The sequence below is a fragment of the Rhododendron vialii genome, chromosome 6a (genome assembly GCF_030253575.1).
Source record: "Rhododendron vialii isolate Sample 1 chromosome 6a, ASM3025357v1".
Lineage (NCBI taxonomy): Eukaryota > Viridiplantae > Streptophyta > Magnoliopsida > Ericales > Ericaceae > Rhododendron > Rhododendron vialii.
Genome location: NC_080562.1, coordinates 19,649,133 through 19,721,221, shown reverse-complemented (window position 1 = coordinate 19,721,221; position 72,089 = coordinate 19,649,133).

The following is a 72,089-nucleotide window of genomic DNA, read 5'->3' as shown; positions in this document are numbered from 1 at the left end:
GTACATCCATACGGTACCAAACCACACCAAACTGGTACAATACCGTACGAGTACATTCATACGGTACCAAACCACACGAAAACGTTGCAATACCGTACGAGTAAATCCATACGGTAGCAAACCACACCAGAACGGTGCAAAACCGTACGAGTACATCCATACGGTACCAAACCACACCAAAACGGTGCAATACCGTACGAGTACATCCATACGGTACCAAACCACACCAAAACGGTGCAATAACGTACGAGTACATCCATACCGTACCAAACCACACCAAAACGGTGCAATACCGTACGAGTACTTCGTTACGGTACCAAACCACACCAAAAGAGTACAATACCATACGAGTACTTCGTTATGGTACCAAACCACACAAAACTAGTGCAATACCGTACGAGTACATTTATACGGTACCAAACCACACCAAAACGGTGCAATACCATACGAGTACATCCATACGGTACCAAACCACACCAAAACGGAGCCAAACCGTACGAGTACTTCGTTACGGTACCAAACCACACAAAAATGGTACAATACGGTACGTGTACATCCATACGGTACCAAACCACACCAAACCGGTACAATACCGTACGAGTACATTCATACGGTACCAAACCACACGAAAACGGTGCAATACCGTACGAATACATCCATACGGTACCAAACCACACCAAAACGGTGCAATACCATACTAGTGCATCCATACGGTACCAAACCACACCAAAACGGTGCAATACCGTACGAGTAAATCCAAACGGTACCAAACCACACCAAAAGAGTACAATAGCGTACGAGTACTTCGTTATGGTACCAAACCAAACCAAAACAGTGCAATACCGTACGAGTACATCCATACGGTACCAAACCACACCAAAACGGTGCAATAACGTACGAGTACATCCATACGGTACCAAACCACACCAGAACGGTGCAAAACCGTACGAGTACATCCACACGGTACCAAACCAATTCAAAACTGTGCAATACCGTACGAGCGCATCCATACGGTACCAAACCACACCAAAACGGTGCAATACCGTACGAGTACATCCATACGGTACCAAACCACTCCAAAACGGAGCAATACCGTACGAGTACACCCATACGGTACCAAACCACACCAAAACGGTGCAAAACCGTACGAGTAAATCCATACGATACCAAACCACACCAAAACGGTGCAATAACGAACGAGTACATCCATACGGTACCAAACCACACCAAAACGGTGCAAAACCGTACGAGTACATCCATACGGTACCAAACCACACCAAAACGGTGCAATACCGTACGAATGCATACATACGGTACCATACCACACCAAAACAGTGCAATACCGTACGAGTACATCCATACGGTACCAAACCACTCCAAAACGGAGCAATACCATATGAGTACATCCATACGGTACCAAACCATACCAAAACGGTGAAAAACCGTACGAGTAAATCCATACGATACCAAACCATACCAAAACGGTGCAATAACGTACGAGTACATCCATACGGTACCAAACCACACCAAAACGGTGCAAAACCGTACGAGTACATCCATACGGTACCAAACCACACCAAAACGGTGCAATACCGTACGAGTGCATCCATACGGTACCAAACCACACCAAAACAGTGCAATACCGTACGAGTACATCCATACGGTACCAAACCACTCCAAAACGGAGCAATACCGTATGATCACATCCATACGGTACCAAACCACACGAAAACGGTGCAATACCGTACGAATACATCCATACGGTACCAAACCACACCAAAACGGTGCAATACCATACTAGTGCATCCATACGGTACCAAACAACACCAAAACGGTGCAATACCGTACGAGTAAATCCATATGGTACCAAACCACACCAAAAGAGTACAATACCGTACAAGTACTTCGTTATGGTACCAAACCACACCAAAACGGTGCAATACCGTACGAGTACATCCATACGGTACCAAACCACACCAAAACGGTGCAATAACGTACGAGTACATCCATACGGTACCAAACCACAGCAAAACGGTGCAAAACCGTACGAGTACATCCATACGGTACCAAACCACACCAAAACGGTGCAATACCGTACGAGTGCATCCATACGGTACCAAACCACACCAAAACGGTGCAAAACCGTATGAGTACATCCATACGGTGCCAAACCACACCAAAACGGTGCAATACCGTACGAGTACATCCATACGGTACCAAACAACACCATAACGGTGCAATAACGTACGAGTACATCCATACGGTACAAAACCACACCAAAACGGTGCAAAACTGTACGAGTACATCCATACGGTTCCAAACCACACGAAAATGGTGCAATACCGTACGAGTACATCAATACGGTACCCAACCACACGAAAACGGTGCAATACTGTACGAGTACATCCATACGGTACCAAACCACACCAAACTGGTACAATACCGTACGAGTACATTCATACGGTACCAAACCACACGAAAACGTTGCAATACCGTACGAGTAAATCCATACGGTAGCAAACCACACCAAAACGGTGCAATACCGTACGAGTACTTCGTTACGGCACCAAACCACACCAAAAGAGTTCAATACCGTACGAGTACTTCGTTGTGGTACCAAACCACACAAAAACGGTGCAATACCGTACGAGTAAATCCATACGGTACCAAACCACACCAAAAGAGTACAGTAGCGTACGAGTACTTCGTTATGGTACCAAACCAAACCAAAACAGTGCAATACCGTACGAGTACATCCATACGGTACCAAACCACACCAAACCGGTACAATACCGTACGAGTACATTCATACGGTACCAAACCACACGAAAACGGTGCAATACCGTACGAATACATCCATACGGTACCAAACCACACCAAAACGGTGCAATACCATACTAGTGCATCCATACGGTACCAAACCACACCAAAACGGTGCAATACCGTACGAGTAAATCCATACGGTACCAAACCACACCAAAAGAGTACAAAACCGTACGAGTACTTCGTTATGGTACCAAACCACACCAAAACGGTGCAATACCGTACGAGTACATCCATACGGTACCAAACCACACCAAAACGGTGCAATAACGTACGAGTACATCCATACGGTACCAAACCGCACCAAAACGGTGCAAAACCATACGAGTACATCCATACGGTACCAAACCACACCAAAACGGTACAATACCGTACGAGTTCATCCATACGGTACCAAACCACACCAAAACGGTGCAAAACCGTACGAGTAAATCCATACGATACCAAACCATACCAAAACGGTGCAATAACGTACGAGTACATCCATACGGTACCAAACCACACCAAAACGGTGCAAAACTGTACGAGTACATCCATACGGCTCCAAACCACACGAAAATGGTGCAATACCGTACGAGTACATCAATACGGTACCCAACCACACGAAAACGGTGCAATACTGTACGAGTACATCCATACTGTACCAAACCACACCAAACTGGTACAATACCGTACGAGTACATTCATACGGTACCGAACCACACGAAAACGTTGCAATACCGTACGAGTAAATCCATACGGTAGCAAACCACACCAAAACGGTGCAATACCGTACGAGTACTTCGTTACGGCACCAAACCACACCAAAAGAGTACAATACCGTACGAGTAATTTGTTATGGTACCAAACCACACCAAAACGGTGCAATACCGTACGAGTACATCAATACGGTACCCAACCACACGAAAACGGTGCAATACTGTACGAGTACATCCATACGGTACCAAACCACACCAAACCGGTACAATACCGTACGAGTACATTCATACGGTACCAAACCACACGAAAACGGTGCAATACCGTACGAATACATCCATACGGTACCAAACCACACCAAAACGGTGCAATACCATACTAGTGCATCCATATGGTACCAAACCACACCAAAACGGTGCAATACCGTACGAGTAAATCCATACGGTACCAAACCACACCAAAAGAGTACAGTAGCGTACGAGTACTTCGTTATGGTACCAAACCAAACCAAAACAGTGCAATACCGTACGAGTACATCCATACGGTACCAAACCACACCAAACCGGTACAATACCGTACGAGTACATTCATACGGTACCAAACCACACGAAAACGGTGCAATACCGTACGAATACATCCATACGGTACCAAACCACACCAAAACGGTGCAATACCATACTAGTGCATCCATACGGTACCAAACCACACCAAAACGGTGCAATACCGTACGAGTAAATCCATACGGTACCAAACCACACCAAAAGAGTACAAAACCGTACGAGTACTTCGTTATGGTACCAAACCACACCAAAACGGTGCAATACCGTACGAGTACATCCATACGGTACCAAACCACACCAAAACGGTGCAATAACGTACGAGTACATCCATACGGTACCAAACCGCACCAAAACGGTGCAAAACCATACGAGTACATCCATACGGTACCAAACCACACCAAAACGGTACAATACCGTACGAGTTCATCCATACGGTACCAAACCACACCAAAACGGTGCAAAACCGTACGAGTAAATCCATACGATACCAAACCATACCAAAACGGTGCAATAACGTACGAGTACATCCATACGGTACCAAACCACACCAAAACGGTGCAAAACTGTACGAGTACATCCATACGGCTCCAAACCACACGAAAATGGTGCAATACCGTACGAGTACATCAATACGGTACCCAACCACACGAAAACGGTGCAATACTGTACGAGTACATCCATACTGTACCAAACCACACCAAACTGGTACAATACCGTACGAGTACATTCATACGGTACCGAACCACACGAAAACGTTGCAATACCGTACGAGTAAATCCATACGGTAGCAAACCACACCAAAACGGTGCAATACCGTACGAGTACTTCGTTACGGCACCAAACCACACCAAAAGAGTACAATACCGTACGAGTAATTTGTTATGGTACCAAACCACACCAAAACGGTGCAATACCGTACGAGTACATCAATACGGTACCCAACCACACGAAAACGGTGCAATACTGTACGAGTACATCCATACGGTACCAAACCACACCAAACCGGTACAATACCGTACGAGTACATTCATACGGTACCAAACCACACGAAAACGGTGCAATACCGTACGAATACATCCATACGGTACCAAACCACACCAAAACGGTGCAATACCATACTAGTGCATCCATACGGTACCAAACCACACCAAAACGGTGCAATACCGTACGAGTAAATCCATACGGTACCAAACCACACCAAAAGAGTACAGTAGCGTACGAGTACTTCGTTATGGTACCAAACCAAACCAAAACAGTGCAATACCGTACGAGTACATCCATACGGTACCAAACCACACCAAACCGGTACAATACCGTACGAGTACATTCATACGGTACCAAACCACACGAAAACGGTGCAATACCGTACGAATACATCCATACGGTACCAAACCACACCAAAACGGTGCAATACCATACTAGTGCATCCATACGGTACCAAACCACACCAAAACGGTGCAATACCGTACGAGTAAATCCATACGGTACCAAACCACACCAAAAGAGTACAAAACCGTACGAGTACTTCGTTATGGTACCAAACCACACCAAAACGGTGCAATACCGTACGAGTACATCCATACGGTACCAAACCACACCAAAACGGTGCAATAACGTACGAGTACATCCATACGGTACCAAACCGCACCAAAACGGTGCAAAACCATACGAGTACATCCATACGGTACCAAACCACACCAAAACGGTGCAATACCGTACGAGTGCATCCATACGGTACCAAACCACACCAAAACGGTGCAATACCGTACGAGTACATCCATACGGTACCAAACCACTCCAAAACGGAGCAATACCGTACGAGTACATCCATACGGTACCAAACCACACCAAAACGGTGCAAAACCGTACGAGTAAATCCATACGATACCAAACCATACCAAAACGGTGCAATAACGTACGAGTACATCCATACGGTACAAAACCACACCAAAACGGTGCAAAACCGTACGAGTACATCCATACGGTACCAAACCACACCAAAACGGTGCAATACTGTACGAGTACATCCTTATGGTACAAACCACACCAAAACGGTGCAATACCGTACGAGTACATCCATACGGTACCAAACCACACCAAAACGGTGCAATAACGTACGAGTACATCCATACGGTACCAAACCGCACCAAAACGGTGCAAAACCATACGAGTACATCCATACGGTACCAAACCACACCAAAACGGTGCAATACCGTACGAGTGCATCCATACGGTACCAAACCACACCAAAACGGTGCAATACCGTACGAGTACATCCATACGGTACCAAACCACTCCAAAACGGAGCAATACCGTACGAGTACATCCATACGGTACCAAACCACACCAAAACGGTGCAAAACCGTACGAGTAAATCCATACGATACCAAACCATACCAAAACGGTGCAATAACGTACGAGTACATCCATACGGTACAAAACCACACCAAAACGGTGCAAAACCGTACGAGTACATCCATACGGTACCAAACCACACCAAAACGGTGCAATACTGTACGAGTACATCCTTATGGTACAAACCACACCAAAACGGTGCAATACCGTACGAGTACATCCATACGGTACCAAACCACTCCAAAACGGTGCAATACCGTACGAGTACATCCATACGGTACCAAACCACACCAAAACGGTGCAAAACCGTACGAGTAAATCCATACGATACCAAACCATACCAAAACGGTGCAATAACGTACGAGTACATCCATACGGTACCAAACCACACCAAAACGGTGCAAAACTGTACGAGTACATCCATACGGTTCCAAACCACACGAAAATGGTGCAATACCGTACGAGTACATCAATACGGTACCCAACCACACGAAAACGGTGCAATACTGTACGAGTACATCCATACGGTACCAAACCACACAAAACTGGTACAATACCGTACGAGTACATTCATACGGTACCAAACCACACGAAAACGTTGCAATACCGTACGAGTAAATCCATACGGTAGCAAACCACACCAAAACGGTGCAATACCGTACGAGTACTTCGTTACGGCACCAAACCACACCAAAAGAGTTCAATACCGTACGAGTACTTCGTTGTGGTACCAAACCACACAAAAACGGTGCAATACCGTACGAGTACATCCATACGGTACCAAACCACACCAAAACGGTGCAATACCGTACGAGTACATCCATACGGTACAAAACCACACCAAAACGGTGCAAAACCGTACGAGTACATCCATACGGTACCAAACCACACCAAAACGGTGCAATACCGTACGAGTACATCCATACGGTACCAACCCACACCAAACCGGTACAATACCGTACGAGTACATTCATACGGTACAAAACCACACGAAAACGGTGCAAAACCGTACGAGTACATCAATACGGTACCAAACCACACGAAAACGGTGCAAAACCGTTCGAGTACATCCATACGGTACCAAACCACACCAAAACTGTGCAAAACCGTACGAGTACATCCATACGGTACCAAACCACGCCAAAACGGTGCAATACCGTACGAGTGCATCCATACGGTACCAAACCACACCAAAACGGTGCAATACCGAACGAGTCCATCCATACGATACCAAACCACACCAAAACGGTGCAATACCGTACTAGTACATCCATACGGTACCAAACCACACCAAAACGGTGCAATACCGTACTAGTACTTCGTTACGGTTCCAAACCACACCAAAAGGGTACAATACCGTACGAGTACTTCCTTACGGTACCAAACAACCCCAAAACGGTGCAATATCGTAGGAGTACATCCATACGGTACGAAACCACACCAAAACGGTGCAATACCGTACGAGTACATCCATAAGGTACCAAACCACACGAAAACGGTGCAAAACCGTACGAGTACATCAATACGGTACCAAACCACACGAAAACGGTGCAATACCGTACGAGTACATTCATACGGTACCAAACCACACCAAAACTGTGCAAAACCGTACGAGTACATCCATACGGTACCAAACCACACCAAAACGGTGCAATACCGTACGAGTATTTCCATAAGGTACCAAACCACACGAAAACGGTGCAAAACCGTACGAGTACATCAATACGGTACCAAACCACACGAAAACGGTGCAAAACCGTTCGAGTACATCCATACGGTACCAAACCACACCAAAACTGTGCAAAACCGTACGAGTACATCCATACGGTACCAAACCACGCCAAAACGGTGCAATACCGTACGAGTGCATCCATACGGTACCAAACCACACCAAAACGGTGCAATACCGAACGAGTCCATCCATACGATACCAAACCACACCAAAACGGTGCAATACCGTACTAGTACATCCATACGGTACCAAACCACACCAAAACGGTGCAATACCGTACTAGTACTTCGTTACGGTTCCAAACCACACCAAAAGGGTACAATACCGTACGAGTACTTCGTTACGGTACCAAACCACACCAAAAGGGTACAATACCGTACGAGTACTTCGTTACGGTACCAAACCACCCCAAAACAGTACAATACCGTACTTCGTTACGGTACCAAACAACACCAAAACGGTGCAATATCGTACGAGTACATCCATACGGTACGAAAACACACCAAAATGGTGCAATACCATACGAGTACATCCATACGGTACGAAACCACGCCAAAACGGTGCCATACAGTACGAGTACATCCATAAGGTACCAAACCACACGAAAACGGTGCAAAACCGTACGAGTACATCAATACGGTACCAAACCACACGAAAACGGTGCAATACCGTACGAGTACATCCATACGGTACCAAACCACTCCAAAACGGTGCAAAACCGTACGAGTACATCCATACGGCACCAAACCACCCCAAAAAGGTGCAATACCGTACGTGTTCATCCATACGGTACCAAACCACACCAAACCGGTGCAATACCGTACGAGTACATCCATACGGTACCAAACCACACCAAAACGGTGCAAAACCGTACGAGTACATCAATACGGTACCAAACCACACGAAAACGGTGCAATACCGTACGAGTACATTCATACGGTACCAAACCACACCAAAACTGTGCAAAACCGTACGAGTACATCCATACGGTACCAAACCACACCAAAACGGTGCAATACCGTACGAGTGGATCCATACGGTACCAAACCACACAAAAACGGTGCAATACCGAACGAGTCCATCCATACGATACCAAACCACACCAAAACGGTGCAATACCGTACTAGTACATCCATACGGTTCCAAACCACACCAAAACGGTGCAATACCGTACTAGTACTTCGTTACGATTCCAAACCACACCAAAAGGGTACAATACCGTACGAGTACTTCGTTACGTTACCAAACCACACCAAAACAGTGCAATACCGTACTAGTACATCCATACGGTTCCAAACCACACCAAAACGGTGCAATACCGTACTAGTACTTCGTTACGATTCCAAACCACACCAAAAGGGTACAATACCGTACGAGTACTTCGTTACGTTACCAAACCACACCAAAACAGTACAATACCGTACGAGTACTTCCTTACAGTACCAAACAACCCCAAAACGGTGCAATATCGTAGGAGTACATCCATACGGTACGAAACCACACCAAAACGGTGCAATACCGTACGAGTACATCCATAAGGTACCAAACCACACGAAAACGGTGCAAAACCGTACGAGTACATCAATACGGTACCAAACCACACGAAAACGGTGCAATACCGTACGAGTACATCCATACGGTACCAAACCACTCCAAAACGGTGCAAAACCGTACGAGTACATCCATACGGCACCAAACCACCCCAAAAAGGTGCAATACCGTACGTGTTCATCCATACGGTACCAAACCACACCAAACCGGTGCAATACCGTACGAGTACATCCATACGGTACCAAACCACACCAAAACGGTGCAATACCGTACGAGTACTTCCATATGGTACCAAACCACACGAAAACGGTGCAAAACCGTACGAGTACATCAATACGGTACCAAACCACACGAAAACGGTGCAATACCGTACGAGTACATCCATACGGTACCAAACCACACCAAACCGGTACAATACCGTACGAGTACATTCATACGGTACCAAACCACACGAAAACTGTAGGGAGGTATTCCCGAACAGATACAAAATAAGCCCGAGCACGATCAAAAAGGGGTCAACGCGCTGTGGACCAGTGATATGAGAAGTCAATGGTACAGAGAGGTTGTACGATTCTCGGTGCAATAACATGAGACGTTATTAGGACCAAATCCAAGGAACATGACATGAGATGCCACTGTTCATAGGAACTTGTTCGGCAAGAGAGAGCCGAACAAGAAGGGAGCTCCTTAGAAAGGATATGGTTCAAATTGTTTTCTTAGGACCGGTAACACGTGAAGTAGCTGGTCCAGGCCGTCTGTTCGGCCATGAGATGGCCGAACAGAGAGAGAAGTCCTATTTGAGGGAACATTCTCGAAGGGTCCAGAATCACTGATATTCCGTTAAAGGATGAGATCCCAAGAATATAGGATCTAAGAAAGATACCCAACGAATATGGGATGTTCGGCTTGATATGGAAAAGAGTCCTACAAGGATTAAGGTAATGAACCGATAAAGGAAACGAGAATCCTTGATATCCTGGGATTCCTATACGAGTTAGGAATCCTAGGGCAACACGGATGCTTGGCCAGCAAGCATACGCAAATCTATAAATAAGAGGTAAACCTAGAGGTAAAAGGTACGCAATACACTGCACTCTATTTGCTTTCCTACTGATAATTAGGGTTTGATCACTAGTACGAAAGACTAACAAAGGCATCGGAGGGCCTTTGCCACGAGAGGCAAAGGTGCACTCACTCCTTGTCTGTTTTGCAGGATAAGGATTTCTTTGGCAAATTAGGGTTACGTTCAAGAGACACGTGAAGCCGCCGCACTCCAGTGCTGTACAAAGCACTACTTGAATTTGTCCACCTACAATTGGCGCCGTCTGTGGGAACGAAAGAGTTCCCTTTGAAATACGACCATGGTGGAAGTAGAGCCAGCAGCGCCACACGACCCAAAGGATGTGTTAATTGGAGGAGGGGATAAGTCTCCACCCAGGGCTCCGAGAAAGCCCGAAGGAGGACACAAAAGGACCACGAGTAAGGGCCACCCCCTTACTATCCACGGCAACTCCAGAAATAGAGATGGAGAGACGGCATCGAAGTCCACGAGAAGGACTAAATCCCATCGAGGGGATGAATCGATTGCACACTCCAAAAGTGTATACCGTAGCGAAGACGTTCTTGATAAGAAGAGACAAGAAATTGAGGAGTATGCTCGTTTGATCAAAAAACGAGAACATGAAATCAGAGAACTAGAGAGAATCAGAAAACATCCGGAGGACTCTGGACTATCTCGAAGAAATTCTAGAGGCAGTGAATACGCTTTGGTACAGTACCAAAAGGCTCCTTCACGAGGAAGGAGGAGCAGAAGCAGAAGTCTGACCCCGAGGCGACATAAAACTTCTCCACGAAAAGGGAGGAGCAGGATCCGAACACCCGAGCGAAGGAGGGTATCTCCAAGAAAGAGGAGAAGCAGAGGTCGGAGTTCTACCCCCGAAGAAGAAAGGAGTAGAAAACATCATAGGGACAGGTACGAGAGACCTGATTCCGATTGGGAACGAACTAGATCCAAGAAAGGACCAGAGGATGAAGCCATGACTGCACGGGAAGCAGCACGGAAAGCACTACAGAATATAGCATCCTCCCCTTTTGCAAAAAAGTTACAGGAGGCTAGATTGCCGACCAGGGTAAAGCACGGGACATTCATCCTCTATGAGACAGATGCTGATCCTGTGGCCCATATACAGCATTACCAGCAAGCAATGTTTATGCATGAAGGGGATGATGCAATCATGTGCAAGATGTTCCCGTTGAGTTTGGGAAAGGTTGCTCTGTCCTGGTTCCACAAATTGGGCTCGCGCTCCATCCGAACATGGGTACAATTGGCCGAGGAATTCACTGCACGGTTCTTGACGAGCAGGAAAGCTCCCAAAACCTTTGAGAGTCTTTCTTTTATGAAACAAGGAGAGGACGAGCCGATCAGGACTTATGCAAAGAAGTACTGGGAAACCTTCAACGAAATTGAAGGATGTAGTGAAGAGTACGCAATAGCCACGTTCAAAACGGGTTTACCTGTTCGGGGGGAACTGCGTAAGTCTCTAAACATGAGTCCCGTGCAGACATTGGCAAAATTAATGGAGAGGATTGAGCAGCATGCCAGGAACGAGGATGACATCCTACGAGAGGATGGAAAGTTGGCCGCCGAGCAAGTAAAGGGGCCTACAAAGAAAGCTGACAAGCCAGAGCCCAAAACCTATCGTGAAAGGAAAGATTATGGGCAGGCGAAGAAAGAGCAGTACAAGGATAAACAAGCCCCGGATCCCAAGTCATTCTTTTCAATAAACACGGTTTGGAAAGAGCCCATTTACAGGATTCTTTATCGAATAAAGAATCAACCATACTTCAAATGGCCCCCAACTCTTGGTGGGAATAAAGATGCAAAACGTGCTACGAACCAACACTGCAGTTACCATAAGGATTGGGGTCACATGACAGAGGACTGTGAGATGTTTAAACGACATCTTGATGATTTGGTCTCACGAGGTTACCTCAAAGAATTTATCCAAGAGGATTCCAAGGATAAAGACAAGGCAATGGAATTGGATTACGAACAGAATCCAAAAGGGATAATCCATATGATACATGGATTGGCCGAACCCTATACGAGAAATGAGGTGAGATTGCTTCAGAGACGAGTGAAACATGACCAGCATGTAATGCAGTTGGGGAAGAAAAGAGGTCGCAACGAAGGGGCAAGCAACGAGGGCATAGTTTTTACTGATGAAGATCTGGGAGGAGTCCAGGTACCTCACAATGATGCTTTGGTCATAACCCTACGAGTTGGGGAATATGATATGGAGAGAATCCTGGTGGATTCAGGGAGTTGCACCGAAGTGCTATACTATGATGCGTTCAAGAAACTGGGGCTCACACAAGAAGATTTGGTACAATCAGCAACTCCACTGGTCGGATTTGGAGCAGGAGCAGTTTGGCCGTTAGGCAAGGTAACTCTGCCTGTTCGGCCTGGGACAGTGGTGCTACGGACCGACTTCTTAGTGGTGGATGTACCGTCTTCCTATAACGTGATTATAGGAAGGACATGGTTGCACAAGATGAGGGCAGTCACTTCAACTTTCCATCAGATGGTAAAGTTCCCAGGGTCTAATGGGATTGAGCACATCAAAGGTAACCAAAAGATAGCTCAACAATGTTTGGTATCCATCATAAAAAGAGTCCATAATGCCCACCATGTTAATACTGTGGAAATTCCGGATCTGCCGACCATTGAGGATATTGGAAAAGACCCAACCGAGAGGGTAGTTGAGGATTTGAAGAAAACACCGATCAACGAGACTGATCCAGATAAGTATTTTCTAATTGGGGAATCACTGCCAGAAGAGGAAGAGAATGAACTGATTAGTTTCTTGAAAACCTATGTCGATGTATTTGCTTGGACACCAGAGGAGATGCCTGGGGTGAATGCAGATGTTATCTGCCATCACTTGAATATAGATCTACAGCATAAACCGGTCATTCAAAAGAAACGAAGGGCAGCCGTACAGCACGTTGACGCTGTAATTGAAGAAGTAGATCACTTGTTGGAAGCCAAGGCAATAAGGGAAGTTTATTATCCAGAGTGGCTATCAAATACTGTTGTCGTCAAGAAAAAGAACGGAAAATGGCGTGTATGTGTTGACTTCACAGATTTAAACAAGGCGTGTCCTAAAGACAGTTTTCCTCTTCCAAGGATTGACCAGTTGGTGGATGCAACAGCAGGATATGGACGGATGAGTTTTCTCAATGCATATCGAGGATACCATCAAATTGCAATGTTTGGGCCAGATCAGGAGAAGACGTCTTTTATTACACCACGAGGGTTGTACTGTTATAATGTCATGCCTTTTGGATTGAAGAATGCAGGGGCAACGTATCAGAGACTGGCGACCATCATGTTTAGAAAATTGCTTGGCAAAACTATGGAGGTCTACATAGATGACATGGTGGTAAAGAGTAAATCTGGGCAAGGCCATATTGCAGATTTGAGAGAAGCTTTCGAGATTTTGAGGAAATACAAGTTGAAACTCAACGCCTCGAAGTGTGCGTTTGGAGTCGGCTCTGGAAAGTTTTTGGGCCATCTTGTAACTCTAAGGGGAATAGAGGCAAATCCCGACCAGATAAAGGCCTTACAAAATCTGGAAAGTCCTCGGACAACGAAAGAAGTCCAACGATTAACTGGGATGGCAGCAACTCTTAATCGATTTATTAGCCGATCAAGTGACAAGTGCAGACCTTTCTTTCAGCTGTTAAAGAAAAGGGAAGGGTTTGAATGGGGAGCAGAATGTAAACAAGCCTTTCAGGATCTAAAGGGATATTTGGCCTCTCCTCCCCTTCTTTCGACTCCAGAAACAGGTGAGTCTCTGATTTTATATTTAGCTGTTTCTGAGCATGCTGTAAGTGCAGTACTTTTAAGGGATAAGGGATCCGAGCAAATCCCAGTCTATTATGTAAGCAAAACTTTGTTAGATGCCGAAACAAGGTATTTGCCCCTCGAGAAATTGGTCCTAGCACTAAGGACAGCAACTAGAAAATTGCCACATTATTTCCAGAGCCATAAAGTTGTGGTTTACACTGAGTTCCCATTAAAATCATTGCTCCGAAAGGCAGATTTCTCGGGAAGGATCTCAACTTGGTCCGTTGAGTTGAGCCAATATGACATCGACTATCAGCCGCGCACAGCAATCAAAGGCCAGGTGTTGGCGAATTTTGTGGCAGAATTCTCACCTGCGGTTGCACCTCTGCCTCCTACGAGAAAGGAGTGTGAAGCAAAGTCTCCTGTAACGAAGAAACAAGCATTAGCCGAACAAGATCCCCTGGAATGGAAGCTGTTTGTTGATGGGTCAGCTTGCAACACCGGTTCAGGAATTGGAGTTGTGCTTTTACCCCCTGAAGGGTCAATGTTAGAATTATCTGTTCGGCTAGGGTTCAATGCATCAAATAATGTGGCAGAGTATGAGGCGCTTTTAGCTGGTTTGAGAAGTGCAAAAACCCTAAAAGCTGAACGAGTTAGGGTGTATTCTGATTCACAGCTCGTAGTCCATCAACTGTCCGGGCAATATGAAACCCGGAGCGAGAAGATGGCGGCATATGTACAGGTGACCAGAGATCTGCTCGATACCTTCGAAAGGGTGTATATTGAACAGATAAGTTCTGGAAAGAATGCTCATGCAGATTCATTGGCATGGTTAGCTGCAGCTGTGCCATCTGAGTTTAAAAGAAAAATAGCCGTAGAGTATTTAACTAAGCCGAGCATTGGCAGAAGTGTAGAGATGGTCTTGGACGTGAACCAAGGACCAAGTTGGATGGACCCAATAGTGGAGTTTTTACGAGATGAAGTACTCCCTTTGGACAAAAAGGAGGCACATAAAATCAGGACAAAATCTGCTCGGTTCTGATTATCCCCAGAGGGAAAACTATATAGGAAGTCTTTTACAGGACCCTACTTGCTTTGTGTGCATCCTGAGATGGTGCAAAAGTTCCTCCACGAAATTCACGAGGGAACTTGTGGAAGCCATGCTAGTGGTCGGTCCATAGCCCACCGAGCAATCACTCAAGGGTATTGGTGGCCGTACATGCAAGAAGATGCTAAGGTGTACGTAAAAATTTGTGAGAAGTGTCAGAAATTTTCACCAATGATTCGAACACCAGCCAAGGACCTGGTGCCGCTGACAAGTCCCTGGCCGTTTGCTCAATGGGGAATGGACATAGTGGGTCCACTACACAAGGCAACTGGGAATCGAAAATTCCTATTAGTTGCAACAGATTACTTCACTAAGTGGATTGAGGCTGAGCCGTTGGCCAAGATTACTGAACCTATGATAGAAAGGTTTGTGTGGAAAAGCATCATAACTCGCTTTGGGGTACCCTATTCGTTGATTACAGACAATGGGTCGCAATTTCAGAAGAAATTCAAAACTTTCTGTGCCCAGTATGGGATAAGAAATTTTTATTCGACTCCAGCTTACCCTCAAAGCAACGGACAAGCAGAGGCTTCAAACAAAACAATCCTTGATGGGATTAAGAAACGTTTGGATAAAGCAAAGGGGAAATGGCCCGATGAATTGCCATTGGTCCTATGGGCATACCGAACAACGCCTAGGAGGTCTACGGGAGAGACCCCCTATTCATTAGCATATGGAACAGAGGCTGTTATTCCATTAGAAATAGGTCTGCCGACCAACAGGACCACTTTGGTTGAAAGTGGAGGAAATGACAGAGCCTTGGAGATTGAGTTAGACTTTGCCGAGGAACGACGAGAACGGGCCTTGGTGCACTTGGCCTCATACCAAGAGCAGCTCATCAACAGTTATAACAAGAATGTACACCCACGAGAGTTTGGTGTTGGAGACCTTGTGCTACGAAAAGTGCTCAGTAATACTAAAGTAGCTAACGAGGGAAAGCTAGGGGCAAATTGGGAAGGCCCATATCGGGTTACAGAAATCGCAGGCATTGGGGCTTATCGATTGGCAGACTTGGATGGGAACCCAGTGCCAAGACCTTGGAATGTCCATAATCTAAGAAAGTTTTTTATATGAATAAACTTTCTTTATGCACATCGTGATTGTGTGAGGGTTGCGAAAAACTCTCTTGTGTTTCAGTTTAGTTATTTTAGCTACAAGGGGTACGAGTAACGCCCTCTTGGGTTTCACAGTTTTTGAATGAAGTTATTCTTTTAGTATAAACTGCTGTTCTCTTGGTATTTGTTTTAAATACGAATTCCGACATTTGTTTTCCCTCATTCGTATTGGGGAGCAGGGTATGAGATATCCATTTCAGTACGTGATACTTAAACAGAACACAAGTACGAAACACTTGTATGAAGTTCCAAAGTACGTGAAACTTAAAGTGTGAGAACACTTGTGTGGAAATTAAAAACAGAACCTTAAAACTGCATACGAATATATGCATAAAGTACGTGAAACTTTACAGCATACGAGTATATGCACAAACAGTCCACAGCATACGAAGATATGCACAAACTTGGAAAGCATACGAATATATGCATAAAGTACGTGACACTTTAGCCGATTTAAAGTACGAACAACTTACATAAAGAACGAAATACTTAAACATTTCGAAACCACCCATGATAGAATTGTGCTGTGGAACAAGTATCTTAACAGGAATAATTCCAAACACAGATATACAGAAAGGCAGAGCTCATTCATCTTCAGTAAGATCTTGCACAGAAGAAGGAGCAATTACAGGAGCTGCTGGTGCAATCACATCATCAGTGGTATTTTCATCTCCACGTTGACCATCACTGGCTTCCTTTTGGCCAGGATTGGTCATATCAATCTGAGGCTCCACTACAGAAACAGGTTGCTCAGCGGACACGTTCACCACCTGCTCATCAATCAACTCCTCTGCAATATCTTCCTCCTGACCAGCAGCACTGGGTAGTTCAATGTTGGTCCAGAGAGGAGATGATTCAGGAATCTCAGCTTTGGCAAGGCAAGCTGTCCAAGAGGCCACCCAGACTTGGTCTTGTATCCCAGGCATTTGGCTTGTGTAGCTTTCCGTGGCCACCTTGATTCCTTCATTATACCCCTTCTCTAGAGCAGCTTTGGCTTCCGTCTGGCTCGCTTCCAATTCTTTCAGAGTTTGATGTAAGCTATCCTCAGCTCCCTTCAGTTGTCCTTTAAGTCCATCAGCTTCTCCCAAAGCTTGGTTTCTTTCTCTCTCAAGCCTGATGATGGTGCGTTGAAGCTTGTTGTTCTCACCGACCAGTTTGGCACGTTGGGGCTCAGATTGGCTAAGTTTTTGAGCCATGGCCACCATTTTTTGCATCACCTAGAAACATTCAACACAATTAAGCAAACGAAATGGTATACTATGGTTTATAAAGCAAAATTTCACCTTGGCATTGTGAGACATGAATGAGCTCAGAAGGTTGTCAGGAGAGCTTGCCACCTCCTTCTGCATATCTCCTGGCAGTAGAAAGGCTTGAGACAGGGCAAGGGCAGTGCCTTCTGACTCAACACTGTCCCGAGCAGTGATAGCACGGCTCCCGTGCGAGAATGTAGGAGCCCAGATAGGAGCAGGAGATGAAGAGGATGTTGGAGGTCTTTCTTGGGTTTCCTCCACTCGTTGACGTTTTTCACGGTGAAGGGCTTCAATCTCTTCAAGAGAAAATCCTGGGGGAGCACTTGTTTGAGTTTGGGGACGACGACCACGACCTTGAACATTTTGTCCCCGACCACGACCTCGACCAGGAATGGTGAGGAGGCTGCCCAGGTCAATTGGCCGGTTCATCTCTGAAGTTGAGAGGGTATGATCACTGGAAGACGAATTGGATGAGGGACTAGAAGTTTCCTCAGCAAGAGGGATTGGTTCGTCAGGGATCGGAGGTGTCCGAGAACGCCTTTCTTCTTGTTCGGGAACTGGTCTTGAAGGACCAGCTACTGCAGGGTTATCAGCTGCTCGGGTTCGCCGATCAATAAACCCACCGTATGAAGCTTTGTAGCTGAGAAGTACTTGAGCTGCTCTTGCTCGGCCTGCAAGGTATGTCCCTTCACCGTTGAATGCGAGTGCTCGTCTGATATCAGCTACGTGAACTTGTGGGGTTATAATGTTATAACCACGGTTAATATTTGATGCTGAAACAAAGCATAAGCAATTAGAAGCACGAAAAAGCTTTTCCTATGAAATAGGACAAAACAAATGAAATTAAGGGAGAGCACTAACGTGGGCTCCCGAATATGTGAGGGGCATGAAAACCAATCACTTGGTCGTCCTCGTCTCTGGGTTCGAAGTTGCCCGTAACGATCAGAAAGTCGTCATCATCCCCTCGAGCAGAGTCAGGGAGTTCGAGAACGAGCTTCTTTCTAGAATCCCTACTCTTTAAATAATACGTAAGGGCGTCCCCAGTTCTGGAAATGCTATATAGATGATGGATATCATACAAGCCTAGAGAAGTCCCTAACATTTGGTTTAGGGTATTTATACCCATAACTACTTGGAAGAAATTTGCAGAAACCTGCATTGGCGAAAGCCTGTAATACGCTAAAACTTGGTGGAGTAGAGGGGCTAAGGGGAATCTAACTCCGCCTTCGACGACGGCTACTACTGGAATGTGAAGTGTGTCGAAATCGAAGCTTTCGCGAATGGCATCCTCAGGAGCCAAAACAGTAGCTACGTTGTCAGGAATCCCATATCGAGATCTAAAACTTGCCATGGTTTGAGGAGTATTACAGTGTCTACGGAATCTCCCCATTACCAGAAAAACTTTTGGGGTTCTTTGAAGTATAAAGAAAGAGGACGATAAAACCCTAAAACGAGATTGTAAACAATCCACTAGAGAAAGGGAGTTGTAAGAAGAAGACGTGATGACTTACGAGAATAGTCGATGGAATCCCTAGAGAGCAGAAAAGAAGAGGCCTTGAGACGATGAACAGAGCTTCAATGGCGGGGAAGAGCTTGAACCGTTTGTTTCCTGTAGAAGGAGTCTAAGAGAGAGATTGGGGTTTTTTTTTAAAAATGGGACGAAAACCCAAAAATACCCTAAAAGTAGGTGGCGTACGTGAAACGTCACCCCAGACGCCGTTTTGAGCGTTCCGTTTTCCCATAAACACGTCTGTTCGTATTTAATGAAACGCAATACGATGGTTGACGTGTGTAAAGGTTAGGGCTAAAAGCCTGTGACGGCCACGAGAAAAGATGGTTTTTTCTTAGCAACGTGATGCAACATTGCACCAATATGTGAAATAGGGTGCAGAAACAAAGTGAATTTGTTCGGTAAAAAGCTTTACTCGTCATCTGAGTAAAATATAAACGAGCAAAGCTGGGGAGCAATTGTAGGGAGGTATTCCCGAACAGGTACAAAATAAGCCCGAGCACGATCAAAAAGGGGTCAACGCGCTGTGGACCAGTGATATGAGAAGTCAATGGTCCAGAGAGGTTGTACGATTCTTAGTGCAATAACATGAGACGTTATTAGGACCAAATCCAAGGAACATGACATGAGATGCCACTGTTCATAGGAACTTGTTCGGCAAGAGAGAGCCGAACAAGAAGGGAGCTCCTTAGAAAGGATATGGTTCAAATTGTTTTCTTAGGACCGGTAACACGTGAAGTAGCTGGTCCAGGCCGTCTGTTCGGCCATGAGATGGCCGAACAGAGAGAGAAGTCCTATTTGAGGGAACATTCTCGAAGGGTCCAGAATCACTGATATTCCGTTAAAGGATGAGATCCCAAGAATATAGGATCTAAGAAAGATACCCAACGAATATGGGATGTTCGGCTTGATATGGAAAAGAGTCCTACAAGGATTAAGGTAATGAACCGATAAAGGAAACGAGAATCCTTGATATCCTGGGATTCCTATACGAGTTAGGAATCCTAGGGCAACACGGATGCTTGGCCAGCAAGCATACGCAAATCTATAAATAAGAGGTAAACCTAGAGGTAAAAGGTACGCAATACACTGCACTCTATTTGCTTTCCTACTGATAATTAGGGTTTGATCACTAGTACGAAAGACTAACAAAGGCATCGGAGGGCCTTTGCCACGAGAGGCAAAGGTGCACTCACTCTTTGTCTGTTTTGCAGGATAAGGATTTCTTTGGCAAATTAGGGTTACGTTCAAGAGACACGTGAAGCCGCCGCACTCCAGTGCTGTACAAAGCACTACTTGAATTTGTCCACCTACAAAAACGGTGCAATACCGTACGAGTACATCCATACGGTACCAAACCACACCAAAACAGTGCAAAACCGTACGAGTACATCCATACGGTACCAAACCACACCAAAACGGTGCAATACCGTACGAGTGCATCCATACGGTACCAAACCACACCAAAACGGTGCAATACCGACCGAGTCCATCCATACGATACCAAACCACACCAAAACGGTGCAATACCGTACTAGTACATCCATACGGTACCAAACCACACCAAAATGGTGCAATACCGTACTAGTACTTCGTTACGATTCCAAACCACACCAAAAGGGTACAATACCGTACGAGTACTTCGTTACATTACCAAACCACACCAAAACAGTACAATACCGTACGAGTACTTCGTTACGGTACCAAACAACACCAAAACGGTGCAATATCGTAGGAGTACATCCATACGGTACGAAACCACACCAAAACGGTGCCATACCGTACGAGTACATCCATAAGGTACCAAACCACACGAAAACGGTGCAAAACCGTACGAGTACATCAATACGGTACCAAACCACACGAAAACGGTGCAATACGGTACGAGTACATCCATACGGTACATAACCACACCAAAACGGTGCAAAACCGTACGAGTACATCCATACGGTACCAAACCACGCCAAAACGGTGCAATACCGTACGAGTGCATCCATACGGTACCAAACCACCCCAAAACGGTGCAATACCGTACGAGTACATCCATACGATACCAAACCACACCAAAACGGTGCAATACCGTACTAGTACATCCAAACGGTACCAAACCACACCAAAACGGTGTAATACCATACTAGTACTTCGTTACGGTTCCAAACCACATCAAAAGGGTACAATACCGTACGAGTACTTCGTTACGGTACCAAACCACACCAAAACAGTACAATATCGTACGAGTACTTCGTTTCGGTACCAAAGAACACCAAAACGATGCAATATCGTATGAGTACATCCATACGGTACGAAACCACACGAAAACGGTGCAATACCGTAAGAGTGCATCCATAAGGCACCAAACCACGCCAAAACGGTGCAAAACCGTACGAGTACATCAATACGGTACCAAACCACACGTAAACGGTGCAATACCATACGAGTACATCCATAAGGTACCAAACCACACCAAAACGGTGCAAAACCGTACGAGTACATCCATACGGTACCAAACCACACGAAAACGGTGCAATACCGTACGAGTACATCCATACGGTACCAAACCGCACCAAACCGGTACAATACCGTACGAGTACATTCATACGGTACCAAACCACACGAAAACGGTGCAATACCGTACGAGTACATCCATACGGTACCAAACCACACCAAAACGGTGCAAAACTGTACGAGGACATCCATACGGTACCAAACCACACCAAAACGGTGAAATACCGTACGAGAACATCCATACGGTACCAAACCACACCAAACCGGTACAATACCGTACGAGTACATTCATACGGTACCAAACCACACGAAAACGGTGCAACACCGTACGAGTAAATGCATACGGTACCAAAGCACACCAAAACGGTGCAAAACCGTACGAGTACATCCATACGGTACCAAACCTCACCAAAACGGTGCAATACCGTACGAGTGCATCCATACGGTACCAAACCACACCAAACCGGTGCAATACCGTACGAGTGCATCCATACGGTACCAAACCACACCAAAACGGTGCAATACCGACCGAGTCCATCCATACGATACCAAACCACACCAAAACGGTGCAATACCGTACTAGTACATCCATACGGTACCAAACCACACCAAAACGGTGCAATACCGTACTAGTACTTCGTTACGATTCCAAACCACACCAAAAGGGTACAATACCGTACGAGTACTTCGTTACGTTACCAAACCACACCAAAATAGTACAATACCGTACGAGTACTTCGTTACGGTACCAAACAACACCAAAACGGTGCAATATCGTAGGAGTACATCCATACGGTACGAAACCACACCAAAACGGTGCCATACCGTACGAGTACATCCATAAGGTACCAAACCACACGAAAACAGTGCAAAACCGTACGAGTACATCAATACGGTACCAAACCACACGAAAACGGTGCAATACCGTACGAGTACATCAATACGGTACCAAACCACTCCAAAACGGAGCAAAACGGTACGAGTACATCCATACGGTACCAAACCACTCCAAAACGGAGCAAAACGGTACGAGTACATCCATACGGTACCAAACCACCCCAAAAAGGTGCAATACCGTACGAGTGCATCCATACGGTACCAAACCACACCAAAACGGTGCCATACCGTACGAGTCCATCCATACGGTACCAAACCACACCAAAACGGTGCAATACCGTACGAGTACATCCATAAGGTACCAAACCACACCAAAACGGTGCAAAACCGTACGAGTACATCAATACGGTACCAAACCACACAAAAACGGTGCAATACCGTACGAGTACATCCATACCGTACCAAACCACACCAAACCGGTACAATACCGCTCGAGTACATGCATACGGTACCAAACCACACCAAAACGGTGCAATACCGTACGAGTACATCCATACGGTACCAAACGACACCAAAACGGTGCAATACCGTATGAGCACATCCATACGGTACCAAACCACACCAAAACGGTACAATAACGTACGAGTACATCCATACGGTACCAAACCACACCAAAACGGTGCAAAACTTTACGAGTACATCCATACGGTACCAAACCACACCAAAACGGTGACATACCGTACGAGAACATCCATACGGTACCAAACCACACCAAACCGGTACAATACCGTACGAGTACATCCATTCGGTACCAAACCACTCCAAAACGGTGTAAAACCGTACGAGTACATCTATACAGTACCAAACCACCCCAAAAAGGTGCAATACCGTACGAGTGCATCCATACGGTACCAAACCACACCAAACCGGTGCTATACCATACGAGTACATCCATACGGTACCAAACCACACCAAAACGGTGCAATACCGTACGAGTACTTCCATAAGGTACCAAACCACACGAAAACGGTGCAAAACCGTACGAGTACATCAATACGGTACCAAACCACACGAAAACGGTGCAATACCGTACGAGTACATCCATACGGTACCAAACCACACCAAACCGGTACAATACCGTACGAGTACATTCATACGGTACCAAACCACACGAAAACGGTGCAATACCGTACAAGTACATCCATACGGTACCAAACCACACCAAAACTGTGCAAAACCGTACGAGTACATCCATACGGTACCAAACCACACCAAAACGGTGCAATACCGTACGAGTGCATCCATACGGTACCAAACCATACAAAAACGGTGCAATACCGACCGAGTCCATCCATACGATACCAAACCACACCAAAACGGTGCAATACCGTACTAGTACATCCATACGGTACCAAACCACACCAAAATGGTGCAATACCGTACTAGTACTTCGTTACGGTTCCAAACCACACCAAAAAGGTACAATACCGCACGAATACTTCGTTACGGTACCAAACCACACCAAAACAGTACAATACCGTACGAGTACTTCGTTACGGTACCAAACAACACCAAAACGGTGCAATATTGTAGGAGTACATCCATACGGTACGAAACCACACCAAAACAGTGCCACACCGTACGAGTACATCCATAAGGTACCAAACCACACGAAAACGGTGCAAAACCGTATGAGTACATCAATACGGTACCAAACCACACGAAAATGGTGCAATACCGTACGAGTACATCCATACGGTACCAAACAACTCCAAAACGGTGCAAAACCGTACGAGTACATCCATACGGTACCAAACCACCCCAAAAAGGTGCAATACCCTACCTGTGCATCCATACGGTACCAAACCACACCAAAACGGTGCCATACCGTACGAGTCCATCCATTCGGTACCAAACCACACCAAAACGGTGCAATACCGTACGAGTCCATCCATAAGGTACCAAACCACACCAAAACGGTGCAAAACCGTACGAGTACATCAATACGGTACCAAACCACACGGTACCAAACCACACGAAAACGGTGCAATACCGTACGAGTACATCCATACGGTACCAAACCACAGCAAACCGGTGCAAAACCGTACGAGTACATCCATACGGCACCAAACCACACCAAAACGGTGCAATACCGTACGAGTTCATCCATACGGTACCAAACCACACCAAAACGGTGCAATACCGTACGAGTGTATTCATACGGTATCAAACCACACCAAAACGGTGCAATACCGTACGAGTAATTCCATAAGGTACCAAACCACACGAAAACGGTGCAAAACCGTACGAGTACATCAATACTGTACCAAACCACACGAAAACGGTGCAATACCGTACGAGTACATCCATACGGTGCCAAACCACACCAAACCGGTACAATACTGTACGAGTACATTCATACGGTACCAAACCACACGAAAACGGTGCAGTACCGTACGAGTACATCCATACGGTAGCAAACCACACCAAAACGGTGCAATACCGTATGAGTACATCCATACGGTACCAAACCACACCAAAACGGTGCAATAACGTACTAGTACATCCATACGGTATTAAACCACACCAAAACGGTGCAAAACTTTACGAGTACATCCATACGGTACCAAACCACACCAAAACGGTGAAATACCGTACGAGAACATCCATACGGTACCAAACCACACCAAACCGGTACAATACCGTACGAGTACATCCATACGGTACCAAACCACTCCAAAACGGTGCAAAACCGTACGAGTACATCTATACAGTACCAAACCACCCCAAAAAGGTGCAATACCGTACGAGTGCATCCATACGTTACCAAACCACACCAAACCGGTGCTATACCGTACGAGTACATCCATACGGTACCAAACCACACCAAAACGGTGCAATACCGTACGAGTACTTCCATAAGGTACCAAACCACACGAAAACGGTGCAAAACCGTACGAGTACATCAATACGGTACCAAACCACACGAAAACGGTGCAAAACCGTACGAGTACATCAATACGGTACCAAACCACACGAAAACGGTGCAATACCGTACGAGTACATCCATACGGTACCAAACCACACCAAACCGGTACAATACCGTACGAGTACATTCATACGGTACCAAACCACACGAAAACGGTGCAATACCGTACGAGTACATCCATACGGTACCAAACCACACCAAAACTGTGCAAAACCGTACGAGTACATCCATACGGTACCAAACCACACCAAAACGGTGCAATACCGTACGAGTCCAACCATAAGGTACCAAACCACACCAAAACGGTGCAAAACCGTACGAGTACATCAATACGGTACCAAACCACACAAAAACGGTGCAATACCGTACGAGTACATCCATACGGTACCAAACCACACCAAACCGGTACAATACCGCTCGAGTACATGCATACGGTACCAAACCACACGAAAACGGTGCAATACCGTACGAGTACATCCATACGGTACCAAACCACACCAAAACGGTGCAATACCGTATGAGCACATCCATACGGTACCAAACGACACGAAAACGGTACAATAACGTACGAGTACATCCATACGGTACCAAACCACACCAAAATGGTGCAAAACTTTACGAGTACATCCATACGGTACCAAACCACACCAAAACGGTGACATACCGTACGAGAACATCCATACGGTACCAAACCACACCAAACCGGTACAATACCGTACGAGTACATCCATACGGTACCAAACCACTCCAAAACGGTGTAAAACCGTACAAGTACATCTATACAGTACCAAACCACCCCAAAAAGGTGCAATACCGTACGAGTGCATCCATACGGTACCAAACCACACCAAACCGGTGCTATACCGTACGAGTACATCCATACGGTACCAAACCACGCCAAAACGGTGCAATACTGTACGAGTACTTCCATAAGGTACCAAACCACACGAAAACGATGCAAAACCGTACGAGTACATCAATACGGTACCAAACCACACGAAAACGGTGCAATACCGTACGAGTACATCCATACGGTACAAAACCACACCAAACCGGTACAATACCGTACGAGTACATTCATACGGTACCAAACCACACGAAAACGGTGCAATACCGTACAAGTACATCCATACGGTACCAAACCACACCAAAACTGTGCAAAACCGTACGAGTACATCCATACGGTACCAAACCACACCAAAACGGTGCAATACCGTACGAGTGCATCCATACGGTACCAAACCATACCAAAACGGTGCAATACCGACCGAGTCCATCCATACGATACCAAACCACACCAAAACGGTGCAATACCGTACTAGTACATCCATACGGTACCAAACCACAACAAAACGGTGCAATACCGTACTAGTACTTCGTTACGGTTCCAAACCACACCAAAAAGGTAAAATACCGCACGAGTATTTCGTTACGGTACCAAACCACACCAAAACAGTACAATACCGTACGAGTACTTCGTTACGGTACCAAACAACACCAAAACGGTGCAATATCGTAGGAGTACATCCATACGGTACGAAACCACACCAAAACAGTGCCATACCGTACGAGTACATCCATAAGGTACCAAACCACACGAAAACGGTGCAAAACCCTATGAGTACATCAATACGGTACCAAACCACACGAAAATGGTGCAATACCGTACGAGTACATCCATACGGTACCAAACCACTCCAAAACAGTGCAAAACTGTAAGAGTACATCCATACGGTACCAAACCACCCCAAAAAGGTGCAATACCGTACCAGTGCATCCATACGGTACCAAACCACACCAAAACGGTGCCATACCGTACGAGTCCATCCATTCGGTACCAAACCACACCAAAACGGTGCAATACCGTACGAGTCCATCCATAAGGTACCAAACCACACCAAAACGGTGCAAAACCGTACGAGTACATCAATACGGTACCAAACCACACGGTACCAAACCACACGAAAACGGTGCAATTCCGTACGAGTACATCCATACGGTACCAAACCACAGCAAACCGGTGCAAAACCGTACGAGTACATCCATACGGCACCAAACCACACCAAAACGGTGCAATACCGTACGAGTGCATCCATACGGTACCAAACCACACCAAAACGGTGCAATACCGTACGAGTGCATTCATACGGTACCAAACCACACCAAAACGGTGCAATACCGTACGAGTAATTCCATAAGGTACCAAACCACACGAAAACGGTGCAAAATCGTACGAGTACATCAATACTGTACCAAACCACACGAAAATGGTGCAATACCGTACGAGTACATCCAAACGGTGCCAAACCACACCAAACCGGTACAATATTGTACGAGTACATTCATACGGTACCAAACCACACGAAAACGGTGCAGTACCGTACGAGTACATCCATACGGTAGCAAACCACACCAAAACGGTGCAATACCGTATGAGTACATCCATACGGTACCAAACCACACCAAAACGGTGCAATAACGTACGAGTACATCCATACGGTACCAAACCACACCAAAACGGTGCAAAACTTTACGAGTACATCCATACGGTACCAAACCACACCAAAACGGTGAAATACCGTACGAGAACATCCATACGGTACCAAACCACACCAAACCGGTACAATACCGTACGAGTACATCCATACGGTACCAAACTACTCCAAAACGGTGCAAAACCGTACGAGTACATCTATACAGTACCAAACCACGCAAAAAAGGTGCAATACCGTACGAGTGCATCCATACGGTACCAAACCACACCAAACCGGTGCTATACCGTACGAGTACATCCATACGGTACCAAACCACACCAAAACGGTGCAATACCGTACGAGTACTTCCATAAGGTACCAAACCACACGAAAACGGTGCAAAACCGTACGAGTACGTCAATAAGGTATCAAACCACACGAAAACGGTGCAATACCGTACGAGTACATCCATACGGTACCAAACCACACCAAACCGGTACAATACCGTACGAGTACATTCATACGGTACCAAACCACACGAAAACGGTGCAATACCGTACGAGTACATCCATACGGTACCAAACCACACCAAAACTGTGCAAAACCGTACGAGTACATCCATACGGTACCAAACCACACCAAAACGGTGCAATACCGTACGAGTCCATCCATAAAGTACCAAACCACACCAAAACGGTGCAAAACCGTACGAGTACATCCATACGGTACCAAACCACAGCAAACAGGTGCAAAACCGTACGAGTACATCCATACGGTACCAAACCACACCAAAACGGAGCAATACCGTACGAGTGCATCCATACGGTACCAAACCACACCAAAACGGTGCAATACCATACGAGTGCATTCATACGGTACCAAACCACACATAAACGGTGCAATACCGTACGAGTAATTCCATAAGGTACCAAACCACACGAAAACGGTGCAAAACCGTACGAGTACATCATTACTGTACCAAACCACACGAAAACGGTGCAATACCGTACGAGTACATCCATACGGTGACAAACCACACCAAAACGGTGCAATACCGTACGAGTACATCCATACGGTACCAAACCACACCAAAACGGTGCAATAACGTACGAGTACATCCATACGGTACCAAACCACACCAAAACGATGCAATAACGTACGAGTACATCCATACAGTACCAAACCACACCAAAACGGTGCAAAACTGTACGAGTACATCCATACGGTACCAAACCACACCAAAACGGTGCAATACCGTACGAGTACATCCATAAGGTACCAAACCAAACCAAAACGGTGCAAAACCGTACGAGTACATCAATACGGTACCAAACCACACCAAAACGGTGCAATACCTTACGAGTACATCCATAAGGTACCAAACCACACCAAAAGGGTGCAAAACCGTACGAGTACATCAATATGGTACCAAACCACACGAAAACGGTGCAATACCGTACGAGTACATCCATACGGTACCAACCACACCAAACCGGTACAATACCGTACGAGTACATTCATACGGTACAAAACCACATGAAAACGGTGCAATACGGTACGAGTACATCCATACGGTACCAAACCACACCAAACCGGTACAATACGGTACGAGTACATTCATACTGTACCAAACCACCCGAAAACGGTGCAGTACCGTACGAGTACATCCATACGGTACCAAACCACACCAAAACGGTGCAATACCGTACGAGTGCATCCATACGGTACCAAACCACGCCAAAACGGTGCAATACCGTACGAGTCCATCCATACGATACCAAACCACACCAAAACGGTGCAATACCGTACTAGTACATCCATACGGTACCGAACCACACCAAAATGGTGCAATACCGTACTAGTACTTCGTTACGGTTCCAAACCACACCAAAAGGGTACAATACCGTACGAGTACTTCCTTACGGTACCAAACCACACCAAAACAGTACAATACCGTACGAGTACTTCGTTACGGTACCAAACAACACCAAAACGGTGCAATATCGTATGAGTACATCCATACGGTACGAAACCACACCAAAACGGTGCAATACCGTACGAGTACATCCATAAGGTACCAAACCATACCAAAACGGTGCAAAACCGTACGAGTACATCTATGCGGTACCAAACCACACGAAAACGGTGCAATACCGTACGAGTACATCCATACGGTACCAAACCACACCAAACCGGTACAATACCGTACGAGTAATTCCATAAGGTACCAAACCACACGAAAACGGTGCAAAACCGTACGAGTACATCAATACGGTACCAAACCACACGAAAACGGTGCAATACCGTACGAGTACATCCATACGGTACCAAACCACACCAAACCGGTACAATACGGTACGAGTACATCCATACGGTACCAAACCACACGAAAACGGTGCAATACCGTACGAGTACATCAATACGGTACCAAACCACACGAAAACGGTGCAATACCGTACGAGTACATCCGTACGGTACCAAACCACACCAAACCGGTACAGTACCGTACGAGTACATTCATACGGTACAAAACCACAGGAAAACGGTGCAATACGGTTCGAGTACATCCATACGGTACCAAACAACACCAAAAGGGTGCAAAACCGTACGAGTACATCCATACGGTACCAAACCACGCCAAAACGGTGCAATATCGTACGAGTGCATCCATATGGTACCAAACCACACCAAAACGGTGCAATACCGTACGAGTCCATCCATACGGTACCAAACCACACCAAAACGGTGCAATACCTTACGAGTACATCCATAAGGTACCAAACCACACCAAAACGGTGCAAAACCGTACGAGTACATCAATACGGTACCAAACCACACGAAAACGGTGCAATACCGTACGAGTACATCCATACGGTACCAAACCACACCAAACCGGTACAATACCGTACGAGTACATTCATACGGTACCAAACCACACGAAAACGGTGCAATACCGTACGAGTACATCCATACGGTACCAAACCACACGAAAACAATGCAATACCGTACGAGTACATCCATACGGTACCAAACCACACCAAAACGGTGCAATACCGTACGAGTACATCCGCACGAGTACATCCATACGGTACCAAACCACACCAAAACGGTGCAATAACGTACGAGTAGATCCATACAGTACCAAACCACACCAAAACGGTGCAAAACTGTACGAGTACATCTATACGGTACCAAACCACACCAAAACGGTGAAATACCGTACGAGAACATCCATACGGTACCAAACCACACCAAACCGGTACAATACCGTACGAGTACATTCATACGGTATCAAACCACACGAAAACGGTGCAATACTAGACGAGTAAATCCATACGGTACCAAACCACACCAAAACGGTGCAAAACCAAACGAGTACATCCCTACGGTACCAAACTACACCAAAACGGTGCAATACCGTACGAGTGCATCCATACGGTACCAAACCACACCAAAACGGTGCAATACCGTACGAGTGCATCCATACGGTACCAAACCACGCCAAAACGGTGCAATACCGTACGAGTTCATCCATACGCTACCAAACCACACCAAAACGGTGCAATACCGTACTAGTACATCCATACGGTACCAAACCACACCAAAACGGTGCAATACCGTACAAGTACTTCGTTACGGTTCCAAACCACGCCAAAAGGGTACAATACCGTACGAGTACTTCGTTACGGTACCAAACCACACCAAAACAGTACAATACCGTACGAGTACTTCGTTACGGTACCAAAGAACACCAAAACGGTGCAATATCGTAGGAGTACATCCATATGGTACGAAACCACACCAAAACGGTGCAATACCGTACGAGTACATCCATAAGGTACCAAACCACACCAAAACGGTGCAAAACCGTTCGAGTACATCAATACGGTACCAAACCACACGAAAACAGTGCAATACCGTACCAGTACATCCATACGGTACCAAACCACACCAAACCGGTACAATTCCGTACGAGTACATTCATACGGTACCAAACCAAACGAAAACGGTGCAATACCGTACGAGTACATCCATACTGTACCAAACAAAAACAAAACGGTGCAAAACCGTACGAGTGCATCCATACGGTACCAAACCACGCAAAAACGGTGCAATACCGTACGAGTGCATCCATACGGTACCAAACCACACCAAAACGGTGCAATACCCTACTAGTACATCCATACGGTACCAAACCACACCAAAACGGTGCAATACCGTACTAGTACTTTGTTACGGTTCCAAACCACACCGAAAGGGTACAATACCGTACGAGTACTTCGTTACGGTACCAAACCACACCAAAACAGTACAATACCGTACGAGTACTTCGTTACGGTACCAAAGAACACCAAAACGGTGCAATATCATATGAGTACATCCATACGGTACGAAACCACACCAAAACGGTGCAATACCGTACGAGTACATCCAAAAGGTACCAAACCGCACCAAAACGGTGCAAAACCGTACGAGTACATCAATACGGTACCAAACCACACGAAAACGGTGCAATACCGTACTAGTACATCCATACGGTACCAAACCACACCCAAACGGTGCAATACCGTACGAGTGCATCCGTACGGTACCAAACCACACCAAAACGGTGCAATACCGTACGAGTACATCCATACGGTACCAAACCACACCCAAACGGTGCAATACCGTACGAGTGCATCCGTACGGTACCAAACCACACCATAACGGTGCAATACCGTACGAGTCTATCCATATGGTACCAAACCACACCAAAACAGTGCAATACCGTACGAGTAATTCCATAAGGTACCAAACCACACGAAAACGGTGCAAAACCGTACGAGTACATCAATACGGTACCAAACCACACGAAGACGGTGCAATACCGTACGAGTACATCCATACGGTACCAAACCACACCAAACCGGTACAATACCGTACGAGTACATTCATACGGTACCAAACCACACGAAAAACGGTGCAATACCGTACGAGTACATCCATACGGTACCAAACCACACCAAAACGGTGCAAAACCGTACGAGTACATCCATACGGTACCAAACCACGCCAAAACGGTGCAATACCGTACGCGTCCATCCATACGATACCAAACCACACCAAAACGGTTTAATACCGTACTAGTACATCCATACGATACCAAACCACACCAAAACGGTGCAATACCGTACTAGTACTTCGTTACGGTTCCAAACCATATCAAAAGGGTACAATACCGGACGAGTACTTCGTTACGGTACCGGACCACACCAAAACAGTACAATACCGTACGAGTACTTCGTTACGGTACCAAAGAACACCAAAACGGTGCAATATCGTATGAGTACATCCATACGGTACGAAACCACACCAAAAGAGTGCAATACCGTACGAGTACATCCATAAGGTACCAAACCACACCAAAACGGTGCAAAACCGTACGAGTACATCAATACGGTACTAAACCACACGAAGACGGTGCAATACCGTACGAGTACATCCATACGGTACCAAACCACACCAAACCGGTACAATACCATACGAGTACATTCATACGGTACCAAACCACACGAAAAACGGTGCAATACAGTACGAGTACATCCATACGGTACCAAACCACACCAAAACGGTGTAAAACCGTACGAGTACATCCATACGGTACCAAACCACGCCAAAACGGTGCAATACCGTACGGGTGCATACATACGGTACCAAACCACGCCAAAACGGTGCAATACCGTACGAGTCCATCCATACGATACCAAACCACACCAAAATGGTGCAATACCGTACGAGTAATTCCATAAGGTACCAAACCACACGAAAACGGTACAAAACCGTACGAGTACATCAATACGGTACCAAACCACACGAAGACGGTGCAATACCGTACGAGTACATCCATACAGTACCAAACCACACCAAACCGGTACAATACTGTACGAGTACATTCATACGGTACCAAACCACACGAAAAACGGTGCAATACCGTACGAGTACATCCATACGGTACCAAACCACACCAAAACGGTGCAAAACCGTACGAGTACATCCATACGGTACCAAACCACGCCAAAACGGTGCAATACCGTACGCGTCCATCCATACGATACCAAACCACACCAAAACGGTTTAATACCGTACTAGTACATCCATACGATACCAAACCACACCAAAACGGTGCAATACCGTACTAGTACTTCGTTACGGTTCCAAACCACATCAAAAGGGTACAATACCGGACGAGTACTTCGTTACGGTACCGGACCACACCAAAACAGTACAATACCGTACGAGTACTTCGTTACGGTACCAAAGAACACCAAAACGGTGCAATATCGTATGAGTACATCCATACGGTACGAAACCACACCAAAAGAGTGCAATACCGTACGAGTACATCCATAAGGTACCAAACCACACCAAAACGGTGCAAAACCGTACGAGTACATCAATACGGTACTAAACCACACGAAGACGGTGCAATACCGTACGAGTACATCCATACGGTACCAAACCACACCAAACCGGTACAATACCGTACGAGTACATTCATACGGTACCAAACCACACGAAAAACGGTGCAATACAGTACGAGTACATCCATACGGTACCAAACCACACCAAAACGGTGCAAAACCGTACGAGTACATCCATACGGTACCAAACCACGCCAAAACGGTGCAATACCGTACGGGTGCATACATACGGTACCAAACCACGCCAAAACGGTGCAATACCGTACGAGTCCATCCATACGATACCAAACCACACCAAAATGGTGCAATACCGTACGAGTAATTCCATAAGGTACCAAACCACACGAAAACGGTGCAAAACCGTACGAGTACATCAATACGGTACCAAACCACACGAAGACGGTGCAATACCGTACGAGTACATCCATACGGTACCAAACCACACCAAACCGGTACAATACCGTACGAGTACATTCATACGGTACCAAACCACACGAAAAACGGTGCAATACCGTACGAGTACATCCATACGGTACCAAACCACACCAAAACGGTGCAAAACCGTACGAGTACATCCATACGGTACCAAACCACGCCAAAACGGTGCAATACCGTACGCGTCCATCCATACGATACCAAACCACACCAAAACGGTTTAATACCGTACTAGTACATCCATACGATACCAAACCACACCAAAACGGTGCAATACCGTACTAGTACTTCGTTACGGTTCCAAACCATATCAAAAGGGTACAATACCGGACGAGTACTTCGTTACGGTACCGGACCACACCAAAACAGTACAATACCGTACGAGTACTTCGTTACGGTACCAAAGAACACCAAAACGGTGCAATATCGTATGAGTACATCCATACGGTACGAAACCACACCAAAAGAGTGCAATACCGTACGAGTACATCCATAAGGTACCAAACCACACCAAAACGGTGCAAAACCGTACGAGTACATCAATACGGTACTAAACCACACGAAGACGGTGCAATACCGTACGAGTACATCCATACGGTACCAAACCACACCAAACCGGTACAATACCGTACGAGTACATTCATACGGTACCAAACCACACGAAAAACGGTGCAATACAGTACGAGTACATCCATACGGTACCAAACCACACCAAAACGGTGCAAAACCGTACGAGTACATCCATACGGTACCAAACCACGCCAAAACGGTGCAATACCGTACGGGTGCATACATACGGTACCAAACCACGCCAAAACGGTGCAATACCGTACGAGTCCATCCATACGATACCAAACCACACCAAAATGGTGCAATACCGTACGAGTAATTCCATAAGGTACCAAACCACACGAAAACGGTGCAAAACCGTACGAGTACATCAATACGGTACCAAACCACACGAAGACGGTGCAATACCGTACGAGTACATCCATACGGTACCAAACCACACCAAACCGGTACAATACCGTACGAGTACATTCATACGGTACCAAACCACACGAAAAACGGTGCAATACCGTACGAGTACATCCATACGGTACCAAACCACACCAAAACGGTGCAAAACCGTACGAGTACATCCATACGGTACCAAACCACGCCAAAACGGTGCAATACCGTACGCGTCCATCCATACGATACCAAACCACACCAAAACGGTTTAATACCGTACTAGTACATCCATACGATACCAAACCACACCAAAACGGTGCAATACCGTACTAGTACTTCGTTACGGTTCCAAACCACATCAAAAGGGTACAATACCGGACGAGTACTTCGTTACGGTACCGGACCACACCAAAACAGTACAATACCGTACGAGTACTTCGTTACGGTACCAAAGAACACCAAAACGGTGCAATATCGTATGAGTACATCCATACGGTACGAAATCACACCAAAAGAGTGCAATACCGTACGAGTACATCCATAAGGTACCAAACCACACCAAAACGGTGCAAAACCGTACGAGTACATCAATACGGTACTAAACCACACGAAGACGGTGCAATACCGTACGAGTACATCCATACGGTACCAAACCACACCAAACCGGTACAATACCGTACGAGTACATTCATACGGTACCAAACCACACGAAAAACGGTGCAATACAGTACGAGTACATCCATACGGTACCAAACCACACCAAAACGGTGCAAAACCGTACGAGTACATCCATACGGTACCAAACCACGCCAAAACGGTGCAATACCGTACGGGTGCATACATACGGTACCAAACCACGCCAAAACGGTGCAATACCGTACGAGTCCATCCATACGATACCAAACCACACCAAAATGGTGCAATACCGTACGAGTAATTCCATAAGGTACCAAACCACACGAAAACGGTGCAAAACCGTACGAGTACATCAATACGGTACCAAACCACACGAAGACGGTGCAATACCGTACGAGTACATCCATACGGTACCAAACCACACCAAACCGGTACAATACCGTACGAGTACATTCATACGGTACCAAACCACACGAAAAACGGTGCAATACCGTACGAGTACATCCATACGGTACCAAACCACACCAAAACGGTGCAAAACCGTACGAGTACATCCATACGGTACCAAACCACGCCAAAACGGTGCAATACCGTACGCGTCCATCCATACGATACCAAACCACACCAAAACGGTTTAATACCGTACTAGTACATCCATACGATACCAAACCACACCAAAACGGTGCAATACCGTACTAGTACTTCGTTACGGTTCCAAACCACATCAAAAGGGTACAATACCGGACGAGTACTTCGTTACGGTACCGGACCACACCAAAACAGTACAATACCGTACGAGTACTTCGTTACGGTACCAAAGAACACCAAAACGGTGCAATATCGTATGAGTACATCCATACGGTACGAAATCACACCAAAAGAGTGCAATACCGTACGAGTACATCCATAAGGTACCAAACCACACCAAAACGGTGCAAAACCGTACGAGTACATCAATACGGTACTAAACCACACGAAGACGGTGCAATACCGTACGAGTACATCCATACGGTACCAAACCACACCAAACCGGTACAATACCGTACGAGTACATTCATACGGTACCAAACCACACGAAAAACGGTGCAATACAGTACGAGTACATCCATACGGTACCAAACCACACCAAAACGGTGCAAAACCGTACGAGTACATCCATACGGTACCAAACCACGCCAAAACGGTGCAATACCGTACGGGTGCATACAGACGGTACCAAACCACGCCAAAACGGTGCAATACCGTACGAGTCCATCCATACGATACCAAACCACACCAAAAAGGTGCAATACCGTACGAGTAATTCCATAAGGTACCAAACCACACGAAAACGGTGCAAAACCGTACGAGTACATCAATACGGTACCAAACCACACGAAGACGGTGCAATACCGTACGAGTACATCCATACGGTACCAAACCACACCAAACCGGTACAATACCGTACGAGTACATTCATACGGTACCAAACCACAAGAAAAACGGTGCAATACCGTACGAGTACATCCATACGGTACCAAACCACACCAAAACGGTGCAAAACCGTACGAGTACATCCATACGGTACCAAACCACGCCAAAACGGTGCAATACCGTACGGGTGCATCCATACGGTACCAAACCACACCAAAACGGTGCAATACCGTAAGAGTCCATCCATACGATACCAAACCACTCCAAAACGGTGTAATACCGTACTAATACATCCATAAGGTACCAAACCACACCAAAACGGTGCAATACCGTACGAGTCCATCCATACGATACCAAACCATACCAAAACGGTGCAATACCGTACGAGTAATTCCATAAGGTACCAAACCACACAAAAACGGTGCAAAACCGTACGAGTACATCAATACGGTACCAAACCACACGAAGACGGTGCAATACCGTACGAGTACATCCATACGGTACCAAACCACACCAAACCGGTACAATACCGTACGAGTACATTCATACAGTACGAAACCACACCAAAACGGTGCCAAACCGTACGAGTACTTCGTTCCGGTACCAAACCACACAAAAACGGTACAATACGGTACGAGTACATCGATACGGTACTAAACCACACCAAAACGGTACAATACCGTACGAGTACATTCATACGGTACCAAACCACACCAAACCGGTACAATACCGTTCGAGCACATCCATACGGTACCAAACCACGCCAAAACGGTGCAAAACTGTACGAGTATATCCATACGGTACCAAACCACACAAAAACAGTACAATACGGTACGAGTACATCCATATGGTACCAAACCACACCAAAACGGTGCAATACCGTACGAGTACATCCATACGATACCAAACCACACCAAAACGGTGCAAAACTGTACGAGTATATTCATACGGTACCAAACCACACAAAAACGGTACAATACGGGACGAGTACATCCATACGGTACCAAACCACACCAAAACAGTGCAATACCGTACGAGTACATCCATACGGTACCAAACCACACCAAAACGGTGAAATAACGTACGAGTACATCCGTACGGTACCAACCCACACGAAAACGGTGCCAAACCATACAAGTTTTTCGTTACGGTACCAAACCACACAAAAACGGTGCAATACGATACGAGTACATCCATACGGTACCAAACCACACCAAAACGGTGCAAAACCGTGTGAGTACATCAATACGGTACCAAGCCACACGAAAACGGTGCAATACCGTACGAGTACATCCATACGGTACCAAACCACACAAAACCGGTACAATACCGTTCGAGTACATCCATACGGTACCAAACCACACGAAAACGGTGCAATGCCGTACGAGTACATCCATACGGTACCAAACCACACCAAAACGGTGCAATACCGTACGAGTACATCCATACGGTACCAAACCACACCAAAACGGTGCAATACCGTACGAGTACATCCATACGGTACCAAACCACACCAAAATGGTGAAATACCATACGAGAACATCCATACGGTACCAAACCACACCAAACCGGTACAATACCGTAACAGTACATTCATACGGTAACAAACCAAACTAAAACGGTGCAATACCGTACGAGTAAATCCATACGATCCCAAACCACACCAAAACGGTGCAATACCGTACGAGTGCATCCATACGGTACCAAACCACATCAAAACGGTGCAATACCGTACGAGTACATCCATACGGTACCAAACCACACCAAAACCGTTCAATACCGTACGAGTAATTCCATAAGGTACCAAACCACACGAAAACGGTGCAAAACCGTACGAGTACATCAATACGGTACCAGACCACACGAAAACGGTGCAATACAGTACGAGTAAATCCATACGGAACCAAACCACACCAAACCGGTACAATACCGTACGAGTACATTCATACGGTACCAAACCACACCAAAACGGTGCAATACCGTACGAGTACATCCATACGGTACCAAACCACACCAAAATGGTGAAATACCATACGAGAACATCCATACGGTACCAAACCACACCAAACCGGTACAATACCGTAACAGTACATTCATACGGTAACAAACCAAACTAAAACGGTGCAATACCGTACGAGTAAATCCATACGATCCCAAACCACACCAAAACGGTGCAATACCGTACGAGTGCATCCATACGGTACCAAACCACACCAAAACGGAGCCAAACCGTACGAGTACTTTGTTACGGTACCAAACCACACAAAAATGTTACAATACGGTACAAGTACATCCATACGTTACCAAACCACACCAAACTTGTACAATACCGTACGAGTACATTCATACGGTACCAAACCACACGAAAACGGTGCAATACCGTACGAGTACATCCATACGGTACCAAACCACTCCAAAACGGTGCAATACCGTACGAGTGCATCCATACGGTACCAAACCACACCAAAACGGTGCAATGCCGTATGAGTACATCCATATGCTACCAAACCACACCAAAACGGTGCAGTACTGTACGAGTACATCGTTACGGTACCAAACCACACCAAAATAGAACAATACCGTACGAGTACTTCGTTACGGTACCAAACAACACCAAAATGGTTCAATATCGTATCAGTACATCCATACGGTACCAAACCACACCAAAACGGTGCAATACCCTACGAGTACATCCATACGGTACCAAACCACACCAAAACGGTGCCAAACCGTATGATAAATTCGTTACGGTACCAAACCACACAAAAATGGAACAATACGGTACGAGTACATCCATACGGTACCAAACCACACCAAAACGGTGCAATACCATACGAGTACATCCATAAGGTACCAAACCACACCAAAATGGTGCAAAACCGTAGGAGTACATCAATACGGTACCAAACCACGCCAAAACGGTGCAATACCGTACGAGTACATCCATACGGTACCAAACCACACCAAAATGGTGCAATACCGTACGAGTAATTCCATAAGGTACCAAACCACACGAAAACGGTGCAAAACCGTACGAGTACATCAATACGGTACCAAACCACACGAAGACGGTGCAATACCGTACGAGTACATCCATACGGTACCAAACCACACCAAACCGGTACAATACCGTACGAGTACATTCATACGGTACCAAACCACACGAAAAACGGTGCAATACCGTACGAGTACATCCATACGGTACCAAACCACACCAAAACGGTGCAAAACCGTACGAGTACATCCATACGGTACCAAACCACGCCAAAACGGTGCAATACCGTACGCGTCCATCCATACGATACCAAACCACACCAAAACGGTTTAATACCGTACTAGTACATCCATACGATACCAAACCACACCAAAACGGTGCAATACCGTACTAGTACTTCGTTACGGTTCCAAACCACATCAAAAGGGTACAATACCGGACGAGTACTTCGTTACGGTACCGGACCACACCAAAACAGTACAATACCGTACGAGTACTTCGTTACGGTACCAAAGAACACCAAAACGGTGCAATATCGTATGAGTACATCCATACGGTACGAAATCACACCAAAAGAGTGCAATACCGTACGAGTACATCCATAAGGTACCAAACCACACCAAAACGGTGCAAAACCGTACGAGTACATCAATACGGTACTAAACCACACGAAGACGGTGCAATACCGTACGAGTACATCCATACGGTACCAAACCACACCAAACCGGTACAATACCGTACGAGTACATTCATACGGTACCAAACCACACGAAAAACGGTGCAATACAGTACGAGTACATCCATACGGTACCAAACCACACCAAAACGGTGCAAAACCGTACGAGTACATCCATACGGTACCAAACCACGCCAAAACGGTGCAATACCGTACGGGTGCATACAGACGGTACCAAACCACGCCAAAACGGTGCAATACCGTACGAGTCCATCCATACGATACCAAACCACACCAAAAAGGTGCAATACCGTACGAGTAATTCCATAAGGTACCAAACCACACGAAAACGGTGCAAAACCGTACGAGTACATCAATACGGTACCAAACCACACGAAGACGGTGCAATACCGTACGAGTACATCCATACGGTACCAAACCACACCAAACCGGTACAATACCGTACGAGTACATTCATACGGTACCAAACCACAAGAAAAACGGTGCAATACCGTACGAGTACATCCATACGGTACCAAACCACACCAAAACGGTGCAAAACCGTACGAGTACATCCATACGGTACCAAACCACGCCAAAACGGTGCAATACCGTACGGGTGCATCCATACGGTACCAAACCACACCAAAACGGTGCAATACCGTAAGAGTCCATCCATACGATACCAAACCACTCCAAAACGGTGTAATACCGTACTAATACATCCATAAGGTACCAAACCACACCAAAACGGTGCAATACCGTACGAGTCCATCCATACGATACCAAACCATACCAAAACGGTGCAATACCGTACGAGTAATTCCATAAGGTACCAAACCACACAAAAACGGTGCAAAACCGTACGAGTACATCAATACGGTACCAAACCACACGAAGACGGTGCAATACCGTACGAGTACATCCATACGGTACCAAACCACACCAAACCGGTACAATACCGTACGAGTACATTCATACAGTACGAAACCACACCAAAACGGTGCCAAACCGTACGAGTACTTCGTTCCGGTACCAAACCACACAAAAACGGTACAATACGGTACGAGTACATCGATACGGTACTAAACCACACCAAAACGGTACAATACCGTACGAGTACATTCATACGGTACCAAACCACACCAAACCGGTACAATACCGTTCGAGCACATCCATACGGTACCAAACCACGCCAAAACGGTGCAAAACTGTACGAGTATATCCATACGGTACCAAACCACACAAAAACAGTACAATACGGTACGAGTACATCCATATGGTACCAAACCACACCAAAACGGTGCAATACCGTACGAGTACATCCATACGATACCAAACCACACCAAAACGGTGCAAAACTGTACGAGTATATTCATACGGTACCAAACCACACAAAAACGGTACAATACGGGACGAGTACATCCATACGGTACCAAACCACACCAAAACAGTGCAATACCGTACGAGTACATCCATACGGTACCAAACCACACCAAAACGGTGAAATAACGTACGAGTACATCCGTACGGTACCAACCCACACGAAAACGGTGCCAAACCATACAAGTTTTTCGTTACGGTACCAAACCACACAAAAACGGTGCAATACGATACGAGTACATCCATACGGTACCAAACCACACCAAAACGGTGCAAAACCGTGTGAGTACATCAATACGGTACCAAGCCACACGAAAACGGTGCAATACCGTACGAGTACATCCATACGGTACCAAACCACACAAAACCGGTACAATACCGTTCGAGTACATCCATACGGTACCAAACCACACGAAAACGGTGCAATGCCGTACGAGTACATCCATACGGTACCAAACCACACCAAAACGGTGCAATACCGTACGAGTACATCCATACGGTACCAAACCACACCAAAACGGTGCAATACCGTACGAGTACATCCATACGGTACCAAACCACACCAAAATGGTGAAATACCATACGAGAACATCCATACGGTACCAAACCACACCAAACCGGTACAATACCGTAACAGTACATTCATACGGTAACAAACCAAACTAAAACGGTGCAATACCGTACGAGTAAATCCATACGATCCCAAACCACACCAAAACGGTGCAATACCGTACGAGTGCATCCATACGGTACCAAACCACATCAAAACGGTGCAATACCGTACGAGTACATCCATACGGTACCAAACCACACCAAAACCGTTCAATACCGTACGAGTAATTCCATAAGGTACCAAACCACACGAAAACGGTGCAAAACCGTACGAGTACATCAATACGGTACCAGACCACACGAAAACGGTGCAATACAGTACGAGTAAATCCATACGGAACCAAACCACACCAAACCGGTACAATACCGTACGAGTACATTCATACGGTACCAAACCACACCAAAACGGTGCAATACCGTACGAGTACATCCATACGGTACCAAACCACACCAAAATGGTGAAATACCATACGAGAACATCCATACGGTACCAAACCACACCAAACCGGTACAATACCGTAACAGTACATTCATACGGTAACAAACCAAACTAAAACGGTGCAATACCGTACGAGTAAATCCATACGATCCCAAACCACACCAAAACGGTGCAATACCGTACGAGTGCATCCATACGGTACCAAACCACACCAAAACGGAGCCAAACCGTACGAGTACTTTGTTACGGTACCAAACCACACAAAAATGTTACAATACGGTACAAGTACATCCATACGTTACCAAACCACACCAAACTTGTACAATACCGTACGAGTACATTCATACGGTACCAAACCACACGAAAACGGTGCAATACCGTACGAGTACATCCATACGGTACCAAACCACTCCAAAACGGTGCAATACCGTACGAGTGCATCCATACGGTACCAAACCACACCAAAACGGTGCAATGCCGTATGAGTACATCCATATGCTACCAAACCACACCAAAACGGTGCAGTACTGTACGAGTACATCGTTACGGTACCAAACCACACCAAAATAGAACAATACCGTACGAGTACTTCGTTACGGTACCAAACAACACCAAAATGGTTCAATATCGTATCAGTACATCCATACGGTACCAAACCACACCAAAACGGTGCAATACCCTACGAGTACATCCATACGGTACCAAACCACACCAAAACGGTGCCAAACCGTATGATAAATTCGTTACGGTACCAAACCACACAAAAATGGAACAATACGGTACGAGTACATCCATACGGTACCAAACCACACCAAAACGGTGCAATACCATACGAGTACATCCATAAGGTACCAAACCACACCAAAATGGTGCAAAACCGTAGGAGTACATCAATACGGTACCAAACCACGCCAAAACGGTGCAATACCGTACGAGTACATCCATACGGTACCAAACCACACCAAAATGGTGCAATACCGTACGAGTACATCCATACGGTACCAAACCACACCAAAACGGTGCAAAACTGTACGAGTACATCCATACGGTACCAAACCATACCAAAATGGTACAATACCATACGAGTACTTCGTTACGGTACCAAAACACACCAAACGGTGCAATACCGTACGAGTACATCCATACGGTACCAGACCACCCCAAAACGGTTCAATGCTGTACGAGTACTTCGTTACGGTACCAAACCACACAAAAACGGTACAATACCGTACGAGTACTTCGTTACGGTACCAAACCACACCAAAACGGTGCAATACCGTACGAGTACATCCATACGGTACCAAACCACCCCAAAACGGTGCAATACTGTACGAGTACTTCGTTACGGTACCAAACCACACCAAAACGGTGCCAAACCGTACGAGTACTTCGTTACGGTACCAAACCACACAAAAACGGTACAATATGGTACGAGTACATCCATACGGTACCAAACCACACCAAAAGGGTACAATACCGTACGAGTACATTCATACGGTACCAAACCACACGAAAACGGTGCAATACCGTACGAGTACATCCATACGGTACAAAACCACACCAAAACCATACGAGTTCTTCGTTACAGTTCCAAACCACACCAAAAGGGTACAATACCGTACGAGTACTTCGTTACGGTAACAAATAACACCAAAATGGTGCAATACCGTACGAGTACATCCATACGATACCAAACCACACCAAAACGGTGCAAAACCGTACTAGTACATCAATACGGTACCAAACCACACCAAAACGGTGCAATACCATACGAGTACATCCATACGGTACCAAACCACACCAAAACGGTACAATACCGTACGAGTACATTTATACGGTACCAAACCACACGAAAACGGTGCAATACCGTATGAGTTTATCAATACGGTACCAAACCACACCAAAACGGTGCAATACCATATGAGTACTTCGTTACGGTACCAAACCACACAAAATCAGTGCAATACCGTATGAGTACATCGTTATAGTACCAAACCACACAAAAACGGTGCAATACCGTACGAGTACATCCATACGGTACCAAACCACACCAAAACGGTGCAATACCGAACGAGTACATCCATACGGTACCAAACCACACCTAAACGGAGCAAAACCGTACGAGTACAAAAATATGGTACCAAACCTCACCAAAACGGTGCAAGACCGTACGAGTACATCCATACGGTACCAAACCACACGAAAACGGTGCAATACCGTACGAGTACATCCATACGGTACCAAAACACACGAAAACGGTACAATACCGTACGAGTACATTCATACGGTACCAAACCACACGAAAATGGTGCAATACCGTACGAGTACATCCATACGGTACAAACCACACCAAAACGGTGCCAAACCGTACGAGTACTTTGTTACGGTACCAAACCACACAAAAATGGTACAATACGGTACGAGTACACCCATACGGTACCAAAACACACGAAAACGGTACAATACCGTACGAGTACATTCATACGGTACCAAACCACACGAAAATGGTGCAATACCGTACGAGTACATCCATACGGTACAAAACCACACCAAAACGGTGCAATACCGTACGAGTACATCCATACGATACTAAACCACACCAAAACGGTGCAAAACCGTACGAGTACATCAATACGGTACCAAACCTCACCAAAACGGTGCAATACCGTACGAGTACATCCATACGGTACCAAACCACAACAAAACGGTGCAATACCGTACGAGTACATCCATACGGTACCAAACCACACCAAAACGGTGCAATACCGTACGAGTACATCCATACGGAACGAAACCACACCAAAACGGTGCCAAACCGTACGAGTACTTTGTTACGGTACCAAACCACACAAAAACGGTACAATACGTTACGAGTACATCCATACGGTACCAAACCACACCAAAACAGTGCAATACTATACGAGAACATCCATACGGTACCAAACCACACCAAAACGGTGCAATACCGTACGAGTACATCCATACGGTACCAAATCACACCAAAACGGTGCAATACCGTACAAGTACATCCATAAGGTACCAAACCACACCAAAACGGTGCAAAACCGTACGAGTACATCCATACGGTACCGAACCACACCAAAACGGTGCAATACCGTACGAGAACATCCATACGGTACCAGACCACACCAAAACGGTGCAATACCGTACGAGTACATCCATACGGTACCAAACTACACCAAAACGGTGCAATACCGTACGAGTACATCCATACGGTACCAAAGCACACCAAAACGGTGCAATACCATACGAGAACATCCATACGGTACCAAAGCACACCAAAACGGTGCAATACCTTACGAGAACATCCATACGGTACCAAACCACACCAAAACGGTGCAATACCTTACTAGTACTTTCTTACGGTTCCAAACCACACCAAAAGGGTACAATACCGTACGAGTACTTCGTTACGGTACCAAACCACACCAAAACGGTCCAATACCGTACGAGTACATCCATACGGTACCAAACCACACCAAAACGGTCCAATACTGTACGAGTACATCCATACGGTACCAAACCACACAAAAACGGTGCAATACCATACGAGTACGTCCATACTGTACCAAACCACACCAAAACGGTGCAATACCGTACGAGTACATCCATACGGTACCATACCACACGAAAACGGTGCAATACCGTACGAGTACATCCATGCGGTACCAAACCACACCAAAACGGTGCGATACTGTACGAGTACATCCGTACGGTACCAAACCACACCAAAACGGTGCAATACCGTACGAGTACATCCGTACGGTACCAAGCCACACAAAAACGGTGCAGAACCGTACGAGTACATCCGTACGGTAACAAACCACACCAAAACGGTGCAAAACCGTTCGAGTACATCCATACGGTACCAAACCACACCAAAACGTTGCAATACCGTACGAGTACGTCCATACGGTACCAAACCACACCAAAACGGTGCAATACAGTACGAGTACATCCATACGGTACCAAACCACACCAAAACGGTGCAATACTGTACGAGTACATCCATACGGTACCAAACCACACAAAAGCGGTGCAGAACCGAACGAGTACATCCATAAGGTAACAAACCACACCAAAACGGTGCAAAACCGTACGAGTACATCCATACGGTACCAAACCACACCAAAACGTTGCAATACCGTACGATTACATCCATACGGCACCAAACCACACCAAAACGGTGCAAAACCGTACGAGTACATCCATACGTACCAAACCACACCAAAACGGTGCAATACCCTACGAGTACATCCATACGTACCAAACCACACCAAAACAGTGCAATACCGTACGAGTGCATCCATACGGTACCAAACCACACCAAAACGGTGCAATACTGTACGAGTACTTCGTTACGGTACCAAACCTCACCAAAACGGTACAATACCGTACGAGTACATCCATACGGTACCAAACCACACCAAAACGGTGCAATTCCGTACGAGTACTTCGTTACGGTACCAAACCACACCAAAATGGTACAATACCGTACGAGTAAATCCATACGGTACCAAACCACACCTAAACGGTGCAATACCGTACGAGTACTTCGTTACGGTACCAAACCACACCAAAACTGTACAATACCGTACGAGTACTTTGTTACGGTACCAAATCACACCAAAACGGTGCAATACTGTATGAGTACATCCATACGGTACCAAACAACACAAAAACGGTGCAATACCATACGAGTACATCCATAAGGTACCAAACCGCACCAAAACGGTGCAATACCGTACGAGTACATCCATACGGTACCAAACCACACCAAAACGGTGCAATACTGTACGAGTACTTCGTTACGGTACCAAACCACACCAAAACGGTACAATACCGTACGAGTACATCCATTAGGTACCAAACCACACCAAAACGGTGCAATACCGTACGAGTACTTCGTTACGGTACCAAACCACACCAAAACGGTACAATACCGTACAAGTACATCCATACGGTACCAAACCACAGCAAAACGGTGCAATACCGTACGAGTACATCCATACGGTACCAAACCACACCAAAACGGTGCAATACCATACGAGTACATCCATAAGGTACCGAACCACACCAAAACGGTGCAATACCGTACGAGTACATCCATGAGGTACCAAACCACACCAAAACGGTGCAATACCGTACGAGTACATCCATACGGTACCAAACCACACCAAAACGGTGCAATACCGTACGACTACATCCATACGGTACCAAACCACACCAAAACGGTGCAATACCGTACGAGTGCATCCATACGGTACCAAACCACACCAAAACGGTGCAATACTGTACGAGTACTTCGTTACGGTACCAAACCTCACCAAAACGGTACAATATCGTACGAGTACATCCATACGGTACCAAACCACACGAAAACGGTGCAATTCCGTACGAGTACTTCGTTACGGTACCAAACCACACCAAAATGGTACAATACCGTACGAGTACATCCATACGGTACCAAACCACACCTAAACGGTGCAATACCGTACGAGTACTTCGTTACGGTACCAAACCACACCAAAACTGTACAATACCGTACGAGTACTTTGTTACGGTACCAAATCACACCAAAACGGTGCAATACTGTATGAGTACATCCATACGGTACCAAACAACACAAAAACGGTGCAATACCGTACGAGTACATCCATAAGGTACCAAACCACACCAAAACGGTGCAATACCGTACGAGTACATCCATAAGGTACCGAACCACACCAAAACGGTGCAAAACCGTACGAGTACATCCATACGGTACCAAACAACACCAAAACGGTGCATTACCGTACGAGTACATCCATAAGGTACCAAACCACACCAAAATGGTGCAAAACCGTATGAGTATATCAATACGGTACCAACCCACACCAAAACGGTGCCAAACCGTACAAGTACTTTGTTACGGTACCAAACCACACAAAAACGGTTCAATACCATACGAGTACATCCATACGGTACCGAACCACACCAAAACGGTGCAATACCATACGAGTACATCCATAAGGTACCGAACCACACCAAAACGGTGCAATACCGTACGAGTACATCCATGAGGTACCAAACCACACCAAAACGGTGCAATACCGTACGAGTACATCCATACGGTACCAAACCACACCAAAACGGTGCAATACCGTACGACTACATCCATACGGTACCAAACCACACCAAAACGGTGCAATACCGTACGAGTGCATCCATACGGTACCAAACCACACCAAAACGGTGCAATACTGTACGAGTACTTCGTTACGGTACCAAACCTCACCAAAACGGTACAATATCGTACGAGTACATCCATACGGTACCAAACCACACGAAAACGGTGCAATTCCGTACGAGTACTTCGTTACGGTACCAAACCACACCAAAATGGTACAATACCGTACGAGTACATCCATACGGTACCAAACCACACCTAAACGGTGCAATACCGTACGAGTACTTCGTTACGGTACCAAACCACACCAAAACTGTACAATACCGTACGAGTACTTTGTTACGGTACCAAATCACACCAAAACGGTGCAATACTGTATGAGTACATCCATACGGTACCAAACAACACAAAAACGGTGCAATACCATACGAGTACATCCATAAGGTACCAAACCGCACCAAAACGGTGCAATACCGTACGAGTACATCCATACGGTACCAAACCACACCAAAACGGTGCAATACTGTACGAGTACTTCGTTACGGTACCAAACCACACCAAAACGGTACAATACCGTACGAGTACATCCATTAGGTACCAAACCACACCAAAACGGTGCAATACCGTACGAGTACTTCGTTACGGTACCAAACCACACCAAAACGGTACAATACCGTACAAGTACATCCATACGGTACCAAACCACAGCAAAACGGTGCAATACCGTACGAGTACATCCATACGGTACCAAACCACACCAAAACGGTGCAATACCATACGAGTACATCCATAAGGTACCGAACCACACCAAAACGGTGCAATACCGTACGAGTACATCCATGAGGTACCAAACCACACCAAAACGGTGCAATACCGTACGAGTACATCCATACGGTACCAAACCACACCAAAACGGTGCAATACCGTACGACTACATCCATACGGTACCAAACCACACCAAAACGGTGCAATACCGTACGAGTGCATCCATACGGTACCAAACCACACCAAAACGGTGCAATACTGTACGAGTACTTCGTTACGGTACCAAACCTCACCAAAACGGTACAATATCGTACGAGTACATCCATACGGTACCAAACCACACGAAAACGGTGCAATTCCGTACGAGTACTTCGTTACGGTACCAAACCACACCAAAATGGTACAATACCGTACGAGTACATCCATACGGTACCAAACCACACCTAAACGGTGCAATACCGTACGAGTACTTCGTTACGGTACCAAACCACACCAAAACTGTACAATACCGTACGAGTACTTTGTTACGGTACCAAATCACACCAAAACGGTGCAATACTGTATGAGTACATCCATACGGTACCAAACAACACAAAAACGGTGCAATACCGTACGAGTACATCCATAAGGTACCAAACCACACCAAAACGGTGCAATACCGTACGAGTACATCCATAAGGTACCGAACCACACCAAAACGGTGCAAAACCGTACGAGTACATCCATACGGTACCAAACAACACCAAAACGGTGCATTACCGTACGAGTACATCCATAAGGTACCAAACCACACCAAAATGGTGCAAAACCGTATGAGTATATCAATACGGTACCAACCCACACCAAAACGGTGCCAAACCGTACAAGTACTTTGTTACGGTACCAAACCACACAAAAACGGTTCAATACCATACGAGTACATCCATACGGTACCAAACCACACCAAAACGGTACAATACCGTACGAGTACTTCGTTACGGTACCAAACCACACCAAAACGGTGCAATACCGTACGAATACATCCATACAGTACCAACCACAACAAAATGGTGCAATACCGTACGAGTACTTCGTTACGGTACCAAACCACACCTATACAGTACAATACCGTACGAGTACTTTGTTACAATACCAAATTACACCAAAACGGTGCAATACTGTACGAGTACATCCATACGGTACCAAACCACACAAAAACGGTGCAATACCGTACGAGTACATCCATAAGGTACCAAACCACACGAAAATGGTGCAAAACCGTACGAGTACATCCATACGGTACCAAACCACACCAAAACGGCGCAATACCGTACGAGTACATCCATACGGTACCAAACCACACAAAAACGGTGCAATACCGTACGAGTACTTCGTTACGGTACCAAACGATACCAAAACGGTACAATACCTTACGAGTACTTCGTTACGGTACCAAACCACACCAAAACGGTGCAATACCGTACGAATATATCCATACGGTACCAAACCACACCAAAACGGTGCAATACCGTACGAGTACTTCATTACGGTACCAAAGCACACCAAAAGGTACAATACCGTACGAGTACTTCGTTACGGTACCAAACCACACCAAAACGATGCAATATCGTACGAGTACATCCATACGGTACCAACCACAGTAAAATGGTGCAATACCGTACGAGTACTTCGTTACGGTACCAAACCACACCAAAACAGTACAATGCCGTACGAGTAATTCGTTACGGTACCAAACCACACCAAAACGGTGCAATACCGTACGAATACATCCATACAGTACCAACCACAACAAAATGGTGCAATACCGTACGAGTACTTCGTTACGGTACCAAACCACACCAATACAGTACAATACCGTACGAGTACTTTGTTACAATACCAAATTACACCAAAACGGTGCAATACTGTACGAGTACATCCATACGGTACCAAACCACACAAAAACGGTGCAATACCGTACGAGTACATCCATAAGGTACCAAACCACACGAAAATGGTGCAAAACCGTACGAGTACATCCATACGGTACCAAACCACACCAAAACGGCGCAATACCGTACGAGTACATCCATACGGTACCAAACCACACCAAAACGGTGCAATACCGTACGAGTACTTCGTTACGGTACCAAACGATACCAAAACGGTACAATACCTTACGAGTACTTCGTTACGGTACCAAACCACACCAAAACGGTGCAATACCGTACGATTATATCCATACGGTACCAAACCACACCAAAACGGTGCAATACCGTACGAGTACTTCATTACGGTACCAAAGCACACCAAAAGGTACAATACCGTACGAGTACTTCGTTACGGTACCAAACCACACCAAAACGATGCAATATCGTACGAGTACATCCATACGGTACCAACCACAGTAAAATGGTGCAATACCGTACGAGTACTTCGTTACGGTACCAAACCACACCAAAACAGTACAATGCCGTACGAGTAATTCGTTACGGTACCAAACCACACCAAAACGGTGCAATAGCGTCCGAGTACATCCATAAGGTACCAAACCACACCAAAATGGTGCAAAACCGTACGAGTGCATCCATACGGTACCAAACCACACCAAAACGGTGCAATAACGTACGAGTACATCCATACGGTACCAAACCACACCAAAACGGTGCAATACCGTACGAGTACATCCATACGGTACCAAACCACACCAAAACGGTGCATAACCGTACAAGTACTTCGTTACGGTACCAAACCTCACCAAAACGGTACAATACCGTACGAGTACATCCATACGGTACCAAACCACACCAAAACGGTGCAATTCCGTACGAGTACTTCGTTACGGTACCAAACCACACCAAAATGGTACAATACCGTACGAGTAAATCCATACGGTACCAAACCACACCTAAACGGTGCAATACCGTACGAGTACTTCGTTACGGTACCAAACCACACCAAAACTGTACAATACCGTACGAGTACTTTGTTACGGTACCAAATCACACCAAAACGGTGCAATACTGTATGAGTACATCCATACGGTACCAAACAACACAAAAACGGTGCAATACCATACGAGTACATCCATAAGGTACCAAACCGCACCAAAACGGTGCAATACCGTACGAGTACATCCATACGGTACCAAACCACACCAAAACGGTGCAATACTGTACGAGTACTTCGTTACGGTACCAAACCACACCAAAACGGTACAATACCGTACGAGTACATCCATTAGGTACCAAACCACACCAAAACGGTGCAATACCGTACGAGTACTTCGTTACGGTACCAAACCACACCAAAACGGTACAATACCGTACAAGTACATCCATACGGTACCAAACCACAGCAAAACGGTGCAATACCGTACGAGTACATCCATACGGTACCAAACCACACCAAAACGGTGCAATACCATACGAGTACATCCATAAGGTACCGAACCACACCAAAACGGTGCAATACCGTACGAGTACATCCATGAGGTACCAAACCACACCAAAACGGTGCAATACCGTACGAGTACATCCATAAGGTACCAAACCACACGAAAATGGTGCAAAACCGTACGAGTACATCCATACGGTACCAAACCACACCAAAACGGCGCAATACCGTACGAGTACATCCATACGGTACCAAACCACACCAAAACGGTGCAATACCGTACGAGTACTTCGTTACGGTACCAAACGATACCAAAACGGTACAATACCTTACGAGTACTTCGTTACGGTACCAAACCACACCAAAACGGTGCAATACCGTACGAGTATATCCATACGGTACCAAACCACACCAAAACGGTGCAATACCGTACGAGTACTTCATTACGGTACCAAAGCACACCAAAAGGTACAATACCGTACGAGTACTTCGTTACGGTACCAAACCACACCAAAACGATGCAATATCGTACGAGTACATCCATACGGTACCAACCACAGTAAAATGGTGCAATACCGTACGAGTACTTCGTTACGGTACCAAACCACACCAAAACAGTACAATGCCGTACGAGTAATTCGTTACGGTACCAAACCACACCAAAACGGTGCAATAGCGTCCGAGTACATCCATAAGGTACCAAACCACACCAAAATGGTGCAAAACCGTACGAGTGCATCCATACGGTACCAAACCACACCAAAACGGTGCAATAACGTACGAGTACATCCATACGGTACCAAACCACACCAAAACGGTGCAATACCGTACGAGTACATCCATACGGTACCAAACCACACCAAAACGGTGCATAACCGTACAAGTACTTCGTTACGGTACCAAACCTCACCAAAACGGTACAATACCGTACGAGTACATCCATACGGTACCAAACCACACCAAAACGGTGCAATTCCGTACGAGTACTTCGTTACGGTACCAAACCACACCAAAATGGTACAATACCGTACGAGTAAATCCATACGGTACCAAACCACACCTAAACGGTGCAATACCGTACGAGTACTTCGTTACGGTACCAAACCACACCAAAACTGTACAATACCGTACGAGTACTTTGTTACGGTACCAAATCACACCAAAACGGTGCAATACTGTATGAGTACATCCATACGGTACCAAACAACACAAAAACGGTGCAATACCATACGAGTACATCCATAAGGTACCAAACCGCACCAAAACGGTGCAATACCGTACGAGTACATCCATACGGTACCAAACCACACCAAAACGGTGCAATACTGTACGAGTACTTCGTTACGGTACCAAACCACACCAAAACGGTACAATACCGTACGAGTACATCCATTAGGTACCAAACCACACCAAAACGGTGCAATACCGTACGAGTACTTCGTTACGGTACCAAACCACACCAAAACGGTACAATACCGTACAAGTACATCCATACGGTACCAAACCACAGCAAAACGGTGCAATACCGTACGAGTACATCCATACGGTACCAAACCACACCAAAACGGTGCAATACCATACGAGTACATCCATAAGGTACCGAACCACACCAAAACGGTGCAATACCGTACGAGTACATCCATGAGGTACCAAACCACACCAAAACGGTGCAATACCGTACGAGTACATCCATACGGTACCAAACCACACCAAAACGGTGCAATACCGTACGACTACATCCATACGGTACCAAACCACACCAAAACGGTGCAATACCGTACGAGTGCATCCATACGGTACCAAACCACACCAAAACGGTGCAATACTGTACGAGTACTTCGTTACGGTACCAAACCTCACCAAAACGGTACAATATCGTACGAGTACATCCATACGGTACCAAACCACACGAAAACGGTGCAATTCCGTACGAGTACTTCGTTACGGTACCAAACCACACCAAAATGGTACAATACCGTACGAGTACATCCATACGGTACCAAACCACACCTAAACGGTGCAATACCGTACGAGTACTTCGTTACGGTACCAAACCACACCAAAACTGTACAATACCGTACGAGTACTTTGTTACGGTACCAAATCACACCAAAACGGTGCAATACTGTATGAGTACATCCATACGGTACCAAACAACACAAAAACGGTGCAATACCGTACGAGTACATCCATAAGGTACCAAACCACACCAAAACGGTGCAATACCGTACGAGTACATCCATAAGGTACCGAACCACACCAAAACGGTGCAAAACCGTACGAGTACATCCATACGGTACCAAACAACACCAAAACGGTGCATTACCGTACGAGTACATCCATAAGGTACCAAACCACACCAAAATGGTGCAAAACCGTATGAGTATATCAATACGGTACCAACCCACACCAAAACGGTGCCAAACCGTACAAGTACTTTGTTACGGTACCAAACCACACAAAAACGGTTCAATACCGTACGAGTACATCCATACGGTACCAAACCACACCAAAACGGTACAATACCGTACGAGTACTTCGTTACGGTACCAAACCACACCAAAACGGTGCAATACCGTACGAATACATCCATACAGTACCAACCACAACAAAATGGTGCAATACCGTACGAGTACTTCGTTACGGTACCAAACCACACCTATACAGTACAATACCGTACGAGTACTTTGTTACAATACCAAATTACACCAAAACGGTGCAATACTGTACGAGTACATCCATACGGTACCAAACCACACAAAAACGGTGCAATACCGTACGAGTACATCCATAAGGTACCAAACCACACGAAAATGGTGCAAAACAGTACGAGTACATCCATACGGTACCAAACCACACCAAAACGGCGCAATACCGTACGAGTACATCCATACGGTACCAAACCACACAAAAACGGTGCAATACCGTACGAGTACTTCGTTACGGTACCAAACGATACCAAAACGGTACAATACCTTACGAGTACTTCGTTACGGTACCAAACCACACCAAAACGGTGCAATACCGTACGAATATATCCATACGGTACCAAACCACACCAAAACGGTGCAATACCGTACGAGTACTTCATTACGGTACCAAAGCACACCAAAAGGTACAATACCGTACGAGTACTTCGTTACGGTACCAAACCACACCAAAACGATGCAATATCGTACGAGTACATCCATACGGTACCAACCACAGTAAAATGGTGCAATACCGTACGAGTACTTCGTTACGGTACCAAACCACACCAAAACAGTACAATGCCGTACGAGTAATTCGTTACGGTACCAAACCACACCAAAACGGTGCAATACCGTACGAATACATCCATACAGTACCAACCACAACAAAATGGTGCAATACCGTACGAGTACTTCGTTACGGTACCAAACCACACCAATACAGTACAATACCGTACGAGTACTTTGTTACAATACCAAATTACACCAAAACGGTGCAATACTGTACGAGTACATCCATACGGTACCAAACCACACAAAAACGGTGCAATACCGTACGAGTACATCCATAAGGTACCAAACCACACGAAAATGGTGCAAAACCGTACGAGTACATCCATACGGTACCAAACCACACCAAAACGGCGCAATACCGTACGAGTACATCCATACGGTACCAAACCACACCAAAACGGTGCAATACCGTACGAGTACTTCGTTACGGTACCAAACGATACCAAAACGGTACAATACCTTACGAGTACTTCGTTACGGTACCAAACCACACCAAAACGGTGCAATACCGTACGAGTATATCCATACGGTACCAAACCACACCAAAACGGTGCAATACCGTACGAGTACTTCATTACGGTACCAAAGCACACCAAAAGGTACAATACCGTACGAGTACTTCGTTACGGTACCAAACCACACCAAAACGATGCAATATCGTACGAGTACATCCATACGGTACCAACCACAGTAAAATGGTGCAATACCGTACGAGTACTTCGTTACGGTACCAAACCACACCAAAACAGTACAATGCCGTACGAGTAATTCGTTACGGTACCAAACCACACCAAAACGGTGCAATAGCGTCCGAGTACATCCATAAGGTACCAAACCACACCAAAATGGTGCAAAACCGTACGAGTGCATCCATACGGTACCAAACCACACCAAAACGGTGCAATAACGTACGAGTACATCCATACGGTACCAAACCACACCAAAACGGTGCAATACCGTACGAGTACATCCATACGGTACCAAACCACACCAAAACGGTGCATAACCGTACAAGTACTTCGTTACGGTACCAAACCACACAAAAATGGTACAATACCGTACGAGTACATCCATACGGTACCAAACCACTCCAAAACGGTGCCAAACCGTACGAGTACATCCAGACGGTACCAAACCACACCAAAACGGTGCAATACCATACGAGTACATCCATACGGTACCAAACCACACCAAAACGGTGCAATACTGTACGAGTACTTCTTTACGGTACCAAACCACACCAAAATGGTACAATACCGTACGAGTACTTCGTTACGGTACCAAACCACACAAAAACGGTGCAATACCGTACGAGTACATCCATGCGGTACCAAACCACATCAAAACGGTGCAATACCGTACGAGTACATCCATACGGTACCAAACCACACCAAAACGGTGCAATACCGTACGAGTACTTCGTTACGGTACCAAACCACACCAAAACGGTACAATACCGTACGAGTACTTCGTTACGGTACCAAACCACACCAAAACGGTGCAATACCGTACGAGTACATCCATACGGTACCAACCACAGCAAAATGGTGCAATACCGTACGAGTACTTCGTTACGGTACCAAACCACACCAAAACAGTACAATACCGTACGAGTACTTTGTTACGGTACCAAATCACACCAAAACGGTGCAATACTGTTCGAGTACATCCATACGGTACCAAACCACACAAAAAGAGTGCAATACCGTACGAGTACATCCATAAGGTACAGAACCACACCAAAATGGTGCAAAACCGTACGAGTACATCCATACGGTACCAAACCACACCAAAACGGTGCAATACCGTACTAGTACATCCATACGGTACCAAACCACACCAAAACGGTGCATAACCGTACAAGTACTTCGTTATGGTACCAAACCACACAAAAACGGTACAATACCGTACGAGTACATCCATACGGGTACCAAACCACTCCAAAACGGTGCCAAACCGTACGAGTACATCCAGACGGTACCAAACCACACCAAAACGGTGCAATACCATACGAGTACATCCATACGGTACCAAACCACACCAAAACGGTGCAATACTGTACGAGTACTTCTTTACGGTACCAAACCACACCAAAATGGTACAATACCGTACGAGTACTTCGTTACGGTACCAAACCACACAAAAACGGTGCAATACCGTACGAGTACATCCATGCGGTACCAAACCACACCAAAACGGTGCAATACCGTACGAGTACATCCATACGGTACCAAACCACACCAAAACGGTGCAAAACCGTACGAGTACATCCATACGGTACCAAACCACACCAAAACGGTGCATTACCGTACGAGTACATCCATTAGGTACCAAACCACACCAAAGTGGTGCAAAACCGTACGAGTACATCAATACGGTACCAACCCACACCAAAACGGTGCCAAACCGTACAAGTACTTCGTTACGGTACCAAACCACACAAAAACGGTTCAATACCGTACGAGTACATCCATACGGTACCAAACCACACCAAAACGGTACAATACCGTACGAGTACTTCGTTACGGTACCAAACCACACCAAAACGGTGCAATACCGTACGAGTACATCCATACGGTACCAACCACAGCAAAATGGTGCAATACCGTACGAGTACTTCGTTACGGTACCAAACCACACCAAAACAGTACAATACCGTACGATTACTTTGTTACGGTACCAAATCACACCAAAACGGTGCAATACTGTTCTAGTACATCCATACGGTACCAAACCACACAAAAAGAGTGCAATACCGTACGAGTACATCCATAAGGTACAGAACCACACCAAAATGGTGCAAAACCGTACGAGTACATCCATACGGTACCAAACCACACCAAAACGGTGCAATACTGTACGAGTAATTCGTTACGGTAGCAAACCACACCAAAACGGTACAATACCTTACGAGTACTTCGTTACGGTACCAAACCACACCAAAAGGGTGCAATACCGTACGAGTACATCCATACAGTACCAAACCACACCAAAACGGTGCAACACCGTACGAGTACTTCGTTACGGTACCAAACCACACCAAAACAGTACAATACCGTACGAGTACTTTGTTACGGTACCAAATCACACCAAAACGGTGCAATACTGTTCGAGTACATCCATACGGTACCAAACCACACAAAAACGGTGCAATACCGTACGAGTACATCCATAAGGTACAGAACCACACCAAAATGGTGCAAAACCGTACGAGTACATCCATACGGTACCAAACCACACCAAAACGGTGCAATACCGTACGAGTACATCCATACGGTACCAAACCACACCAAAACGGTGCAATACTGTACGAGTACTTCGTTACGGTAGCAAACCACACCAAAACGGTACAATACCTTACGAGTACTTCGTTACGGTACCAAACCACACCAAAACAGTGCAATACCGTACGAGTACATCCATACGGTACCAAACCACACCAAAACGGTGCAATACCGTACGAGTACATCCATACGGTACCAAACCACACCAAAACGGTGCAATACTGTACGAGTACTTCGTTACGGTAGCAAACCACACCAAAACGGTACAATACCTTACGAGTACTTCGTTACGGTACCAAACCACACCAAAACGGTGCAATACCGTACGAGTATATCCATACGGTACCAAACCACACCAAAACGGTGCAATACCGTACGAGTACTTCGTTACGGTACCAAACCACACCAAAACAGTACAATGCCGTAAGAGTACTTCGTTACGGTACCAAACCACACCAAAACGGTGCAATACCGTACGAGTATATCCATAAGGTACCAAACCACACCAAAACGGTGCAAAACCGTACGAGTACATCCATACGGTACCAAACCACACCAAAACGGTGCAATACTGTACGAGTACTTCGTTACGGTAACAAACCACACCAAAACGGTACAATACCTTACGAGTACTTCGTTACGGTACCAAACCACACCAAAACGGTGCAATACCGTACGAGTATATCCATACGGTACCAAACCACACCAAAATAGTGCAATACCGTACGAGTACTTCGTTACGGTACCAAACCACACCAAAACAGTACAATGCCGTAAGAGTATTTCGTTACGGTACCAAACCACACCAAAACGGTGCAATACCGTACGAGTATATCCATAAGGTACCAAACCACACCAAAACGGTGCAAAACCGTACGAGTACATCCATACGGTACCAAACCACTCCAAAACGGTGCATTACCGTACGAGTACATCCATAAGGTACCAAACCACACCAAAATGGTGCAAAACCGTACGAGTAAATCAATACGGTACCAACCCACACCAAAACGGTGCCAAACCGTACAAGTACTTCGTTACGGTACCAAACCACAAAAAAACGGTTCAATACCGTACGAGTACATCCATACGGTACCAAACCACACCAAAACAGTACAATACCGTACGAGTACTTCGTTACGGTACCAAACCACACCAAAACGGTGCAATACCGTACGAGTACATCCATACGGTACCCACCACAGCAAAATGGTGCAATACCGTACGAGTACTTCGTTACGGTACCAAACCACACCAAAACAGTACAATACCGTACGAGTACTTTGTTACGGTACCAAATCACACCAAAACGGTGCAATACTGTTCGAGTACATCCATACGGTACCAAACCACACAAAAACAGTGCAATACCGTACGAGTACATCCATAAGGTACAGAACCACACCAAAATGGTGCAAAACCGTACGAGTACATCATTACGGTACCAAACCACACCAAAACGGTGCAATACTGTACGAGTAATTCGTTACGGTAGCAAACCACACCAAAACGGTACAATACCTTACGAGTACTTCGTTACGGTACCAAACCACACCAAAAGGGTGCAATACCGTACGAGTACATCCATACGGTACCAAACCACACCAAAACGGTGCAATACCGTACGAGTACTTCGTTACGGTACCAAACCACACCAAAACAGTACAATGCCGTAAGAGTATTTCGTTACGGTACCAAACCACACCAAAACGGTGCAATACCGTACGAGTATATCCATAAGGTACCAAACCACACCAAAACGGTGCAAAACCGTACGAGTACATCCATACGGTACCAAACCACACCAAAACGGTGCAATACCGTACGAGTATATCCATAAGGTACCAAACCACACCAAAACGGTGCAAAACCGTACGAGTACATCCATACGGTACCAAACCACACCAAAACGGTGCAATACTGTACGAGTACTTCGTTACGGTAACAAACCACACCAAAACGGTACAATACCTTACGAGTACTTCGTTACGGTACCAAACCACACCAAAAGGGTGCAATACCGTACGAGTACATCCATACAGTACCAAACCACACCAAAACGGTGCAATACCGTACGAGTACTTCGTTACGGTACCAAACCACACCAAAACAGTACAATACCGTACGAGTACTTTGTTACGGTACCAAATCACACCAAAACGGTGCAATACTGTTCGAGTACATCCATACGGTACCAAACCACACAAAAACGGTGCAATACCGTACGAGTACATCCATAAGGTACAGAACCACACCAAAATGGTGCAAAACCGTACGAGTACATCCATACGGTACCAAACCACACCAAAACGGTGCAATACCGTACGAGTACATCCATACGGTACCAAACCACACCAAAACGGTGCAATACTGTACGAGTACTTCGTTACGGTAGCAAACCACACCAAAACAGTACAATACCGTACGAGTACTTTGTTACGGTACCAAATCACACCAAAACGGTGCAATACTGTTCGAGTACATCCATACGGTACCAAACCACACAAAAACGGTGCAATACCGTACGAGTACATCCATACGGTACCAAACCACACCAAAACGGTGCAATACCGTACGAGTACATCCATACGGTACAAAACCACACCAAAACGGTGCAATACCGTACGAGTGCATCCATACGGTACCAAACCACACCAAAACGGTGCAAAACCGTACGAGTACATCAATACGGTACCAACCCACACCAAAACGGTGCCAAACCGTACAAGTACTACGTTACGGTACCAAACCACAAAAAAACGGTTCAATACCGTACGAGTACATCCATATGGTACCAAACCACACCAAAACAGTACAATACCGTACGAGTACTTCGTTACGGTACGAAACCACACCAAAACGGTGCAACACCGTACGAGTACATCCATACGGTACCAACCACAGCAAAATGGTGCAATACCGTACGAGTACTTCGTTACGGTACCAAACCTCACCAAAACAGTACAATACCGTACGAGTACTTTGTTACGGTACCAAATCACACCAAAACGGTGCAATACTGTTCGAGTACATCCATACGGTACCAAACCACACAAAAACAGTGCAATACCGTACGAGTACATCCATAAGGTACAGAACCACACCAAAATGGTGCAAAACCGTACGAGTACATCCATACGGTACCAAACCACACCAAAACGGTGCAATACTGTACGAGTAATTCGTTACGGTAGCAAACCACACCAAAACGGTACAATACCTTACGAGTACTTCGTTACGGTACCAAACCACACCAAAAGGGTGCAATACCGTACGAGTACATCCATACGGTACCAAACCACACCAAAACGGTGCAATACCGTACGAGTACTTCGTTACGGTACCAAACCACACAAAAACAGTACAATACCGTACGAGTACTTTGTTACGGTACCAAATCACACCAAAACGGTGCAATACTGTTCGAGTACATCCATACGGTACCAAACCACACAAAAACGGTGCAATACCGTACGAGTACATCCATAAGGTACAAAACCACACAAAAATGGTGCAAAACCGTACGAGTACATCCATACGGTACCAAACCACACCAAAACGGTGCAATACCGTACGAGTACATCCATACGGTACCAAACCACACCAAAACGGTGCAATACTGTACGAGTACTTCGTTACGGTAGCAAACCACACCAAAACGGTACAATACCTTACGAGTACTTCGTTACGGTACCAAACCACACCAAAACAGTGCAATACCGTACGAGTACATCCATACGGTACCAAACCACACCAAAACGGTGCAATACCGTACGAGTACATCCATACGGTACCAAACTACACCAAAACGGTGCAATACTGTACGAGTACTTCGTTACGGTAGCAAACCACACCAAAACGGTACAATACCTTACGAGTACTTCGTTACGGTACCAAACCACACCAAAACGGTGCAATACCGTACGAGTATATCCATACGGTACCAAACCACACCAAAACGGTGCAATACCGTACGAGTACTTCGTTACGGTACCAAACCACACCAAAACAGTACAATGCCGTAAGAGTACTTCGTTACGGTACCCAACCACACCAAAACGGTGCAATACCGTACGAGTATATCCATAAGGTACCAAACCACACCAAAACGGTGCAAAACCGTACGAGTACATCCATACGGTACCAAACCAAACCAAAACGGTGCAATACTGTACGAGTACTTCGTTACGGTAGCAAACCACACCAAAACGGTACAATACCTTACGAGTACTTCGTTACGGTACCAAACCACACCAAAACGGTGCAATACCGTACGAGTATATCCATACGGTACCAAACCACACCAAAACGGTGCAATACCGTACGAGTACTTCGTTACGGTACCAAACCACACCAAAACAGTACAATGCCGTAAGAGTACTTCGTTACGGTACCAAACCACACCAAAACGGTGCAATACCGTACGAGTATATCCATAAGTTACCAAACCACACCAAAACGGTGCAAAACCGTACGAGTACATCCATACGGTACCAAACCACTCCAAAACGGTGCATTACCGTACGAGTACATCCATAAGGTACCAAACCACACCAAAATGGTGCAAAACCGTACGAGTACATCAATACGGTACCAACCCACACCAAAACGGTGCCAAACCGTACAAGTACTTCGTTACGGTACCAAACCACAAAAAAACGGTTCAATACCGTACGAGTACATCCATACGGTACCAAACAACACCAAAACAGTACAATACCGTACGAGTACTTCGTTACGGTACCAAACCAAACCAAAACGGTGCAATACCGTACGAGTACATCCATACGGTACCAACCACAGCAAAATGGTGCAATACCCTACGAGTACTTCGTTACGGTACCAAAACCACACCAAAATAGTACGATACCGTACGAGTACTTTGTTACGGTACCAAATCACACAAAAACGGTGCAATACTGTACGAGTACATCCATACGGTACCAAACCACACCAAAACGGTGCAATACCGTACGAGTACATCCATACGGTACCAAACCACACCAAAATGGTGCAAAACCGTACGAGTACATCCATACGGTACCAAACCACACCAAAACGGTGCATTACTGTACGAGTATATCCATAAGGTACCAAACCACACCAAAATGGTGCAAAACTGTACGAGTACACCAATACGGTACCAACACCAAAACGGTGCCAAACCTTACAAGTACTTCGTTACCGTACCAAACCACACAAAAACGGTTCAATACCGTACGAGTACATCCATACGGTACCAAACCACACCAAAACGGTACAATACCGTACGAGTACTTCGTTACGGTACCAAACCACACCAAAACGGTGCAATACCGTACGAGTACTTCGTTACGGTACAAAACCACACCAAAACAGTACAATGCCGTAAGAGTACTTCGTTACGGTACCAAACCACACCAAAACGGTGCAATACCGTACGAGTATATCCATAAGGTACCAAACCACACCAAAACGGTGCAAAACCGTACGAGTACATCCATACGGTACCAAACCACACCAAAACGGTGCAATACTGTACGAGTACTTCGTTACGGTAGCAAACCACACCAAAACGGTACAATACCTTACGAGTACTTCGTTACGGTACCAAACCACACCAAAACGGTGCAATACCGTACGAGTACTTCGTTACGGTACCAAACCACACCAAAACAGTACAATGCCGTAAGAGTACTTCGTTACGGTACCAAACCACACCAAAACGGTGCAATACCGTACGAGTATATCCATAAGGTACCAAACCACACCAAAACGGTGCAAAACCGTACGAGTACATCCATACGGTACCAAACCACTCCAAAACTGTGCATTACCGAACGAGTACATCCATGAGGTACCAAACCACACCAAAATGGTGCAAAACCGTACGAGTACATCAATACGGTACCAACCCACACTAAAACGGTGCCAAACCGTACAAGTACTTCGTCACGGTACCAAACCACACAAAAACGGTTCAATACCGTACGAGTACATCCATACGGTACCAAACCACACCAAAACGGTACAATACCGTACGAGTACTTCGTTACGGTACCAAACCACACCAAAACGGTGCAATACCGTACGAGTACATCCGTACGGTACCAACGACAGCAAAATGGTGCAATACCGTACGAGTACTTCGTTACGGTACCAAACCACACAAAAATAGTACAATACCGTACGAGTACTTTGTTACGGTACCAAATCACACCAAAACGGTGCAATACTGTACGAGTACATCCATTCGGTACCAAACCACACAAAAACGGTGCAATACCGTACGAGTACATCCATAAGGTACCAAACCACACCAAAATGGTGCAAAACAGTACGAGTACATGCATTCGGTACCAAACCACACCAAAACGGTGCAATACAGTACGAGTACTTCATTACGGTACCAAACCACACCAAAACAGTACTATACCTTACGAGTACTTCGTTATGGTACCAAACCACGCCAAAACGGTGCAATACCGTACGAGTACATCCATACGGTACCAAACCAGAGCAAAACGGTGCAATACCATACGAGTACTTCGTTACGGTACCAAACCACACCAAAACTGTACAATGTCGTACGAGTAATTCGTTACGGTACCAAACCACACCAAAACGGTGCAATAGCGTACGAGTACATCCATAAGGTACCAAACCACACCAAAATGGTGCAGAACCGTACGAGTACATCCATACGGTACCAAACCACACCAAAACGGTGCAATACCGTACGAGTACATCCATACGGCACCAAACCACACCAAAACGGTGCAATACCATACGAGTACTTCTTTACGGTACCAAACCACACCAAAATGGTACAATACCGTACGAGTACTTCGTTACGGTACCAAACCACACAAAAACGGTGCAATACCGTACGAGTACATCCATACGGTACCAAACCACACCAAAACGGTGCAATACCGTACGAGTACTTCGTTACGGTACCAAACCACACCAAAACGGTACAATACCGTACGAGTACTTCGTTACGGTACGAATCCACACAAAAACGGTGCAATACCGTACCAGTACATCCATACGGAACCAAACCACACCAAAACGGTGCAATACCGTACGAGTACATCCATACGGTACCAAACCACACCAAAACGGTGCGTAAGTGTACGAGTACTTCGTTACGGTACCAAACGACACAAAAACGGTACAATACCTTACGAGTACATCCATACGGTACGAAGCCACTCTAAAACGGTGCCAAACCGTACGAGTACATCCAGACGGTACCAAACCACACCAAAATGGTGCAATACCATACGAGTACATCCATACGGTACCAAACCACACCAAAACGGTGCAATACCGTACGAGTACTTCGTTACGGTACCAAACCACACCAAAAGGGTACAATACCGTACGAGTACTTCGTTACGGTACCAAACCACACAAAAACGGTGCAATACCGTTCGAGTACATCCATACGGTACCAAACCACACCAAAACGGTGCAATACCGTACGAGTACATCCATACGGTACCAAACCAAACCAAAACGGTGCAATACCATACGAGTACTTCTTTACGGTACCAAACCACACCAAAATTGTACAATACCGTACGAGTACTTCGTTACGGTACCAAACCACACAAAAACGGTGCAATACCGTACGAGTACATCCATACGGTACCAAACCACACCAAAACGGTGCAATACCGTACGAGTACTTCGTTACGGTACCAAACCACACCAAAACGGTACAATACCGTACGAGTACTTCCTTACGGTACGAATCCACACAAAAACGGTGCAATACCGTACGAGTACATCCATACGGAACCAAACCACACAAAAACGGTGCAATACCGTACGAGTACATCCATACGGTACCAAACCACACCAAAACGGTGCATAAGTGTACGAGTACTTCGTTACGGTACCAAACGACACAAAAACGGTACAATACCGTACGAGTACATCCATACGGTACGAAGCCACTCCAAAACGGTGCCAAACCGTACGAGTACATCCAGACGGTACCAAACCACACCAAAATGGTGCAATACCATACGAGTACATCCATACGGTACCAAACCACACCAAAACGGTGCAATACCGTACGAGTACTTCGTTACGGTACCAAACCACACCAAAAGGGTAAAATACCGTACGAGTACTTCGTTACGGTACCAAACCACACAAAAACGGTGCAATACCGTTCGAGTACATCCATACGGTACCAAACCACACCAAAACGGTGCAATACCGTACGAGTACATCCATACGGTACCAAACCACACCAAAACGGTGCAAAACCGTACGAGTACATCCATACGGTACCAAACCGCACCAAAACGGTACAATACCGTACGAGTACATCCATACGGTACCAAACCACACCAAAACGGTGCAAAACGGTACGAGTACATCCATACGGTACCAAACCACACCAAAACGGTGCAATACCGTACGAGAACATCCCTACGGTACCAAACCACACCAAAACGGTGCAATACCGTACGAGTACTTTGTTACGGTTCCAAACCACACCAAAAGGGTACAATACCGTACGAGTACTTCATTACGGTACCAAACCACATCAAAACGGTACAATACCGTACCAGTACATCCATACGGTACCAAACCACACCAAAACGGTGCTATACCGTACCAGTACATCCATACGGTACCAAACCACACCAAAAACGGTGCAATACCGTACGAGAACATCCATACGGTACCAAACCACACCAAAACGGTGCAATACCTTACGAGTACTTTGTTACGGTTCCAAACCTCCCCAAAAGGGTACAATACCGTACGAGTACTTCGTTACGGTACCAAACCACACCAAAATGGTACAATACCGTACGAGTACATCCATACGGTACCAAACCACACCAAAATGGTGCAATACCGTACGAGTACATCCATACGGTACCAAACCACACCAAAACGGTGCATAACTGTACGAGTACTTCGTTACGGTACCAAACGACACAAAAACGGTACAATACCGTACGAGTACATCCATACGGTACGAAACCACACCAAAACGGTGCCAAACCGTACGAGTACATCCAGACGGTACCAAACCACACCAAAATGGTGCAATACCGTACGAGTACATCCATACGGTACCAAACCACACCAAAACGGTGCAATACCGTACGAGTACATCGTTACGGTACCAAACCACACCAAAATGGTACAATACCGTACGAGTACTTCGTTACGGTACCAAACCACACAAAAACGGTGCAATACCGTTCGAGTACATCCATACGGTACCAAACCACACCAAAACGGTGCAATACCGTACGAGTACATCCATACGGTACCAAACCACACCAAAACGGTGCAAAACCGTACGAGTACATCCATACGGTACCAAACCACACCAAAACGGTACAATACCGTACGAGTACATCCATACGGTACCAAACCACACCAAAACGGTGCAAAACGGTACGAGTACATCCATACGGTACCAAACCACAACAAAACGGTGCAATACCGTACGAGAACATCCCTACGGTACCAAACCACACCAAAACGGTGCAATACCGTACGAGTACTTTGTTACGGTTCCAAACCACACCAAAAGGGTACAATACCGTACGAGTACTTCATTACGGTACCAAACCACACCAAAATGGTACAATACCGTACCAGTACATCCATACGGTACCAAACCACACCAAAACGGTGCTATACCGTACCAGTACATCCATACGGTACCAAACCACACCAAAAACGGTGCAATACCGTACGAGAACATCCATACGGTACCAAACCACACCAAAACGGTGCAATACCTTACGAGTACTTTGTTACGGTTCCAAACCTCCCCAAAAGGGTACAATACCGTACGAGTACTTCGTTACGGTACCAAACCACACCAAAATGGTACAATACCGTACGAGTACATCCATACGGTACCAAACCACACCAAAACGGTGCAATACCGTACGAGTACATCCATACGGTACCAAACCACACGAAAACGGTGCATAACTGTACGAGTACTTCGTTACGGTACCAAACCACACCAAAACGGTACAATACCTTACGAGTACTTCGTTACGGTACCAAACCACACCAAAACGGTACAATACCGTACGAGTACATCCATACGGTACGAAACCACTCCAAAACGGTGCCAAACCGTACGAGTACATCCAGACGGTACCAAACCACACCAAAACGGTGCAATACCGTACGAGTACATCCATACCGTACCAAACCACACCAAAACGGTGCAATACCGTACGAGTACTTCGTTATGGTACCAAACCACACCAAAATGGTACAATACCGTGCGAGTACTTCGTTACGGTACCAAACCACACAAAAACGGTGCAATACCGTACGAGTACATCCATACGGTACCAAACCACACCAAAACGGTGCACTACCGTACGAGTACATCCATACGGTACCAAACCACACCAAAACGGTGCAAAACCGTACGAGTACATCCATACGGTACCAAACCACACCAAAACGGTCCAATACCGTACGAGTACATCCATACGGTACCAAACCACACCAAAATGGTGCAATACCGTACGAGTACATCCATACGGTACCAAACCACACCAAAACGGTGCAATACCGTACGATTACATCGTTACGGTACCAAACCACACCAAAATGGTACAATACCGTACGAGTACTTCGTTACGGTACCAAACCACACAAAAACGGTGCAATACCGTTCGAGTACATCCATACGGTACCAAACCACACCAAAACGGTGCAATACCGTACGAGTACATCCATACGGTACCAAACCACACCAAAACGGTGCAAAACCGTACGAGTACATCCATACGGTACCAAACCACACCAAAACGGTACAATACCGTACGAGTACATCCATACGGTACCAAACCACAC